Genomic DNA, 72,089 nt, shown 5'->3' on the forward strand with positions numbered 1-72,089 from the left:
GTTCTATTATCCAATGTATGTTTGCGATATGATCTCTGGTGCCTCTTACCTTTCTAAATCCAGCTTGGACATCTGGCACTTCTCACTCCATATATGGTAAGAGCCTTTGTTGTTGATACAATCTTGAGCATTACTTTACTTGCTTATATAGTTCTTCAGTGTGTTGCTTCCATCTTCCTTTTATTTCATCTCAGTCAGTCAGTGTTCTCCCCTGTTGATTATTCAACATCCCTACTCATGGTTTAAATTTCCCTTTAATTTCTCTAATCTTTTGGAATAGGACTCTTGTTCTTTCCCTTTTTGTTGCCCTCTTCTATTTCTATACAATAACTATTGTAATAGTTCTCTTTGTCCCTACTTACTAGTTGCTATGTTATTGCACTTAGGGTTCTAACAGTGTTTCTGTCTCCTTTTGCTTTTGCTTTTCTTCTCTCAACCATTTTAAGAGTTTTTTCAGTCATCCATTGAGATCCTTCTTTTTAACTAGAGGGATTGTCTTTTTGCATTCTTCCCTGATCATGTCTGACTTCAATCCACAGTTCTTCTGGTTCTCTGTCAACTAAGTTTAAAGCCTTAAATCTGTTCCTTATTTGATCTTTATATTCTTCTGGGATATTATTTAAATTGTATTTTGGCATTATGATTGCTTTGTTGTTCTTCTTTAGCTTTACTGTAATTTTCAATATGACCAGTTCATGATCTGTATTGCAGTGTGCTCCTGGTCTTGTTTTTGCAGAAAGCATGGAACTTCTCCATCTTCTGCTACCAATTATATAATCAATTTAGTTCCTATATTGACCATTTGGTGATGCCCACATGTACAGTTGTTTTTTTGGTTACTGAAAAAATGTGTTTGCAAGAAACAGATTATTGGCTTCACAGAATTCAATAAATATTTCTCCTGCTTCATTTCTGTCTCCTAAGTCCCAATTTCCCACAATTTCTAGTTCTTCTCTGTTCCCTGCTTTTGCATTCCATTCCCCTGTGATTATCACATCTTGTTTTGGTGTGTGATCAATTTCTTCCTGTACTTCTGCGTAAAATCTTTCCAATTCCTTTTCAGCATTTGCGGTTGGAGCATAGACTTGGATTATGGTTATGTTAATAGGTTTCCCATTAAATCTCATTGATATAGCTCATTGTCTTTGCATTATAGCTCTTAATTGCTTTTGCTACATCACTTCTCACTATTAAAGCAACCCCATTTCTTCTTAATTTATCATTTCCTGCATAAAATTTGTAGTTGCCTGATTGAAAATGTCCCATTCCCATCCATTTTAATTCACTCACGCCAAGTATTGTAATGTTGATACGTTCCATTTCTTTCTTGACAATTTCTAACTTTCCCTGGTTCATGCTTCTGACATTCCATGTTCCTATTGTGTGCGTCGTACAGCTCCAGACTCTCACAACTATGTGCATCAACCTCTGGGCTTCCTTTCAGCTTTGACCCAGCTGCTTCATTAGTCACAGCACTACTCGTACTTGTCCTTTGTTCTTCCCCAGTAGCTTGGTGAGTGCCTTCTGACCTGGGGGTCTCATCTTCCAGCACTATCTCGTGTTGCATTTTGGATACTCTGTTCATAGGGTTTTTGTGGTAAGAGATATTCAGAGATGGTTTACCATTGCCTTTCTCTGAGTTTGGATGCATCTTAGTCTGGTGTCTCAGCTTTGACCATTCTGCCTTGGATGCCCCTGCTAGGAGTCTAGCCTCTTGGTCTAGACTCCTGACGGCATTGCTCTCAGCTTCTTTGACATTCTCAAACCCCCTCACCACGTTAAGGTGTACATCCTAGAGGGGGCAAGCACAGCTACTAACTCCTTTTGGTGACTTGAGTGTCATTTGCTGAATGGTTATAGCTCAGAGGTTGAACAGATGCTTTGCATTCAGAAGGACCCAGTTTCAATTCATGGCATCTCCAGGTGGGACTTTCCCATCTCCAGGTAGGACTTTCCCATCTGAAACCCTGGCGAGCCACTGCTAGTTGGTGTAGACTAGAGGTGGCTAACCTGTGGCCATTCAGATGTTGATAGAAATTCCCATCAGCCCCATTGGTTGGGGATGATGAGAGCTGATGCCCAAAAACATCTGGAGGGCCACAGGTTAGCTGCTTCTGGTGTAGCCAGGTAAAAGGACCAATGGTCTGACTTGGTAGAAGGTCTCTGTTATCTTTTCGGCGCCTTTTGAAGACCTTCCTCTTTCAACAAGCATTTTGAGATCTTATCCCCAGTCTGCATCTGTTGGAATTGCTTTTTAATATGTTTTTAAACTTTTTGTAAAAAAAATATTTTTAAACTTTTTTAAAGGTGTCTTGAAAGCTTTTAAAAATGTTTTAAAATATATTTTGTGTTAATGTATGTTAAAGTCTGTTTTTATGATGTTTTAAAGTGTTTTTAGTGCTTTTGTTTGCTGCCCTGGGTTCCTGCTGGGTAGAAGGGCGGGATATATAAATAAAATAATAAATAAATAAATAGAAGGTAGCTTTCTCTGTGCTCCTACCCTCCATAAAACTAGCTTGAGTTAAGAAATAAGGGGTGTTGGTCTATATAATGCTTAGGGAAAGTGGGGAATGTATGCCAATGCTAATGGAGAAAGTCTTGCAGGTGTGTTGAAATCCAGTTATAGGAAGGCAAGTAGGAGCCAAAGGAAAAAAGAGAAGGGAGTATATCTGTTGTGATGTCAGAAAGCAAATGTAGTGTAGTAACCCTAGTGCACGCACACAGAGCTCAGAAATGAATTAGTAAACAGGATGCACGTTCAAGCAGTTACAATAGACTGTAATTGTCATGTGAGATTATATGGTCATAGAGGTCATTAGATGACATGCCAAAATGGAGATAGCCTCTTGACTGGTGTACTCGGGCATCATCTCCCATTTTTCATATGGTATGCTGGGGAAAAATGCATCAGCAGTTTCCCCATATTAAATAACAAACCTATGAAGGTGGAAGGTGCCCTCCTCCGTCCCATATAAAATAATCCACTCCTTTCCAACAGTAGTGTGTAGAAGTCTCAGCTTGGATTAAACCACATGTAGACAGCATGTGACAAGTGAGCAGATTTCTTATTTCATTAACTAACCCATCAGTCCCTCAAGTTGATGAACATAATTTCCGCTTCTGTTCAAATGAGTCAGCCTACCCACTCCATCTTCACTTCCTTTGGCAAACTTGGCATGTTTCATCTTTCTTTCTTTTTAGTGCCACATATGCAAAGGTCTCTGTGTTTTCTCTATTTTATTATAACACGTATTTGGAAAGTAACAATATTGGATTATCTTCAGCACAATATTATCATTTAATAGCTTTTATTTTCATTACAGCACAGCGCCATCTATATCATTTTTTCAATCCCACAAAATCTTTATGGAGATTGGAGGTAAGCCCTTAAAGAGCAGGCCCATCTCCCTACTCTTTAAGGTCCATATTTCCACCCACTCTCATCCCAGCACTGGAGTGGGAGAAATTAACTCTCATGTCTGATCTTAGTGCTGTGATGCTTAGTGGTAGGATAAGAAGATAAAATCCCTCTGCTCCATAAAGATTCTCTCTAAAGAGCGAACAGAATGATCATTTCAGCCACTCCTTACCCAGCGCTGGAGTGGAGAGGGCTGGAAATGCTGTGTGTGTGTGCATGCGCACACATGCGAAGTACTTGCATATTTTGTGTATAAGAGTGTACATATGAGTGTGAGATTGTGTATGTATGAGACAAGAGATTGTTTTGTGCCTGCATGTCTGGTACGTGTGTGTGTTTGTGACAATAGGGTAGGGAATAGAGGTATGTCCATTTTCTGTTTTTGGTCCCCTCCCCAGCTCACCATTGGAATGCAGCCCCCAGAAAATTGGGTAAGTTTGAATCCAGCCCTTGGGCTGAAATAGGTTTCCCTACTACTGGTTCACATAGACCAAATTCTACTCCTGTCTGCTGTGATGTGCCTTTGCTGTCTGCTGCTCAAGCTGCTTTTGAGACTGTCCTCACTTTTAAAAGTGGCTTGCGATACAGCATGAAGAGCTCTAGCATGGAGGGAAAAATCAAAAGCCTTTTTGGGTGCACAGGACTGGATGCATAGTTCTTTTGATTCTGGCCACAGTGGTGCACGCCAAATAGCTTCGCTACTATGATGTTTTAAGTTGGCCTTTTCCTGTGAGCTGATCTATATGTTCAACACGATATGGTTCTCCTAGAACTGTACCACTTCAGACTGCAGGTGAGATTGTTACTACTATTTTTCACTTTTCACCACAGAAACCTCTCCCTGCATGCAGAAGACTACCACTTCACAAAAATAAGACTCTGGACCTGTTCTCTGATATGCTTTGTTTTCTGCATATTGGTGAGACAACCCTTCTAGGAATATTTTTAATTTATTTTTTTCTAATAGTTTCAGCTACTTGTGCTTCTAGGTTCTCTATCTTTTTAATAATTTATTATTTGTGAGCTACTCTGGCTACAATATCAAGATAGGTGGAGTAAAAATCCAGTAAATAAGCAAGCAGGCCTGTTGGAAAACCTATGGGTTGTATTCAACTAAGTCCTACTCAGAGGAAACTCACTGAAATTAATAAACCTTAAGTGTTAACTTCAGTAGGTCTACTCAGAATAGGACTAGCATTAAATACCACTCTTGTCTATTAAAAAAAAAATTAGGCCGCAATCCAATACATGCCTACTCAACTCTATTGGGTTCAATGGGACTTACTCCCAGTTAATGTGTATCGGATGTCAGCTTAGTAGGCTCACAACAGGACACAATCTCCAGCTAGGCACCTCTTCTCCCAATCAACTATATTCCACTAAATTCATTATGGTTAGGATGGGAAAATTTTGGAGATGTAGGGATAGGACAAGGCAGGTAGTAAATCCCCAATTCAAAGCATTTGAACTCTCAACCACATCTATGAATTGTGTCCTTACAATTGGTGAGGGTTTGAGACACTGAAATGTGCAGAGTAGGACAAAATGGACATTTATTTATTTTATTAGATTTCTGTCCCACCCTTCCAGTAGGAGTCTAGGGCTGCATTTATGTTTGAACACTTCATTATGCATTTGCTTAAACATGTTATGTTAGCACAGTGGTGACTGGTGGCTCCATATTAGTGGAGAAGTGGTACTTGGACAGCTTCTTGAAAGTTTGGACTAAAACCCAGGGCGGATTCCATTGCCCCACTGACACAGAGCCACCAGCCACCACTGCGTTAGCGTAATGTTTGTGCATAATTTCTGTGTGTGGTGCAGCATTTGAAATAGATTGTGCTGGCCATAAGATGAAAACACAATGTTAATTTTATAGCAGAAGGATGGAAGTCTGTGTCTGCGTTTGTATATGAGGGGCTGCTATTCTGTATTCCAAAATATTTTGGAATATTCCATTGCTGTCCTGGGCTCCTTTTGGAAGGGTGGGATATAAATTTAATAAATAATAAGTAACTGAACGCTGTTCATAGCACATTTCATGCAGAGTATAATATGCTCAACCATCCATGTTCGTTCAGCTGAGAATGTCACACCTCAACAAGCATGGAAAGAATGTAGGAATACAGGAGTAGGGGAGTAATTAAGACATAATTGCTCATTTTGTAATGACTAAAATCTCCATGCTTGGCATAGTTGTTTACAGAATCAGTCAAGAAAATACATACTGTTAAAAGGGCTCTACTCTGATTTAAATGTCTGGTTGCCTCCTTGGAAACATAATTCAAGACACTTCATCAGTGGATATTCATTGTGCTCAAACTAAACATTATTTCATAGATCTTATATCTCACCGTATCATTTAACAAATGCACAAGGATCCAAGCATCAGAAAAAACCCCGCTAAGTATGTTTGTGAACTAACTAAATTGCATAGAACGGTGTCCCTGTATGTTAGACCACAGACAGGGAACCTGTGGTCCTCCAGGTGTTGCACTCTATAGGCCTACTCTTTATTTGGGAGAGTTCAGGGGTACTATCCAGCGCAATGGAATGTTAGATATTTGGTTCAGAACTGTAGCTGATAAACGTGTCTGTTTCCTGTTGCAAAGGACAGGTTTTTCTTGGCCTGGACCTCTGGATTCTCAAAAAAGGGGAAAGAGAGATAAATGGTTGCTATGGTAATAAGGCCTTGACCAAGTTATGCCACAATGGACTGTGGAGAAGGTGCGAAACTAGATACCTACAGAGTACCCTGAAATCCTTGGGGCACATCAGTTACCCCCAAACAAAGGGTAGTTTGCTTATCAAATTGATATCCCACCCTTCGTCCCAAAGTTGTTTCTGAACAGTAGGGATGAGGGAGAAATTTGATTCTGTTTGCATTTAATTTATCAAATTCACAATTTTTGAAACAATGTAAGAACTGAAACACAGCCATCCTTCAAAAGTCACACATCTGAATTTTGTGATGCAGTTCTCCAGCCAACCAATGTTTACAAAAATACATATATTAGGGAAAATGTGCGTAAAAATAAACTTATTAGTGAAAATAGCATACAAAAATGCATTATATTAGGAGAAATTGCTTGCAAAATGTGTACATTAGTCAAAATTCCATACAAAATATGTTTAGTAGACAAAATTCACTCTAAAATGCTGAAGAATTTTCATGGGGATGTTTTTTGAAAAACTGCAAACTGCTGCACAACTAAATTTAAGCTTGGAAAAAATGAGAAATAGAGAACCGAAATTCAGATCTTTTCATCCATACTGGATGGTGTACAATGAAAAAAGTGTTATGATAAATTTTTTCCTATGGATGTCATTTACCAATACAGAGCCACATTTCAGCTGTGAGTGAAGAAAGGATTAAAGGAATCAGTTGGCTCGTAGGAGAAGGTTAGGATGATGGGAACAGAAAGAAACTTCAGATTCTTTATTGGACTTCATCTTGGCTCCACCTCTTTTTCATGTTAGCGTACCCCTCCCCCCTCAATGGGTTGTATTCAACTAAATCTTACTAAAAGTAGACCCATTGAAATGAATGAACATAACTTAGTCATGTCTGTTAACTTCAATGGGTCTACTCTGAATAGGACTAGCATTGAATACCACCCAATGTCTTTTTATGCTGTTACTTCTCTCTTTGCTGGAACACACAACAATGAAGAAAACTTTTGCTTTTAGATCTCATTCTTGCTGTTAGAAACACTTTCCTCCTGTGTTAGGTTTCTGTGTTGAATTTTCCATAGATATCAAGGTTGGATTAACGTTTGTTACTACTTTTGGGAGATTTTATTTCTCACTTATCAGGAGCGCTCCTTGTAGTTTTTACATGGAGCTAGCTTTTCCTGGGATTTGGCCTACATACATACAACCTAGTTTATGTTTAGTTTTTATATGTTACTTATTCTTTCTCCTTACTTTATTTATTCCCTGTGAAGACTTCACTATTCTATTTTTAAACATTCTCAGTTTCCACTGAATTAATTTTTCCTGGATTGTATATTGGGTTGATTTCTACTAAATTTCACCTTGGCCAGTCTTCTTTGCTTGGGACATGTATCTATGTATTTTCTTCCTTAACCTTTAGTCCAATCTGCTAAACAGCTTAGAATGTAGTAAGTTTTAACTAAAGAGCTGGTGGAGTTTAGGTGAGCAAATGGTTAAATTGTATTTAATTTTAATCATGCATGCTGTAATTCTATGTAATAGCTACTTTACTTGATTGCTTCACATTTTCTCTTGCAATCATTGTACCCTATTTTTTCCTAATCTACATACACTGTTTCTTACATTTTCTCTTCTCCAAGATTCATTTATGTATAATGTACTTTTGATTTCCCTTTCACACTATTTGTGGATTGTGCTTACATCTTTCACAAACTAAAATGCATTCACTGGTATTCTGCTGATAAATTTTCCAAATGGATTTCAGCTAACTCTAGACACAACCCTCTTGCTTACTGGAGGAAATTAAGAAGCTCATTTTCAGACTCTCAACTCGCATTGCCCCTGAAAATTGACTCTGCTGGCTGGGATTGATGGAAGTTATAGTCCAACATCTGGAGGACCACAGGTTCCCAATTCTTATAGCACAACTGCTTTTAATCTTAGTCCATCTCAGTGCTTTTTTTGTTGACAATATTTTTGTTACAGTACAGAATACTGTCACATTTTTATGCTACCTTTGGCAGCCCATTGTGTGATGGTGCTCGCAGCACTTTTATCAAGATATGAGTACCAGCATCTCATTTTTTTTATGACCCTCTGGATTTTATTTGGATCCAGAGCTTAGGGAGGTGCACAGGAATTACCCCATACCATTCATTAGAGGTACATTAGGCTGAAAGATGGTAATTGGCCCAAGACCATCCAGTGAGCTGTATGAACCAGAGTAAGGACCTCTTTCCAATCTAGCTGATCCTCTTCCCTGAATGGAAAAGCCATATAAGCAATGAGGCAGGGTGTGTAAAAGGAATAATTTATCATAGATTGCACTGCAACTCAGATGCTCTCTAACTTCAACTGTACAAAATGGTTATACAGAGTACTTTAGTATAGCAAACAAGAGTACATCCTCCTTCTACACTGTCATATGACAATCTTTGTGTGTTTACTATCAATAGCAACGCATGGCTTGCACCTTACAGTGATACCTCAGTTAACAAATCCTCCAGGAACCAACCTCCTTTTAAGGAAGTTTTTTTAAAGGTGAAACTGACTGTCTTTGCTCTGCTATGGATAAACATTCAAGCCTTTGCTTTGAGGTGAAACTGACTAGACTGCATCTTTGCTTTGATATCAATAAACTAATAAGCCTGTGCCTGTTTTGCTAGGGTGAAACTGACAAGCCTGTGTGTTTGCTGGGCACTAAAGAGATCTATTGCTTTCTCCCGGGGCTAGGGAGGAAAGGATCCAATATGATTCAGAGGAGTGGTGGAGTGGAATGGAGTGGGTGTCAGATAGGCATCCTTTAAAGCTGTTGAAGCTGCCCCCACCATCAATGAGCAGTTGGGTTGCCAGGTAAGAAGCATCCCAAAACCTGAGATTTTAGGGGCGGGCCTGAGTGATGTCATTAAGCATGATACATTAAGCATCAATCACAGTTGCTTGGAGCATACAATTAAAAAAATACCTGATTGGAAATTAAACTAGAAATCTTAGCTAAAAGAAGGAGCCTGGGTAGGGAACATTTAATCTAGCCTACTTGCTTTCGGGAAGAAGAATTTAAGTGCCTTCAGGCCAGGCCAGTCACCAGAAGGCCACTGTAGGAAGAAAGGAGCCTAGTGTGGAGATGTTAGATGGGAGCATTCGAGAGTAAAGATGGATGCCCCTGAATGCTGCAATTCTAAACACACTAAGGGACTAAGCCCCATAGAACTCAACAGGAGTTACTTCTGAGTAGATATAGTTTGGATTGTGCACAGAAATCCAGTAGTCCTCCACATGCTTCCCACCAATAACTTTCCCTTCTGTCTGTAGACCCTTTATACTAATACCATGTATTGGATGTTTATCAGTGGTGGGGTACCTGTGGCCCTCCAGATACTGTTGGAATCTAACTCCTATCAGTCCCAGCCAACATGGCCATTGGTCTGGGATGATGGAAGTTGTAATCCAACAATATCTAGAGGGCACCCATGATGTATATGAACATCCTAATAAACCACAGCAGATCAGCCAATGAATAGAGAGACTGCACACTGATAGGAATTGTTTTGCCACATTGATGAAACTATTTTTTTAACTACTAAGTTCCTCTGCTTTGGCATCTCATTTATATCTGTACTTGCTAGCTCCTCAGCTAGAGATGGGCCTATATCTTTAAATGCTCTGAGACACAGACCAAGGCTGCTATGCCTCCAGCTCTGTTGTTCCATTTCTCAGTGAGTTCCTTGTTCCAACAAATGAGCGAGTCAGTTGTGCTTGCAAACACAATTTCTGGCATAAATAGTAAATTTAAGTACATTAGACCTTGGGCACAGTCCAAAGTCCGATGTATCTACAAGGGCTTGCTGTTCTCTCCCTTGAAGGGAAACAGTTTGTGTGCAATGGAGCAGTTCCATACTGAGTGGGTAAGTCTCTGTGAAACTGCATATGTGCTGATAAGAGCTGCTGGATCCTCACAGGTTTACCTTTTCAAATCCACTGTAACCTGAGTTAGGCAAGTATTGGTTATTGTCTGAACTACCATTTATATGTACCACACATATGCTACTTTGGTTATCTAGTGCAAGATGGCAATGACTGGCCTGTGGGACAATTAGAAGAGTCTTACTAGGATCAGACCAAAGATCCACTTGCCAGTAAGCCTAAATGGTTGAGACTTCCTTAAATCACTGGGCACAGCTTCAGGTTATGACGTAGGCCTTGAGTCTAAAAAGGTTGCCACAAATACAGGAGGTGAAAAGGAATATGTGAATATTGCAGATACCAGAAACTAATACTGCCATCCTTCTAGAAATTCTTACCTGATAAAGTTTTCTGCCACCTATGCATGAGGGATACTTTACTTAAATCAAAGAAGCATGTGGCTTCTGGTTTATTGCCATTTACAGTAGTTGTGTTATTGTCTGGAATGGGTTATGAAGAAATGACTCAAGGATTTTCAGCACAGTTACACAGAATGTTAGTTCATCTTCCTGCTATCAGTGTCATAGTTTGATAAGTTAAAATACAAATCTCAGATAGTGAATCTTCTCTGTATCAGTATCTTCAATGAAGGCACACTTTGTCTATTTCTTTGGACCTTTCTTGTTTCTTGGAAATCTTTTAAATTTTAGTGCACAAGGCGCAAAACTTAAATGTATCTTTCAAATCAGTAACATTCTCATCTCTTTGAGATTAAAGCAAAACCTTATTTTGATTTTGCTTAGGAAGTTCAAGAGCATGGGCCCCACTTAAAGAATGATAATCTGGATTAATTTTTCAGTGACAAACTATCAATTCAGCTTAAATTAAAAGCAGCTCAGTATAAATGTCACTGGTATGTCACATCTGTAAAACAGCAACGTATGTGCCAACACTTATAATTAAAAATGCTGGAATGTGAGCAGCTTGGATATGTATCTCTGGTGAGAGTGTCTTCCATTCAAATCTTCTGGATCCAAATCACCAAGATAAGTGCCCCCCTCCAAAAGCACTATAGACTTTTGTAATATTTATTGGAAGCGTGCAATGTTGCCAGTAAATTAATATTGCTATACAATAAATTAGTATGGGTGGGAAAATTTCTAGAATCTGCAATAAAACAATTGCTTTTAAGTGTATCCAGCACCCTAATTATGCAACAAAAAACCCCAAACCCTAACCAAATAGGGGTGGTGATACAGTCAACAATGAAATGAGTTCCTGCAAATATTGCATTCTTTGATAAATATCCAGGTGGAAGCTTAAAAAAGTATGTGGGTTTTTTTGGGGGGGGGGCATACAGACACACAACATTCAAATTGCAAAACAAGTTACTGCTGGGTATTTCTGCTGTGATGTTGTTTGAACCTGATCTATATTGTTTTTGTATTTTCTTAATCAGCCAAAACAGTGTGTTGTTCACGGCTGAGTAATTGTTATGCTGTCATGCAATTTTGTTGGCTTGACTTTTAAAGCTGAATTTATGTTTTGCATATCTTGCTGGATCAGATAAACTATTTCGGTAAAAATAGTTAAAAGAAGAAAAAAAGGGAGATAAAGTGATTCCAGTCCAGAGAACTCTGACTTCTCACTGACATAAAAATAACTGTATTCATGGCACTTCAGGATGAGCTTTGTCAGATTTAAGGCACAGCCATCTGTGGTGTGCTGGTGGAAGTGTTCATATAAGCTTGAAATACTGTTTTATCTTGCTAGTTGAGAGCTCACAAAACGAAACCATCAAAGGAAGCTGGACAAGAAGTGAAACAGAAGAGAGAGTAATATCAGAAAAAAGCAAAATTGTAAGGCATGATGAGTAATATTAGAATATAATTTCAAAATGTGGGCTTTGAGGAAGAAGCTGTTACACAAGCTGAAATCATACAAAGATGAGATTTGGGGCAAGGTGTCAGCAGTACGCTGATGATACCCAGTTCTATTTCTCTGTAACTTCCGAATCGGGAGAGGCTGTGCAAGCCCTGGACTGCTGCCTGGACTTGGTGGTGGGCTGGATGAGGGCCAATCAACTGAGTCTGAATCCTAGCAAGATGGAGGCGCTGTGGGTTGGCGGTTCCTGAGTTCGGATAATTGGTCAGTTGCCTGCTTTGGATGGGGTCATACTCCCTATGAAAGAGCAGGTCTGTAGTCCGGGGGTGCTCCTGGATGCATCTTTGTCACTAGAGCCCAGTGGCTAGAAGTGCCTTTTACCAACTTCGGTTAGAAAGATAGCTGCAGCAATTTCTGGACCAGGATAGTTTGACCACTGTTATGCATGCACTGGTAACCTTCAGGCTGGATTACTGTAATGTGGGGCTGTCCTTGAGGTTGGTCCGGAAGCTGTAGCTGGTGCAAAATGCAGCGGCATGACTGCTCACTGGGGCAGGGTATCGCCAACATGTCACCCTGCTGCTGAAAGAGTATCACTGGCTGCCTATTAGCTACCAGGTTAAGTTCAAGGTTCTGGTTTTAGTGTACAAAGCCCTATACAGCTTGGTACCAGGATACAGTCTTATCTCTTATATACCCAGTTGATCACTGCACTCTGAAGATGAAGGCCTCCTGCAGATACCATCTTATTAGGAGTTCCGCACAACATAGGAAGCGGACCTTTACTGTAGTGGCACTTACCCTTTGGCATTCCCTCTCCTTAAATGTTAGACAGGCAGCATCTCTGTTATCTTTTTGGTGCCTACTGAAGACCTTCTTCTTTCAATCAGCCTTTTAAGTAGAGACCTTATCCCAGTCTGTGTCTGTGTTGGAATTACTTTTTAAGATGTTTTTAACGCTTTTTTTGTTAAAAAAATGTTTTTAACGCTTTTTAAAAAGATGTTTTTAAAGATGTTTTGTTTTCATATGTTTTTAAGGATGTTTTGCTGTAAAGTATTTTTAACGTCTGTTTCTATGATGTTTTAGAGTGTTTTTAGTGCTTTTGTTTGCCACCCTGGGCTCCTACTAGGAGGATGAGTGGGATATAAATCATCATCTTCATCTACTGGGGAGGTGACAAGGGAGAGGGCCTTTTCATTTGTGGCTCTTCATCTGTGGAATGCACTCCCAAGTGAGGTCCACCTGGCACCTTCATTAACATCATTTTGGCACCAGCTAAAGACTAATTTTTTTTGCAGGATTTTGATAGACTAAGATGATATTGTTTGTTATTAGTGTGCTGCCAAAACTTCCTGTGGCTATATAGGGATGTTTTTGTTTTATTGTTTTGCTTTTCATAGTATGATATATTCTTTTGTGTTTAATATTGTTTATTTATTTATTTATTTAAAATATTTCTATCCCACCCTTCTACCCTATAAGAGGGCACTCAGGGCACCTTACAATAAAATCGAACATTTACATAATAAAATTGTACACAATAAAAATCACAAAAACATTACATAAATTAAAATACATAAAATGCAGTTAAAATACATAAAACAATATATATACAAATACACACACATATATATGCATATATAGGGAGTGGTACTGAAGGAACTACTGAGATAAAAATTAACATAGAAGGCATAAAATCAGTGTCAGGCTCTACCCTCAGTCCCTCCCAAAAGCTCTCTGGAACAAGATCATTTTCAGAAGTCTCCGGAAAACCATCAGGGAGGAAGCAGAGTGGGCTTCTTGGGGTAGGGTATTCCAAAGCTTGGGGCCACAGCTGAAAAGGCTCTCTCCCGTGTGCCTGTCAGTTTAACATCTTTCACTCCAGGCATGAAGAGGAGACCAGAGGCAGATGATCTTAAATCCGGGGCAGGTACATATGGGTGTAAGTGGTTCCTCGGGTACATTGGTCCAAGGCCGTTCAGGGCTTTAAAGGTCAAAACCAGCATTTTGAATTGGGCCCGGAAACAAATTGGGAGCCAGTGGAGCTGATAAAGCACAGGGGTGATATGCTCCCTATGCCGTTTTCCAGTTAACATTCTGGCTGCTGCATTTTGAATCAACTGTAATTTCCGAACCATTTTCAAAGGCAGCCCCACATAGAGTGTGTTACAGTAATCAAGCCTCGATGTCACCAATGCATGTGTCACTGTGGCCAAGTCAACTGCTTCCAGGAACGGACGCAACTGGTAGACCAGTTTGATTTGGCCAAAAGCACTCCTGGCTACTGCAGCCACCTGATATTCAAGCAGCAGGGCAGGATCCAGGACTCCCAAACTGTGGACCTGCTCCTTCAAGGGGAGTGCAACCCCATCCAAAATAGGTTGCAACCCTATCCCTGGCGCAGTTTTCCCTTTGACCAGCAACACTTCCGTTTTGTCTGGATTAAATTTCATTTTGTTAGCCCACATCCAGCCCTTCACAGCCTCCAGGCACCGGTTTAGGAAGAGCACTCCTTCCCTGTAATCAGGTGGTAGGGAGAGATAGAGTTAAGTGTCATCAGCATATTGATGACATTGTACTCCAAATCTCTGGATGATCTCTCCCAGCAGTTTCATAGATATGTTAAAAAGCATGGGAGACAGAACTGAACCCTGTGGTACCCCATAGGCCAATGGCTAAGGGGACGAGCAGCAGTCTCCCAGCACCACTTTCTGGGTTCTGTCCCTCAGGTAGGACTGGAGCCACCGTAAAACAGTGCCTCCCAATCCCATCCCAGCTAGACGGCCCAGAAGGATACCATGGTCGATTGTCTCGAAGGTCGCTGAGAGGTCCAGCAGCACCAACAGGGATGCACTGCCCCTGTCTGATGCCTGGCATAGGTCATGAAGCAGGGCAACCAAGGCAGTGTCTGTCCCATGACTAGGCCTGAAGCCCAATTGAAAAGGGTCTAGATAGTCTGATTCATCCAGGAAAACAAGGAGTTGAGCAGCCACTACCTTCTCAATCACCTTGCCCCAAAAGGGGAGATTAGAGACTGGGTAGAAGTTGTTAAGATCTGCAGGGTCTAATGAAGGCTTTTTTTAAACAAAGGTCTTATCACAGCTTCCTTCAACAATGTTGGCATAGAACCTTCCCTTAGGGAGGTGTTTATTAAATATGCCAACGAGTCAACCACTTATTGTTGTAAGTCGCTTGGAGACCTTCGGGTATCAAGTGACTAATAAACCTTAATAACAACAATAACAACATGTTGCTGCGTGCAGTGCTTCTGTTTTGAACTCTCCATTCCATTCTCCTACTCAGTTTTCTGTTTTTCTCCCCAGTATTTAGTAAGCATTCCATAGTTATTGAGCACACACAGTCCTCATTAGTATTTGGGGTTCCCACCTCTAAGGACTTTAAAATACTTATTTTGGTACTCTTGCAAATCATGGGGTTCCCTCAAGCCTGCTGATACACCCCTCTTGTATATAAGTGGTGCCATGGTGGCACCATTGTGGCAACACAAGCAATTGTACTCACAGTCTGAACATGGAAAACAGACATAATTATGATAACATCTGGTTTAGGCAGCCCAACCACTGCTTTCTGCTGGAAAGTTAAGCAGAATGAAAATAGATTGTTCATTAGATTTGCCTTGCTGTTTTCCAGATATTAAAAGTGCAGCTATAAGAGCTGTAGAACAACCAGCTTGTTGACACTGAACATAGTGGGGTTAAATACCATAACTTTAAATACCATAATTGGTATATCTGATCATAACAAGGCAGACTTTAACTGCCACCATCAAAATACTCATCCCTCTCCTCCGACTTTCAAACAGTTCCTTTAGTTACTGGCTGAGCAAAATTAACGAAAATGACCAGAGTTGCAACTGGCAGGAGGGGATAAATGATATCAAACAAACTTTAATGTCTCATTTTACGGAAAAGTTCAAAAGGCAGATGTGGGTCCGTAAGCAAAGACTCAACTGAGCAATATAAAGGCAATGGCAGGGTGGAACACATAGTGAGTGGGAACATGGGGATACAGGAAGCCCTGCTTAGGCCCAATAATATTAGGCAGATGGATTAGGAAGTATCAAAATCAAGTCTTGATCACAATCCTCTTCAAAAAAAACCTCTATAATTTTAAAATTGTTCTGTTAGAGATGTGCTTTGTGGGTAGTGAATAAATACTGTGTGTTGTGGACCTGATGGTATGAGGGCTGCCTGTGGTTTGAGACTGGAGGCGCAGTGTAAGTGTGGCTTGTCACTGAGGCCACAGTGTGATGTGTCTGTGGTTGCTATAACATGCACTGTCTTGGAGACAATATGAACATATGTTATACATTACAGTATTTTGTAAATACGGTCATGTAGAGTGCCCCTGTTCACTGTTGCAGTTAGTCATCTGTGCCCTCCTCAATACTCCATTCCCAACCCCCTCCCATTTACATTTCTCCCCCAACCAGTCAGTTAATATTCTGTGGTCACTGAGTATGTTCAGTCCTTGTTGGTCTGGTTTTTTTTGGGGGGTGGTGGTCCTTGTAGGGGTTTCCCTCTAAACATAGGAAGCTGCCTTGTACTGAGTCACGCCATTGGTCCATCTAGGTCAGTATGGCCTACACTGACTGGCAGCAGCTCTCCAGATTTTCAGGCAGAGGACATTTGCAGCCCTACCTGGAGATGCTAAAGAATAAACCTGGGACCTTCTGCATGGAAAGCAGATGATCTACCACTGAGATGTGGCCCTGTTTTGGCTACACAAGCAACTGTACTTACAAAGAGAAATGTGGTGTGTGTGATCAGTTCTCTTATAGCCATACCTACTGACCCAAATACTCAGTGTGAATTTCCACATTCATTTATCACACCCAAAGTCTGTGGTCTTCCTTGTTATCTCCAATCATGCACACAGGCATAATTATAGAAGGATCATTGCTTGTAGCAGTTTTTATGGCTATTGAAAGCAATTATCCTCCTGCAGCTATGCCTGTGTATGTGATAGCACATTATGAGAGACCGGATCACACACACTGCATTTCTCTTTTTCAAAATCAACCATTATACCTGTCACCTTTTAAAAACTTACATACTTATTTGCAGCTATACCCACCAAGTTTAAACATTGCTGGATAGGACAGAAGCTCACTTTAAAAATAACATGTGGATATATTCATGTGAAAGAAATGTTTGTCTTGGGTGCAAAAGCAGAGGCAGAATGAGGTCTTGTTGTTATGTGCCTTCAGGCTGATTACGACTTATGGCGTCCCTATGAATCAGCAACCTCCAAGAGCATCTGTCATAAACCACCCTGTTCAGATCTTGTAAGTTCAGGTCTGTGGCTTCCTTTATGGAACCAATCCATCTCTTGTTTGGCCTTCCTCTTTTTCTACTCCCTTCTGTTTTTCCCAGCATTATTGCCTTTTCTGGTGAGTCATGTCTTCTCATGATGTGTCCAAAGTATGATAGCCTCAGTTCCATCATTTTAGCTTCTAGTGACAGTTCTGGTTTAATTGGTTCTAACACCCAATTTGTCTTTTTCGCAGTCCATGGCATGCACAAAGCTCTCCTCCTGACTTTAGTGTTCAGTGATATGTCTTTGCATTTGAGGACCTTTTCTAGTTCTCTCATAGCTGCCCTCCCCAGTCCTAAGCCTTCTTCTGATTTCTTGACTATTGTCTCCATTTTGGTTAATGACTGTGCTAAGGTATTGATAATCCTTGACAAGTTCAATGTCCTCATTGTCAACTTTAAAGCTGCATAAATCTTCTATTGATATTCCTTTAGTCTTTTTGACGTTCAGCTGTAGTCCTGCTTTTGTACTTTCCTCTTTAACTTTCATCAGCATTCGTTTCAAATCATTACTGGTTTCTGCTAGTAGTATGGTATCATCTGCATATCTTAAATTATTGATATTTCTCCCTCCAGTTTTCACATCTCCTTCATCTTACTCCAATCCCACTTTCTGTATATGTTCTGCGTATAGATTAAATAAACAGGATGATAAAATACACCTGTCTCACTCCCTTTCCGATTGGGAACCAATCTGTTTCTCCATACTCTGTTGTTACAGTAGCCTCTTGTCCAGTGTATAGGTTGCCCATTAAGACAATCGGATGCTGTGGCATCCCCATTTCTTTTAAAGCATTCCATAGTTTTTCATGATCTACACAGTGAAAGGCTTTGCTGTAATCTATAAAGTACAGGGTGATTTTCTTCTGAAATTCCTTGGTCTGTTCCATTATCCAACATATGTTTGTGATATGATCTCTGGTACCTCTTCCCTTTCTAAATCCAGCTTGGATGTCTGGCATTTCTCGGTTCATATATGGTAAGAACCTTTGTTGTAGAATCTTGAGCATTACTTTACTTGCATGGGATATTACCAGCATCAAGTTCTTGCATGGGATACTACCAGCAAATACTTGCATGGGATATTACAAGCATCAAATTCTGCACAGGTCTTACATAAAGCAGATTTTACAGCACTCCTGTACTCTGAGAAAGTAAAGAGCAGGCTCTCCATACACTCAACTTCCCCTACTTTACCTAGTAACCTCCCCCTTCACAAGCTATTTACTTTTTATGCAAGATGTGGAAAGTCCTCGCTTTCAGCAGTCTGATACTATTCAGGTCCACAGATTGAGGCTGCAGAAAATAAACATAAACATGAAACTGGTGCTGCAATCCAAACCTTGCTGCTTATATCTGCAGCCCTGCTACTCATACCAGCTAGAACAGGGGTGCAGGACATTTTGCCTGCCTGGAAATAGTGTAGCAATTGACCTGATGACATCAAGTGACAGCAGTGGGGTCAGCTGGGGATCCAGCAGATCCTAGGCTGGCTTAACCCCTGAGAATACACTGTTTCAGGGCTTTCTGTGAACTGCACTCCAGGCATGTGGAGCAGAAAGTTGTACAGCAGGAGAGTGACTGTGCTATCACTCCAGCACCTCCCCTCCAAGCAAAGGCAGTTTGGATTGCAGCCTAAAACACCAGTACATTTGCAGTGCTATTATTATGTTTAATCGGATCACAGTAAATTCCAGCCAGCAGATCCCATCAGCCAGGCCTTTAAAAAAAAAAGTAGGAGAGACCTACTCAAAGACATTCAGAAGCTACAGCAGTAGCCAAGGCACCACTGGTGGCTGGTGCCCATTGGGGTGGAAGACAGAGTGCCCAGTAGTAGGTGGGAGTCAGAGCCAATTAATTCTGGTTTTGTCCACATCCTCCCCCCTGCTGAGTTCTACCAAGGAAACACTGAGATTAAGAAGCAGAAGGAAGAAGGCAAGCAGTGCCACTCCCTAGACAGATTGTAAGTAAGAAGGTTGGGAGACCAGGCAGAAGACTGGCGGGTTGGGGCTGGCTGAGGGCAGACTGAGCTTGGTGGGGCAGAGCCCCACTTGCCCTAATGGACCAGCCACACACTGCTTCAGTGTGTGGGCAAAAGTGGCTCCCACAAGCACAGGGGCAGACTAGGGTAGTAGCAAAGGTTTTGGAGGACATGGCTGTAGGTGCACCATGTAACCTGCCTGCTGCCTCAGGTGCAGTGGAAGACGTTGTCTCGTTGCCAGTGCCAAGTCCAGTTGGTTTTTATACCTGGAAATGGAAGTGTGTGTGTTATCTTGACCATCACTACAGGCAGGAAAATATCTCGAACTGGTTCGGCATTCGGATTATACGGAAGGAGTGCTCAACGCTGATTGGAGAGTCGTGGCCTCAAGGCAGGGGCGTGTGTGTAAGTCGACAGCCTTGGGAGCCCCAGCACCTCTCATTTTGGCCATTCACCAAAACCTACTTGGGAGGAGCCTTCTCCCCCACAGCAGCCAACCAGTTCTGGCGGCCACCTCCTCTACCAAGATGGCGCCGACTCCTCCTCTTGGCTCTCTCTTAGGAAATCCAGTGGGGCGGGATGCCACCGAGGCTCGTCCTACTCGCCGTTTGGAGGCCGGCCCAGTTAACTGGGTGAGTGCGCGAGCGGGAGGGGCAGCAGCAGCAGCGGTAGCGATATCAGGAACGGCGGTGGAGGCAACCGAAGGTGTAGGAGCAACAAGCCACTGACCTGGAAGCGGAGCCAGGGAGGGCGCGCTTCGGTTTCTCAGTAAGCAAAGCTCTTTGGCTGAGGGGAGTAACGAGTCGTGCCTTTCGGGTGAAGTCGAACGGGAAAGCTTAACATAGCTCAGGAAGGAATCAAGCCGAGGAGGGGGGCGGCGAAGGCAGCGCGCAGGAAACTTTCCCTCCCGGTCCCTGGTGGATCCGCGGCCATGTTGGGATCCCGACTGTTCAGGGAAGCTCCCCGGCACAGCAAGTACGGCGTTGTCCGTAGCTGTAGTGGGGAACGGGAAGGAGGCACTGGAAGACAAGGCGTCTTTTCGCTTCTTGGTACTTAGGGACCGTCAGCGAATCTCCCTCTTTCTTCTCCTGTCTTGAGGAAAGGCGCCGTCGGTTTTGTCCGTTGGAGTCGGCGTCACGGGGACTACCACTTTTTCCGGCTAACGCTTGGCCGGCGCGACTGTGCATGTGGTTTCAGGCACCTTTTGAGTCCATCGAGTACAAACGGCGGCACACGACTTGGCAGTGAGGACGGCAGGAGGCAGTTAAGCGTAACGGGGGAGGAAGAAAGGAGGAGGGATGTGGCCGTTTAGAGTTTAAAATTATTGACGGTCTAGAAAAATAGTGATAGTTTGAAGCTCTTTTGCCTCAAACGTCGCCCCGCCCCACTTCCAGGCGCTCCCAAAGTGGGAAGCAGCCGCCCAAAGTAAGTTCTTCGGTGTTCACTGTGGGGCTTAGTATGCGAGCCAGCGGCTGCAGCCTAATTGGCCCCCCACCGGTGACTCTGTATAGAGGGAGGGGAGAACCTCCCACTTCTCAGGGTGCCATTGACTTGGGGGAGGGTGTCAGTAAATATAGCGTATGTGGACGGGCGCGCTCCCTCGTTTTCTTCGTAAACAAAACAGCAATCTTAGAGCCTTCCCGCCCAGTTCTTCTCTTTCTCTTTATTCTAGCGCGCGCGGGGGGGGGAATCTCCCGTAAACCTATTTATAAGATGGGGCTAAGTTTATGTTTTTAAGTCTGCCTGTCAAAAGTACGCGTGTGTTGCGTTTCACTCCTTTACCGAGCCAGTTTCATGATGCTGTGTGACTGTTTTGCATCAGAAGGCAGGGAACTTCCTGTGACTGTCAGCAAGGGGTTAGCCCAAGCAAATGGATTAGGGCTGGAAGGAAGTTAGCTCTCCTGTTTCGTTTTCTTTTAATAGGCTGGGCCCGGCTGAGATGTTGTTCATGCCAGTGGTTTAAAAAAAAGTTTTGCCTGCCATGGCATCCTGAAGAGGGGTGCCAACTTTCTGTTCCTGAAATAAGAAGGGTTGTTCTTTTTATGTCTTAAACCTGTCTGTTTGGAATTTCATTTGTTTGTTTGAAATCCATAACTGCCTTTCCATTAAAACAGTGCTCACGGTAGCTGGTGAAAATTTGTATCAACACACTCGTCTCAAACATAAAATAGAGGAAAAATTCATAACACAGTTTTATTCCGAGCGAATCCAGGCAGTGTTAAACACATACAGGAATACGTTCTTTTAAAATATAGTAATTGCGATAAGTGAATTGAAGTTGTTAAATTTTATTTATTTATTTATTTAATTAATTTATATCCCTCCCTTCCTCCCAGCAGGAGCCCAGGGCGGCAAACAAAAGCAGTAAAAACACTTTAAAACATCATAAAAACAGACCTTAAAATACACTAAAACAAAACAACTTTAAAAAAGCTTTAAAAACATCTTAAATAAAAGGGTTAAAAAACATATTGTTTAGAAAAAAAACATTTTTTAAAAAAACATTAAAAGCAATTCCAACACAGACGCAAACTGGGATAGGTCTTAAATGCCTTTTGCTAAAAGTATTCAGATTTTATAAAGGTTTGCTTTCTGTTATAGGATAAACATATTGCCTGAAAACATTTTTATTTGCTGTTGTGACTTAAATAAATTGGCATATATTTGTCCAGGCAACTGCTGTTTCCTATACCAATGGCCATCTGATTTAATTGCCTCTGCCGCACTTCTGACCTGCCCAGGACATTTCAGGACCTAATGACAACTACAGCCGATGGAAAGACCACCAAAGGTAGCACTATGCACATAGAACTATCTGCAGGCATAGGAGGGGCCTCTGCAAGGGATGTTTGAAGCATTTTAAGTTACACTGATTTAATTTTAAAAATGTTTACTGTGTTGGATTGTTGCTTGTATTTTAGTATTGTTTTGTTATTTATTGTATTTTTATGCTGTTTTATGTTCACCGCCCAGAGAGCTATTGCTAGTCGGGCAGTATATAAATTTAATAAATAATAATAATAATAATAAAAATCATAATAATGTGCTCCTATCAGCAAAGCTCTTCTCTGCACCAGTAGAGAGGCACCTCCACTCCTTCCTACCACCCCACCCTCCATCCAGTGGATCTGAGGTTAGGATGGTGCTGCAAAATATTTAAAGAAAAAGGCAGGATTATCTGAATGTAAAGATGAAAAAAAGAAAATTTATTGGCTAGTTTAAAATAGTTAAATCTACTGGATTTGAGTCCCTTTTGTTTGTCAGAATGACTTATTTGTCCCTTTATTTGCTAACCTGGAAGTGGTGTAGCTAATTCCCTCCCTATAGAAATAAATGAGGGGGGATTTAAAAAGGAAAGAACTGTGGAACAATAAAAAAGAGGCAATTCCCTCCACACGTACACCTTTTGCCCGGCTGGTACAAGCTAGCAGGGCTTTGGAAGTGACAATAGATCCGCCACATGATGATGTGGGGCAGAATGTTTTTCAAAACAGAAAGTTATCCATTGCTTTAGTTTTCTGTGGAAAACTTTGTTTTCATGTATACTTTAGTGATAATTAATGGATGCCAGTTGCAAATACAATATTAGGCAAGTGTGGCAGTTTCAAAGTGTTTAGTTTTCTTTACTAAATACTGGTAAAATGAACATGCTAAATTAGATCACTCTCTACGGCAGGGGTTTATTACGTACCGTTACTGTGCTACTGTATTTAGAGTGTCTGCTGTTTATGTGACTCTCTTTGAGCACAGATGTGTTTGTGGAAAATGTGGTATACAAATAAATTGACTATGACTAAATGATAGTGCCATCAGTGTATGAGAAGACTAACAGAGAGAGGTTTCATACAATACGATTTTCACCAATGGCAGAGAGAAAGTAAGGGAAGATAGAATGGGGAAGGTAGGCAAGGCATGCTTTGGAGCTGTTTTTGTTAACACATGTTTAGAAGTTAAGTTTAAAAGTGACACTGCTGATTTCTAGACCTCTTACATGAAAGCTTAATGAAATGTAGTTGTTTTTTCTGTGACTGTCAGATGCTGTATGACAGATTGGTAGCCTAAGTCTCTGTGCTGGGTTTAGAACAGAGAACCACTATGTACAGTTATGAATGATAATAATATTTTCTATATAGTCCCTGTATTGCCCAGAAATTGGAGAATTATTCCATGTTTAGTGGCTGTGATGCACTATTGTTGCTGGGTTTTTTTTCAGGCTGTGTGAGATGTGCACTACAGTAGGGCCCCACTTCTCGACACGCCGCTTTTTGGCGTTCCGCTAATATGGCGCCAGTGGGGCCATCAGCTGGGGGGGCTGGAGCTCCCCGCACTCCAGCTGATCGCGCAGGAGGAGGGGAAGATCAGCTGTAGCGTGCTACAGCCGATCTCCTCTTCTGGCGCAATCAGACTCCCACTCGAGCTGATCGCGCCGGAAGAGGGGAAGATCTGATCTTCTCCTCCTCTGGTGCGATCAGCAGGTTAGGTTCCAGACCCCCGGGCTACAGCTGATCCGCTTTTTGGAGGTTTTTGCTTTCCAGCAGGGGTCTGGAACCTAACCTGCCATATGAGTGGAGCTCTACTGTAGTTAGATCTGTACTTCTGTTTAAAGTTTGACAGTGAAATTTTTAATACTGTCAAACACATCTGTGGAAGGAAATATATTCAGTTCCCTTTTAATGTGTTCATACATTGGTAGGTTGCTGACAGAGGAGGCCTTTTGACATCTGTTTAGCAATATGTGTGCTTTCTCTATGACCCACGTGTCTTTAGACACTTAGCATTTCCTTTTCAGGAAACAATTGCTGGCATATAGAGAGGTATAACTGGCTTCCTCATCAGCTGTTCCCAAGCTAATCCTGGTAATTAATTGTTAGTCCCAATGTTTACAGTTGTGAGTCATCATCTTTATCATGTAGATGGCTGTAGACCTAATGAGATTTGAACCTGTAATGTAGGATTCTTCATCTTCTGCGGCTTGATATGTGCTACTTTTTTTTTCTTGTTTTGTTATTTCTAAAAAAGCAGATTGCTTCACAAACTCAGTATGCAACATACTTCATAATTTTCTCAAAACATTTTGTATTGGTTAGCCCACAAAAGCTAGTGAGGATGTAGCTCAGCCTTTCTCAACTTAGTGCCCTCCAGATGTTTTGTACTAAAGCTAGCATAAGTCTCAGCCATGGCAGGTGGATGTAGATGGGCACCAGGCTAGGGTAGGTTATGTGGCTACATGAGAAAGTATATTTTACATAGATTTTTAAAATTTTATACGTAGAGGTTTTTATCTTATAAATCCAAAAAAGGAAAAAAGTTTTTTGGTGAAAGATTAGAAACTTAAGTGAACTAAGTGTGTTCACATGTGGTCACACATTGTACAAAAAGTAAGAAAATTAGGGAAAGGAAGCATGAAATAGTAAAAGCAAGTACTATAAATGTTGTCTTGTCAGATCTAGTGACAAACAACAGTTTTAAAATGTAAGCCAATGATTCCAATCTCCTAGTGGCTACACTGGAAGGGAAGAGGGAGCCCTGGATCTCAAGGCTCATCCAGACTTATTCCTGTTGTGATAAACTATAGTTTAGCATTACGTTCTAAAGAGTTATTCTTGAATAAACCTAAGTTGTCTTAAACAAACTTGAGATGACTTAAATTCCATGAGAGAATTCATTAGCTGGCTAATTTTCCTGAAGGCAAAGAGATATGTCTAAGTGCAGGCTTCAATCCATGTTTTCTTGCAATTGGATTTGTGTATTAGCTGTTACTTAAACATGTTTATAACTCTTTATCCATATGTACAGTTATGATTGGTTTGTTCTGGCAGCTGAAAAACAGACAAATGCATTTGGAGAAATGTAATGAAAAGTATATGTTGCTTATTGAATATGAAAAAATCAGAATGGCTGGGATATAACCTTGGCAGGAATGTCAAGGACAGACTTGCAGTATAGTATGGTACTGTTAGATACCGTGGAATCTGAATAACACCAAACCCAAACCCATCATGTCTTTTGATGAAATACAAGTTATGGTATGAGAAGAAATACAATAAAGATCAGATCAAACAAAACGCCTATATAATGAATCTATTTGGTGTCTGGAATAAATACAAAAAAAAGTCAGTTCACATGTATCTCCTTGCACAGTACATCACGATGAAATGGGTGATGGGTTTTTTTTAGGAAATCTTAACCTTTGGAAGAAATATAACTTAATAGGAAATTTAACACGTAATGGAATTTTCAACCCACATGAGGAAATAGTTAATATGACAGAACAACATTGTCCTTTATTCTTTCAGTACCTTCACTTCAGAAATGGTACAAATATTTACACTCAGTATGGTGTGTTAAGAGATACAACAGAAATGGACGAGTTATTGACCAGATTTTTTTAAACCTCTTAGTAAGATGTACAGTAGGGCCCCGCTTTTCGGCGTTCCACTAATACGGCAGCTTTCAATTAGAGTAAGGCCCCACTCATACGGCGCTTGTTCCGCTTTTATGGCGTTTTTCGCGTGTTGGGTTTCGCTTTTAGGTGGAGGTCTGGAACGTAACCCGCTGTATGAGTGGGGCCCTACTGTAAAGGATAATTATAAACATAACACTGAATACCTACCAGGCAAAGTGGGAAACAAACCTGGGATTTGAAATTCCTCTCAATGTGTGGAAATGGCTTTCTAAAAATATCCCAAGTAAACCATCAGTATGGTGTTAAAAGAAACTTCTGTTGGAAACGTGGAAGTCTAAAGTTAACAATAATTTACCGTTTTGTCTTAATTGGGAAATTGTGGGTACCAGGTTCAGAACAAAGTAGGATCTTAAACTTCTGTTGTGTGCAATATTGGCTTGTTCCAGACCTGCTGGACGTAGTTTCCCAGTTAATGGTTAATTGGAGATGTAATTGCTATGAGGGGCGAAGGGGCTACATGTGCAAGCAAAGGGCTTGAGCATATTTCAATTTATTAAGCAGAGATATAATAATCTGAATACATTGCATAGGATAAAACTTTAAAAAGACAAAATAGTGCTAAAACAGTATGGCTTCCCTAAAACAGAGTTCAAATCCACATTGTTAAAGTAGGTCCTGTGCCACTGTAAGATTCCAGGACTACATTTTCATATTAAGCTTGATGAGAAGTGAGAGCTTCTTTAGGACTATTCACATCAGAGCTGAGGGAAAACCTGAATTTGTTGGAGCTAGCATAAAATATTTGTGTGCCCCCAGCCTAAGAGTACCAAATTTGCTTTCATTGGGGAGAAATGAGTTGTCTTTTTCCAGTAATAAAACAACTCTCTTGCATTTCTAATATAAATTCATACATTTTCAGTTCAAATGGTGAACAAGCTGTGATCAGAAGGTTCTGAGGGGTGGTTAAACTTTTTAAGGAGGCAGAAAGAAAACAGATCTCTTCTAAATACTGGGTAACATCCAGTTGTGTCTGTCTGTGAGCTGAATGGTCTTTATCTTCCTCTATTTGCCTCCTGCAACTCCCCCACGTGTTCCCAAATCAATCCTGGGTGTGGGGCAGGGGAGGGATGAACTACAAAGGGAGAAGAGGAAGGGGAAGTTCCATTACATATGAGTGGGAATCGCTTGCACAACATCACGTATTGCTGACTGTGTGTGTATTGTTTTAATGTTGATATTTTCTAAATGGATATGACTTGTATTGCAGTTCCCTTTGGCTACTGTTTAATGTAAATATTATTAAGAAAAATGGCTCCTGTCCAAATACTAACTAAATCCCCGACTTTATAAATATGTTTAGCAAGATAAGCTTCCGTGCGTTTACCTAGAACTTCAGATCAAGAATTCCCTCACTATTCATTGACTAAATTCCAGAACCTCTAACAGACTCATTCCACTAAGTTTATTTGGTTGCTGTAAGGATTAAAGCATGCCTGTTACACTTGTGTGCCTTTTTTTGCATCTGATTTAACACTGAGGAAATTGAGACAAAAATCTAAACTTTTTAAAATTATCAAGGGTGTTCAGACCATGCTGCCACTTCCTTTGTAACTAGATATCTCCTTCCCCCAAAGAGAAAAAAAATCTCACTGGATGATCTTAGAAATAGAAGTTAAAGATAAATAACAGCTTCAAAGGTATTTGCAGTGGCATATTTTCCTTTTTCAAATGTGGTGTTCTTAGTTTCTCACTGTAGTATTACTTTTAAAATAAGAGCACTTCTGGATATGAAACATCCATCAAGTCCAGCAACTTCTTTCGCCAGATCGCTCTGGGAAGCACCCGAGCCTGGCATGAAGACCATAGCGTCCCTACCATCATTTTTGATCATGGCTCAGTTTCTGTTAGACTTTTCCCACAGCAGTCTTGAGACTATAAAACGTACTTCAGCAATGAGACTCTCCTAAATAATTAGAAAAACTAATTAATATACTGTTAATGCACACTTCCATGGGAACAGCTTGTGTTTGGACAAATGGAAGGAAAGAAACCACTTCTCAGTGCATTTCTTTTTGATTATACATGAACTGTGGAGGAAGATAAGACCCCCCCCTCTCATATATGCAATTAATAGTGAACCACATTTTCTTAAGTGATTCCTAGTTAGACAGAGAAATTTGCAGGTGGTCTTGGAGGCACAGGTATTTAAAATATGGAGAATGCAGAACTGCATTTTGCGTTATGGCCTATGTGCTGAAATATACTGCAAAAAATATTCTAGCCTATGGAGCACAGACAGGGGAGGGACCAAGAACTCTGTGCCGGATGCAGTGGAGTGGGTTTCTCTGGCAGCCTCCTTGGTTTCTATGCTGGGTGCAGAGGAGGGACAGTATAATCCATTACTCTTGATCCAGCCTGCTCACTCATTTGCAGGCAGTTCCTTGTCAACCTATGGCTGCCAGGCCAGTAGTTAAATATAAGACTGATAATAGAGACCAAATTGTACCGATTTGTAACGAGCATTGCTCCATACTCTGTTACTACTGGCATCAGTTTCTAAATGATTAATTTCTTCAGCTTAGTTTTACTTATAGAACGATTAGATATCTGTCTTTTGCCACCTATGACTTCTTTCATGGTAGTGGTTTCTTCAGATCTCATCTCCTTTATATCATCTGTCAAACTGATAGCTGTTAATGACCGTCCAGCATAACACTGCTTATCTATTTTGCGTTGTCTGGAGATCCATGAAGCAGTCACTGGCTAGCTAATCTTCTGAATGCGTAGCTTTTGTGAGGATTAGTAACCCAAATGTAAGTTTGGTTGATGATCAGATCAGTTAGCTGTGTCACTTATACAAATAAGGTGTGTCCTTGAAGTGGTCAGTGAACAATGGCAAGGCTCCTTGAGTCAGGTTGTAGTATCTACTTATCAAGAGAGGAAGAGTGACATCACAGTTCTAAGTTGGTAGCAACTGTCGTGAGATGTTACATCATTTTAGATAGGTAAAAGGGGTCGAGGTCCACTCAGCCTTCCATCCATCCGTGGTCGGTAACATGAGTACCTGGCATATGCTGGGGGGTAAAGAAAGGCCAGGGAAGGAACTGGCAATCCCACCCCATATATACGGTCTGCTTAGTAAAACGTGGCAAGATGTCACCCTAAGAGTCAGAAATGACTCGCACTATCAGTGCGGGGACACCTTTACCTCCCTCCCCTCCCCTCCCCAATACCAGCTCCAATCATATTGCTTGTGTATCTCTGGACTAGGACCTTCATCTAAAACTAACACTGGATGAAGGAAAGCACAAGTTACATCTTTGATACCTTACTAAAACAGAGACACAATTATTGTTAGGATAAAACAGCAACTCTTTCTGAGAAGAACTGGAACTTCATATTCATCCAAGAGTGTTGTGCATCAACTGTTTTATTTCTTGGAAGCGGTTGCAGTGTCTATAATGCCAAACCTCAGCTGGCATTGAGGCTCCATCTCCTAAGCATCCTCTTGTACTAAACATCCCCTTCGCAGGGCAATTGATTCCATACTTGGAGAAGCTAGTTGTGTAATTGAGGTAGACACAATATGTAATAAACAGTAGGGTTGGCTTTATATGTGTACTCTATATGATTTTAAAACTTCATTGATAACCTTTTGATTCAGAGGATAATCACACCAGTTCAAAATGTTGCCATCTGTTGTGTTATGGATACTGTTTTGGAGTTGCATGATTTTTTATATAAAACCAACAAACTAATGCAACTATATTGGTCTAATGTCAAGCAAATATTATATTAATAATTCATTCATTTTAGGAGACACACTTAAATCAGGTCTCTGTGTGTTCTGCATTTGTCCAATGAATCATGTTACCTGTATTATGTATATTCAATTGTTAATCATTTTTACCCTCATGGATAACACCAGCACCTTTTTAGTGTTGATTAGGCTGTCAATTATCTTTCACAGGTAGTGCACAAGTTTAAGAAAAATGTGTAGTCAGTTTAAATTATGGTTGCAAAGAGAGTTAGTAGCACCTTGGGGTTTGTGTAAGTGTAGTTAACGCTGATGCAGATGTAATGAACCAAGTTTATAAGTGGCGTGTACAGACTAATGATCTGGCAACACTCTTCTGATCTATTGACTTTGGAAGCAGTATGTCTGCACTAAGCCCAGGTGATTAGAATCAGCTTATACCTCTTGAGGTTTTCCATCAAGTACTATAAAAGATGCCATTTCAGCTGTGGTAACTAAAGGGTCAGAGTTATGGAACAGAACTGAAACAAAATCAAGTAATGGAGTAGCTGGATAAAAGATGAGAAAAATTAGCAATATACTTTATTAAATCTAACCTTTCTTGTAGTTAAATACTCGGACTTCCTCCGCATTATAAAAAATAGTGTGCTGTATTCCTATATAGAACTAGCTTGAATTTTGTTTTTTCTTCCCGAACGTTTTAACTAGTTCTTTTTAGATATTTTTGTTTGTTTTAATGGTTTATATGCCACTCTTCAGCAATATTAGTTTATAAAAAGTTAAAATTCCAATAAAACAAATTAAAGCAAAATATTAAGATGCCCCATTGATGTGATTTTCTTCCAAATCATAAATGTTTCAGTGATGTCATTTCCCCCCAAATATGCATTTCAGTTTGTTATGAAGATAACACTGTGAATTAATTTCTCATAGGAAGTCTGATCAAAACTTATTCTGATGGATGTACCATGCTAGCATTCATTAGTATTGGAGTGAGGTGGAGAGAATATATGGGATGCCTATTCAGAGATAGCATGATGTTGGTGATTTTTTGTGGAAATTACTTTTGCCTCAAGATGGAAGCTAATATCATCAAAATGCCATCTGTGGTAGTTCTGGAAGTGTATTACTACTTTTACTTGTACAACTGCTGTTCCTGCCGTTGGCAAATGAACCTGCAGCAAAGTGTTGGTTCTTACAGAGTATTTGCTTCCCTTTTCAGTGACTCTTAAAACCTCTGGTGAGTTTCTGTTGAGAAATGTGAAACCTTATGAGATAATTTCTTTTGCCCCTTGATTCCCTAATAATCCTTGAATTGGGAATCAGGGAAATCAAGGCTTTATAGGACCATGACAGGATAAGAATTTGCTCCAGGACAACTAGCTTCTGTATTTTTGAGGCTACCCTGTTTCTTCTTCTTCTTGGGACTGGTTGGGACTGGATCAGTTCAGCTCCCCTCATGAGTTTTCAGGTTGTATAATGGGATATATCATTTGGCAGTAAAAGAGTTACAGATATGGAACATGTGCTATGATGGTATGAGATCACTGATTGGATGGGGAGTATTTTCCTGAAATAGCATCTTAAAGGGAGGTTTAGCCATGGCTCTTGCCATTCTAGTATGCCTGTGAGAGCAGTTCAATAAAATTTATATAAAATGTACATGGAGTCTCATTGCTCCATATGTGAAACAGTAAATGTCTTACTGTACCTTGTTTCAAAATTTAGTAAGGCAACCAGGGAGGGGCAAGATAGAGTTGCTTCATGGGCTGATCTGGTTAGTAGCATGCCTGTTGGCCATCTTTACTCTACAGTATAATTAATAACACATGATTGGGTAAAATTATTTTTGCACAGAAGGTTAAGTCAGCTAAGACTTAGGACTTAGAAGCATTTGTATTGTTACAGAAATCTTCACTGAATAGCTGTTTCTTGTGATCAATGCTGAGGGAATCTTCCCAGGAAATCCCACATGTCCTACGAAAGCAACAGTGCAGCCAGAATATGGAAAGCTGGTAAAGTCCTAACTTGTGTACCATAACAACATAAGAGCCTTGCTTGAATCAGGCCAAAGGCTCATCTGGTTAGTATTCTGTTCTCACAGGGGCCAACCAGATGCCAGTGGAAACTTGCACGAAGGACCTGAGCACAACAGCACTCTCCCCACTTGTGATTCTCAGCAACCGGTAGTCAGAGGCATAGTGCCTACAACACTGGAAGAAGTACATAGCCATCATGGCTAGTAGCCATTGATAGCCTTACCCTCCATGAACCTGCTTAATCTTATTTTAAAGCTGTCCAAGTTGATAGCCATCACTACATCTTGTTGGAGCTAATTCCATCATTTAACTGTGTTCTGTGTGAAGAAGTACTTTCTTTTGTCTGTCCTGAATGTTCCAATATTCACTTTAACTGGATGGTCCAGAGTTCTAGCATTATGAGAGAGGGATAAAAGTTTCCCTATGGCCATGTTTCCCACACCATGCATCATTTTATACGCTTGTATCATATCATCCTTACCTTTTTTCCAAACTAAAAGTCTCAAATGTTGTAACCTTTCCTCAGTCCCTTGACCATTTTGATTGGCCTTTTTTTGAACCTTTTCCAGCTCCACAGTACCCTTTTTGAGGTGAGGTGACCAGAACTGCAGACAATATTCCAAGTGAAGTCACATCGTAGCTTTGTGTAGTAGCTTTATGATACTGCCTGTTTTATCTTAAACCCTTTTCTAATGATCCCGAACATGGAAATTTCCCTCTTCAGTGCTACTGCACACTTAGAGATGTGAAGGCCCAGAAAAAGCCCTCGGAAAGATTTTTTTTGGGGGGGGGGGGAACACAGGAAAAAAGACACCCCCTGTTTTTCCCCAATTTTTTTCTGTATTTTTTCCTGGGCCTTTATATCTCTATGCACACTAGGTTGACATCTTCATTAAGCTATCCACTACGACTTCAGGGTCTCATTTCTGGTCAGTTGCTGCAAGTTCAGACCCCACAAGAGTGGATGTGAAGTTTTAGGTAGCCCAATTACAGAGTTCTTTGGGCGGCTTGTAATAAAAGTTAAAATAATCAAATATGCAAATGAGATACCATATTTAATAAGACACAAATAAGATACAAATATATGAAATAAGAAACCATAAAATCTAACACAGCATAAAACTAGCAGCTGAGGGTAAAATCAGTTTTTTCAATTTGAAGGTCCTCCTTAAGAGGACCTCCCTAGACCCAGAAGTGTAAAACAGCTATTGCCCAGTGGCAAATGGGCCATTTTTGGACAAGGTGCTCAAGAGGGTGGTGGCAGCCCAGCTTCAAGCATGTTTGAAGGAAACTGATTACTTGGATCCATTCCAGTCTGGCTTCAGGCCTGGCAATGGCACTGGAATCGCTTTGGTTGGCCTGGTTGATGATATTTGTTGGGAGAGAGATGGGGGAGTATGAGTTTGCTCATTCTCCTTGATCTCTTGGTGTATCCTCCGTGGTGCAGAGTTGTAAGCAGCGGTAACGCAGCCGAAGCTCTGCTCACGGCTGGAGTTCGATTCTAACGGAAGGAGGAAGTCGAATCTCCGGTAAAAGGGTTGGAGGTCCACTCAGCCTTCCATCCATCCGTGGTCGGTAAAATGAGTACCCGGCATATGCTGGGGGGTAAAGAAAGGCCGGGGAAGGAGCTGGCAATCCCACCCCATATATATGGTCTGCCTAGTAAACGTCGCAAGACATCACCCTGAGAGTTGGAAACGACTCGCACTATAAGTGCGGGGACACCTTTACCTTTTACCATGGTATCCTTTTGGAGTTTCTAAGAGAGGTGGGGGTTGAGGGCACGGTGCTTCAGTCGTTCTGCTTATATCTCTAGGGCTGCTTCCAAAAAGTAGTTATGAGAGGCTACTGTTCGGCACCATGGGAGCTGACCTGTGGTGTTCCTCAGAATTCCATCTTGTCTCCCATGCTATTTAACATCTATATGAAGCCGCTGAGAGCTGTCAGGAGATTTGGAGTGAGGTGCCATCAATGTGCAGATGACACCCAGCTCTGTCTCTCTGTTCCATCTAAATTGGGAGAGGCACTTGAGGTGCTGGGCCGGTGCTTGGAGGTGGGGATGGGCTGGATGTGGGTCAATAAATAGAGGCTGAATCCTGAAAAGACAGAGGTGTTATGTGTCCAGAGTTCTCATGTCTGGGAGTTGGGAAGACAGCCTGTTCTGGATAGAGCAGGCCTGCAGCTTGGGGGTACTGCTGGATCCAACATTGTCACTGGAGGCTCAGTTAGCCTCAGTGTCTAGGAGTGCCTTTTTCCAGCTCCGGCTGGTTTGCCAGCTTCATCTGCTTTTGGACGAAGATGACTTGGCCATTACTCCATGCTCTGATAACTTCCAGATTGGATTATTGCAATGTGCTCTGCGTCGGGCTGTCCTTGAAGATAACTTAGAAACTTCAACTGGTCAAAATGCAGCAGCGAGATTACTCTTTGGGGTTCCCTTTAGATCCCATGTAACCCATTTTAACACAGCTGCATTTGTTGCCAGTTCATTTCCAGGCTGAATTTAAGGTGTTCACATTAGTGTTTAAAGTCCTTAATAACATGTTGTTATGTGCCTCCAAGTCGACTACGACTTATGGCGACCCTATGAATCAGTGACCTCCAAGAGCATCTGTCATGAACCAACCTGCTCAGTTCCGGTCTGTGGCTTCCTTTATGAAATCAATCCATCTCTTGTTTTTCTACTTCCTTCTGTTTTTCCAAGCATTATTCTCTTTTCTAATGAATCATGTCTTCTCATTATGGGTCCAAAGTATGATAAGCTCAGTTTCATCATTTTAGCTTCTAGTGACAGTTCTGGTTTAATTTGTTCTAACACCCATTTATTGGTTGTTTTTTTTTGCAGTCCATGGTATATGCAAAGCTCTTCTCCAACACCACATTTCAAACAAGTTGATTTTTCTCTTATCAACCTTTTTCACTGTCCAACTTTCACATCCATACATAGAGATCAGAAATACCATGGTCTGAATGATCCTGACTTTAGTGTTCAGTGATACATCTTTACATTTGAGGACCTTTTCTAGTTCTCTCACAGCTGCCCTCCCCAGTCCTAGCCTTCTTCTGACTTCTTGACTATTGTCTCCATTTTGGTTAATGATTGTGCCAAGGTATTGATAATTCTTGACAAGTTCAATGTCCTCATTGTCAACTGTAAAGTTGCTTAAATCTTCTGTTGTCATTACTTTAGTCTTTTTGACGTTCAGCTGTAGTCCTGCTTTTATGCTTTCTTCTTTAACTTTCATCAGCATTCGTTTCAAATAATTACTGGTTTCTGTTAGTAGTATGGTATCGTCTGCATATCTTAAATTATTGATATTTCTCCCTCCAATTTTCACACCTCCTTCATCTTGGTCCAATCCTGCTTTCCGTATGATATGTTCTGCGTGCAGATTAAATAAACAGGGTGATAAAATACACCCCTGTCTCACACCCTTTCCGATTGAGAACCGATCAGTTTCTCCATATTCTGTCCTTACAGTAGCCTCTTGTCCAGAGTATAGGTTGCGCATCAGAACAATCAGATGCCGTGGCACCCCCATTTGTTTTAAAGCATTCCATAGTTTTTCATGATCTACACAGTCAAAGACTGCTGGAAACATAAAGCACAGGGTGATTTCCTTCTGAAATTCCTTGCTCCATTCCATTATCCAATGTATATTTGCGATATGATCTCTGGTATCTCTTCCCTTTCTAAATCCAGCTTGGACATCTGGCACTTCTCACTCCATATATGGTAAGAGCCTTTGTTGTAGATAGAATCTTGAGCATTACTTGCTTATATAGTTCTTCAGTGTGTTGCTTCCATCTTTCTTTTATTTCATCTCAGTCAGTCAGTGTTCTTCCCTGTTGATTATTCAACATCCCTACTCATGGTTTAAATTTCCCTTTCTCCAATCTTTTGGAATAGGACTCTTGTTCTTTCCCTTTTCGTTGCCGTCTTTTATTTCTATACAATAACTATTGTAATAGTTCTCTTTGTCCCTACTTACTAGTTGCTATGTTATTGCACTTAGGGTTCTAACAGTGTTTCTGTCTCCTTTTGCTTTTGCTTTCCTTCTCTCCTTAACCATTTTAAGAGTTTCTTCAGTCTTCCATTGAGATCTTTCTTTTTAACTAGAGGGATTGTCTTTTTGCATTCTTCCCTGATCATGTCTCTGACTTCAATCCATAGTTCTTCTGGTTCTCTGTCAACTAAGTTTAAAGCCTCAAATCTGTTCCTTATTTGATCTTTATATGCTTCTGGGATGTTATTTAAATTGTATTTTGGCATTATGATTGCTTTGTTGTTCTTCTTTAGCTTTACTCTGATTTTCGATACAACCAGTTCATGATCTGTACCGCAGTCTGCTCCTGGTCTTGTTTTCGCAGAAAGTATGGAACTTCTCCATCTTCTGCTACCAATTATATAATCAATTTGATTCCTATATTGACCATTTGGTGATGTCCACATGTATAGTTTTTTTGGTTGCTGAAAAAATGTGTTTGCAAGAAATAAATTATTGGCGTCACAGAATTCAATAATTCTTTCTCCTGCTTCATTTCTGTCTCCTAGGCCCCATTTCCCCACAATTCCTAATTCTTCCCTGTTCCCTACTTTTGCATTCCAGTCCCGCATGATTATAAGCACATCTTGTTTTGGTGTGTGATCAATTTCTTCCTGTACTTCTGCGTAAAATCTCTCCCAATTCCTCCTCTTCTGCATTTGCTGTCGGAGCATAGACTTGGATGATGGTTATGTTGATAGGTTTCCCATTTAATCTCATTGATGTAACTCGCTCCTAATTGCTCTTGCTACATTACTTCTCACTATTAAAGCAACCCCATTTCTTCTTAATTTCTCATTTCCTGCATAAAATATTTTGTAGTTGCCTGATTGGAAATGTCCCATTCCTGTCCATTTTAGTTCGCTCACGCCAAGTATTGTAATGTTGATACGTTCAATTTCTTGCTTGACAATTTCTAACTTTCCCTGGTTCATGCTTCTCACATTCCATGTTCCTGTGTGCGTCGTACAACTCCGGACTCTCCTTTTGCATCTGTGTACATCAGCCTCTGGGCTTCCTTTCGGCTTTGACCCAGCTGCTTCATTAGTCACAGCACTACTCGTACTTGTCCTTTGTTCTTCCCCAGTAGCTCGGTGAGTGCCTTCTGACCTGGGGGTCTCACCTTCCAGCACTATCTCGTGTTGCAGTTTGGATACTCTTTTCATAGGGTTTTTGTGGTAAGAGATATTCAGAGGTTCCTCCTTGGATGCCCTTGCTAGGAGTGTAGCCTCTTGGTTGAGACTCCTGACGGCATTGCTCTCAGCTTCTTCAACACTCTCAAACCCCCTCACCACATTAAGGTGTGCATCCAAAGAGGACCCAAATATCTGAAAGACCACCTCCTCTCCTACAGACTCTCCTGGGAGCCCTTTTTGTTGTTCCACCACTATCGGAAGCTCAGGGGTGTGTGTGTCTTGGGAGAGGACATTCTCTGTGGCAGCCCCTAAGTTGTGGAACTCCCTCTTCACTCTATACAGTTTTCGGTGAATGCTGAAGACCACACCTCTTGAAGCTGGCTTTTGATACCTGAGACATATAGTTTTGGGACCCTAACCCTATTTTCTGATTTTAGGTTGTTTTTATTTTTTTAATGCTATATTTTAAAATTGTTGTAACCACTCTTTGGCTGAAGGTGGTGGTGGTGGTAGTAGTAGTAGTAATAAAATAATAATAATAAAAACATAGCAAATGTGCAATAGCACAGATCTTAAGCTATGGTTTGCATTTACAAGAAAATGTATAGAAATCAGTGTACAAACCCAGATATGTATGTGAAATAGTATTGCCACAGAGACCTGTACAACCAGAGGAAGATGATTTTCTTCCATTGGAAGTTGAATTTTTCATTTTGAGGCTTGTATCTCCTCCAACCTCTCTAGGTAATAATACACAATTTGGCTTCAATTGATTCCTTTACCTAGTACACCACAGGCTTTGGTAACATATGGACTGCTATGTTTCCCTTTATTTCTGCTCTCTGCCTACCCAGGAACCTGTGTGTTTTGCTTAAGATTGGAATCACCATGGAACCCTCTCTTGGTGCTTGCCAAGCTCTCTGTTCCACTGTATTAAGACAGTTCTTGGGGGGTTGTTGTCTGGGTTTATTTTTGAGGGGATACTAGCTTTTTGGGGTGTGTGATATTCTGGGGTATGTGTTCTGCATGTTGTTTGGATATGGGTGTTCTGCATTTCGGCAGTTTTTCTCCTGTGAAATGGGTACTTTGTGGTGCTCATGACAGTTGCTTAGATTTCCAAATGTGTCTCCAGACTGAAAAAGGTTGGGGGGCTGTGGCTTAATGTGTGGGATAGATCTGAATAACAGTCAACCTTTATGTTTCCAAAAATGGCACTTGGCCACTGCTGATCTCTTCAGTGTGTAATCTAGGGCTATGCTCCGGATTCGGCAAAGGACCAAGCCAAATCGAGCCTATTCAGAAGCATTTGGGTCTCAGCTGAGTTGGGTTGAGATAGCCCCAGATCACTCTGGGCTGTCCTACCTGACCCATAGAGATCTGGGGCTATCAGGGAGCAGGGCATGGGGCAAGCTTGTGTGAGAAGGAAAAGAGAAAATGGGGAAAGGAGGCACCTCTTTGTGGGAGAAGGTAGGTGCCTTTCCTACCCAACCTCTCCTTCCTGCCAGGCCTCCTCAAGCCCCGTGCACCAAATCCTATATTGGCCCATGAGACCATTTTCCCTAAACCACACCCATCTTTCCCACACCTGACATCATGTGATGTCGGGTGTGGAGCACGTAAGGATGCAGCTATAAAGGAACAGAAGTGTATTCTCCTGTAATTGCACTACTCATCTGTATTCCATAGTGACTGAATGATAATGGCTAAACTGAATAGACTTGAAACTGCAAGCTAGTCCCAATTCAGCCAACTTGTATTATCACCTTGCCCAGTTGGTGTTGACCCATCACAGGGTCTTTTCAGTTGTGGCTCCCCATTTGTGGAATGCCTTCCCTGGTAAGGTGTGTCTGTCTCCATCATTACTGATTTTTAGGAGGAATTTGAAAATATTTAGTCTGATGGCTAAAAGACTGTTCCTGACAACCTGGAGATCACTGGATGAAGAATAGCTTAAATGTAACTGTTTTTAGAATTTTTTGATTGTTTTTAGAATGCTGTTTTGTTGTTAAATAGTTTTGCTGATATGTTTATGGGATATAAATTCAATAAATAAATAATACTTAAGATGCCATCATACACCCATTTAATATTGTGTTTGGTACACACATATTCTAGTCCCTCTTTTAACTTTAAAGGGCTACTAGTTAAAGGTTAGAAAAGAGTTTTGGAACAATATGTACAGCTGTTTCAGGTTCTCTTTTGTAGACTTAAATGGCAAAAGGGGTATGTGAGAACACTATGTGTGGAGCCAACATAATGCTGAGTAGTTGCCTCCTGTGGAATACTGCTACTCACCAACAAAATGGGCCAGATTATCCATCTGTTATAACTGATGCCCCAGATCCTCTCTATCTGAAACATGCTGCAATATAGATAGGTTTGGTCATATTAGATGCACAGAAGTTGGTACTGACCTGCTAAAGAACAGACATATGCCTCCTGCTTTCATGTGAGGATGCATTGTTTTTGTGCATAGATATAGCTGTGTACAGCAGAGCCTTTTTTCAGGATAATGGATTTTACCAGTTAAAAACCTAGGGCCCAGAGCTGTCATCTGTATTGGGACCAAATCAGAGCTTGGAAAAGTTACTTTTTTGAACTACAACTCCCATCAGCCCAGTCCAGTGGCCATGCTGGCGGGGGCTGATGGGAGTTATAGTTCAAAAAAAGTAACTTTTCCAAGCTCTGGACCAAATATATAAGATCACAAATGTGATCTGAAAGGCAAGGTTCCTGTAGCTTCTGTTCTTTGAGCAAATGTCACTTTGTGTGCATGCTTTTAATTTTTAAATACAAGACAGTTTGTTATTGTCCAGGAAATTAGCTAGCTGTGGATTTGTGAGAAGGATTCTTGTTTTTTTTTTTTCCAGGGCTGTGGAGTCGGTATGCCAGACCTTCGACTCTGACTCCGACTCCTCTATTTTTCTACTGTCCGACTCCGACTCCTTCATAAATGGCAAATGTATATTAACTAGTAATAACAAACTTACTGTAGTAAAATGGTAGCACAAGGCATTTCATCACCACCACGTGAATCCAGAGCTGGGAAAAGTTACTTTTTTGAACTACAACTCCCGCAAGTCCAATCCCTGGGGCTGTAGTTTTAAAAAGTAACTTTTCCAAGCCTTGGATTCACGTGGTGGTGATGAAATGCCTTGTGCTACCATTTTACTACAGTAAATTTGTTATTACTAGTTAATATACATTTGCCATTTATGAAGGAGTCAGAATTGGAGTCGGAGTCGGTACATTTCTACCGTCTCCGACTCCACCCAAAATTGCTCACAACTCCGACTCCACAGCCCTGTTTTTTTCACATAATAGAGCTTCAGTTAAACTGATTTTAGTTCATTAGTGAATATTGTGATATGAAAGTAATCAACTACATAGTTTTAGAGTAAGCAAACAAAGAGCCAAAAGCAGGTAAGACAAAAATCAACTCATTTGAAATGTGGTGTTGGAGGACAGCTTTGCGGATAACATGGACTGTGAAAAAAGACAAATAATTGGGTGTTAGAACAAATTAAACCAGAACTATCACTAGAAGCTAAAATGATGAAACTGAGGTTATCATACTTTGGACACATCATGAGAAGACATGACTCATTAGAAAAGATAATAATGCTGGGAAAAACAGGGAGTAGAAAAAGAGGAAGGCCAAACAAGAGATGGATTGATTCCATAAAGGAAGCCACAGACCTGAACTTACAAGATCTGAACAGGGTGGTTCATGACAGATGCTCTTGGAGCTCGCTGATTCATAGGGTCGTCATAAGTCGTAGTCAACTTGAAGGCACATAACAACAACAAACAAAGAGCCATTCTTGTATTCTCCTGTAGACATCTGAGCATTGATGCTAGCTTATCTACAGATGAACAAGATAGATGACAGAGTTTTTAATCAAATGCACAGGTATAGCATGGGGGATACCTGGTTTGGCAGCAATACATGTGAAAAGGATCTTGGGATTGTAGTCGATCACAAGATGAAAAGAAGCTGAGTTAGTGTGATATGGAACGGAGGGAAATGGCCAATGCAATTTTAGGTTTCATTAGCAGAGTTCCAAGTTTCAAGAAGTTATTGTTTCACTTGATTCTGCACTAATCCAAACTCATAAGGAGTGGTGCATTTTAAGGGGGATGTTAAAAAATTGGAACCTTTTCAGAGGAGTGCAGTAGAGATGGTCAAGGGTTATAGAAACCAAATTCTGTGAGGAAATATTCAAGGAGCTGGGTAAGTTTAGCCTAGAGAAGAGAAGATTTGTGGTGAGGAGAACATGTCATTCTTCAAATTCCTGAGGAGCTGTCACATAGAAGAAAGACCATTCTTTGATTTATTGTTAAAATGTTTTTTGTACCCCACCTTGTGAGAATAATGTGCCCTGAAAAGTGGTTTAAAAATCTTTTAATAAAACAAGGACATATTCTCTGCTGCCCCAGCAGGCAGGCCTAGATCTAATAGGCTCAGGTTGCAGGAGGATAGATTCCAATTGAACATTAGGAGAAACTTTTTAATGTGAAGAGTAGTTTCACAATGGAACTAATTACCTGGGTGTTCTCTTGCTGAAGACCTTCAAGGAATTGTTGGGGATGCTCTAGTTATGATTTTCCTGAACAAAGTAAGAGGCTGGATTAGTATGATGGCCCACAAGGCTCCCTCCAACATGCACTCCTCTCCCCCCTCACTTGGTATTTTATGTTAAGGAATGCACTTGCAGGTTTTGGAACAGCTGTGTAAGCAATTAAAACTTTTAGGAACAGAAAAGATTTTTTTTGTATTGTCTTAGCTTAGCAACTTTCTCCAAACTAATATTTTCCCTTCCTTATATTTTATTGAAATTGAACATAGGAAGAGAAAGCTGCCTTATACAGAGTCAGACCATTGGTCCATCTAGTGCAGTATTGTCTACACCAGCCTTTCCCAACCTTTGGATCCCCAGATGTTGCTGGACTACAATTCCCATCAGCCCCAGCCAGCATGGCCAATGCTCAGGAATGATGGGAACTGTAGTCCAGTAACATCTGGGGACCTAAAGATTGGGAAAGGCTGGTCTACACTGACTGGCAGCAGTTCTCTGGGGTTTCAGACCAAGGGCTCTCCCAGCCCTACCTGAAGATATCAGGAATTGAACCTGGAACCTTTTGCGTATAAAACAAATGCTCTACCATCTAGCTACAGTCCTTCTCCCATTGAAATGTATTTCCAATTATTTTTAAAACAGTGGTCCTCAGAAAGCCAGTACTGTCTATTGTTAAAAATATAAAAAAAGTATAAGGAGTTTAGATTAGCACACTAACATTAGAAATATAAACTTGGAGGATGTGTGGTTTTTTATAATTTCTATTTGGCATTCTGCCTTTTTAGTTCATTTCCAAGAAAATGATATCGTGACAAAAGGTTAAAAGACTTTCCACTCTATGCAGTGCAGATGAGTTAACTTTCCTAAATTTAGCAGCATTGGCTCATGGTTTGTTTGTGTTCTTGTTTGTTGTTTTTGTAGGCAATATCTTTAATCCTCAAGTCAGTTTGTTACATATCTCTACACTGGGATTTGAGACTTGAAGGTTTTATATATTGGCCATAATCCATTACAAAATAACTCAAAAGAGTATTAGGGTAGAAACACACTTACTGTTGTGCTGGTTCCAGTATGTCTCTTCCTCTCTTCTCAAAATGGGGGCACACAATGCTAGTCAAACTCCACCCAGTTTTATTCTTAAAACCTCCTTGGATCAGCTCCAGTGCTCCCCCCCCCTCCAATTCAGCTTCAGGGAGCTTTCACAACACATTGGTAGATCAGCTTCTTTGTCTTCCAGGTGTGGCCAGTAGAAATGCTTTGCTATAGGCTCAGTCAGAGACAGAGATTAGCCCAACACTTTGCTATGGGTGGTCTTGAAATGTCTGAAGGCAGCAGCAGGGAGGGGAAGTGTGGCTAGCAGAAGGCACTGGTGCTTTAAAACGCAGCCAGAAAAACCATTCTGGCTATTTTTTGAAGCAACTAGTGTGCCCACAGCCTTTTACATGGATTTATGGGCTTAAATCTGTGTTGGATATTTGGCTATAACATCAGAGTCTATTTTTAAAAAACTTGATTTGCATAGTTCCAGTAAGATTACATTCTCTTAGTGTGTAATTTGATTATACCTTCTAGCAATTAGCTCAGACAAGTGATATTATGTTCTCACATGCACAGTTGAATTCATGGACAAGTGGGCAAAAGTATAATGTTAGCTCTAATTGAATTATTCTGATAAAAACAGTATGTGAATACTTGGACTTTGATTTTTGTGGGGGCTTTTGAAACTAATCTCATCAACTCCATTAAATATCTCCCTTCAGTTTTTTAGGAATTATGTCTGTACTTTGTCTTGTGGATAATACGTTTGGATGTTCAAAGGATAATTTGAGTTGTCATTTCTCTTTCATTAAAATAGTACCTCTTGATCAGGAATCTAAAAAAGATGAAATTGCCTTGTGGTGTTCACTGCCCCCCCTTTGACTACCTTGTTCATCATTGGTAGGAGAGCAAAGTGAGGGGAGGTACCAGCTTCATTATTGTATTCAGTGAAAGCTGAATTTGGTTATTTGAAAAAAATATGCAAACCAGAGCTGGGGGGGAGGGCTGTGATTGGCTTTCTTCTTTATTAAATTTCTTAGTCGCCCATCTGGCTGGTTCTCCAGCCACTCTGGGCGACATACAAATTAGCATATCAGTGCAATAAATATTAGAATCTGAGCCAATAATAATAATAAAATCTATCTACACATCTAATAACATAGCAATCCAATAAACATTAAAATCTACACCAATGATAATAATAATAATAATAATAATAAAAAAACCTAATCCTCCCCAAAGGCCTGCCTGAAGAGCCAGGTCTTCACGGCCCAGCGGAAACTCATCATAGAGGGGGCAAGGCGGAGATCATTAGAGAGGGAGTTCTACAGGGTGGGGGCCACAATTGAAAAAGCCCTCTCTCTAGTCTCTATCAGATAGCAATGGCTGCTATGGAAATATGGTATTCTCCAGTGACAGGCAAGAGGTGGCAAAAACAAGGAAAGCAGATTCCTCTCTTTTTTCCAGTGATACTCCCCAAATTCCCTCCATCATGTAAAGGGGCCCCCTTTATGCTGGAGGAAGTAGGGTAAGGGAAGCAGTTTAATGATTTGGTGTGGGAGCTGCTGCTGAAGGAGAAGTTAGCAGAAAAATGCATGCTGATTTACTGCCATTAGCTTGAATACCTGCAGTGCCCTAACAGTATTCAGGGTGTGGCTTTGCAAGCGCGAGTGGTCCCAGCTGCACTTAAAGAGGTGGTGATCTGACTGCTCCTGAAAAAGCCCATTGGTTTGTGACTCTTGGATGAAACAGATTATCTTGACCCATTCCAATCTGGGTTCAGGCCTGGTTATGGGATTGGTTGCCCTAATGGATGACCTTTATCAGGAGAAGGACAGGGGGAGCGTGATCCTGTTATTCTTACTTGATCTCTCAGTGGCTTTTGATACCATTGACCATGGTATACTTCTGAGCCGATTTGGTGAGATGGGTATTGGAGGCACTGTTTCACAGTGGTTCCAATCCTATCTCCAGGGTTGTTTTCAGAGAATAGCATTGGTTGATTGTCTTTTAGTCCCCTGATAGTTGTGCTGTGGGTTGCCGCAGGGTACCATCTTGTCCCTCATGCTATTTAACATCTATATGAAGCCCTTGGGAGTGGTCATCAGGAGATTTGGGGTGAGGTGTCAGCAGTACACAGTATGCTGATGATACCCAGCTCTGTTTCTCTGTGTCATCTAAGTCGGGGGAGGCCGTGCAAGCCAAGGACCAGTGCCTGGACTTGGTGGTGGGCTGGATGAGGGCCAGTGAACTGAGTCTGAATCCTAGCAAGATAGAGGTGCTGTGGGCTGGTGGCTCCCAAGTTTGGTTAATTGGGCAATTGCCTGCTTTGGATGCAGTTGTACTCCCTCTCAAAGAGCAGGTTCGTAGTCTGGGGCTGCTCCTGGATCCATCTTTGTCACTAGAGGCCCAGGTAACCTCAGTGGCTAGGAGTGCCTTTTACCAGCTTCAGCTGGTAAGACAGCTGTGGCTGTTTCTGGACTGGGATAGCCTGACCACTGTTGTGCATGCATTGCTAATCTCCAGGCTGGATTACAGTAAGGCATTCTATGTGGGGCTACCCTTGAGGTTGGTCCAGAAACTGCAGCTGGGCCAAAATGTGGTGCTGCGATTACTTACTGGAGCAGGGTATTGCCAATATGTTACCCTGCTGCTGAAAGGATTGCACTGACTGCCTATTAACTACCGGGCCAACTTCAAGGTCGTAGTTTTGGTGTACAAAGTCCTATGCAGCTTGGGACCAGGATAGCTGAACGACCACCTTACCCCTTATACTCTGAGTTGATCACTGCACTGTGCAGGTGAGGGCTTCCTGCAGATACCATCTTATATACGCCTGTTTCCTGCAGACCTTTATAGGAAGCAGACCTTTAGTGTTGTGGCACTGACACTTTAGAATTCCCTCCCTGTAAATATTAGACAGGCACCATCTCTGTTATCTTTTCAGTACCTGTTGAAGACCTTCCTCTTTCAGCAAGTCTTTTAAGTAGAGGCCTTATCCCAGTCTGTGTCTGTGCTGAAGTTCCTTTTTAAGATATTTTTAAAGTTGTTTTTTAAAGATATTTTAAAGATGTTTTGTTTTAATGTTTTAAAAAATGTTTTGTTTGAATATGTTTTAAAGTCTTTTGTTTTTAAGAAGTTTTAAAGGACTTTTAGTGTTTTTGTTTGCAGTTCTTGGTTCCTTCTGGGAGGAAGGGTGGGATATACATTTAATAAATAAATAAAATATTCTTCTTTGTTTTAGGATACTAGAGAAAGATGGTGGATCGCTTGGCAAACAGTGAAGCAAATACTAGGCGAATAAGCATAGTGGAAAACTGTTTTGGAGCTGCTGGTCAGCCTCTGACTATTCCGGGCCGTGTCCTGATTGGTGAAGGAGTACTAACAAAGCTGTGTAGGAAGAAACCAAAAGCAAGGCAGTTCTTCTTATTCAATGATATTCTTGTGTATGGTAACATTGTCATCCAGAAGAAGAAATATAACAAACAGCACATCATTCCATTGGAAAACGTGACTATTGAGTCCATTCAGGATGAGGGAGATCTACGGAATGGGTGGCTTATCAAGACCCCAACTAAATCTTTTGCAGTGTATGCTGCTACTGCCACAGAAAAATCTGAATGGATGAACCACATAAATAAATGTGTTTCTGATTTGCTTTCCAAAAGTGGGAAGACCCCCAGCAATGAACACGCGGCTGTCTGGGTACCTGATTCAGAAGCCACTGTATGTATGCGCTGTCAGAAAGCAAAATTTACCCCTGTCAATCGTCGACACCATTGCCGGAAATGTGGATTTGTTGTATGTGGGCCCTGTTCCGAAAAGAGGTTTCTTATTCCTAGTCAGTCCTCCAAGCCTGTGCGAATCTGCGACTTCTGCTATGATCTCCTTTCTACAGGAGAGATGCCTACATGTCAGCCCACAAGATCAGACTCTTACAGTCACTCACTGAAGCCTCATTTGAATGATATATCGGATGATGATGATGATGATGACAGCAGTGACTAAGTAATGAAAGAGAATGTCTTAATATTATATTTATGATTGGTATTTGAACCTGGGTTGCTGTATGAGAAAATTTCTAGTTACAGACTCTTCTGAGAGGCCTACCCAAGCCATGAAATTTGCCTGAAAAACCTTTTAACTCAAATGTGCTTCAGTATCTGGATCACTTAGATATATCATTACTCTTATTTTCTGCAGGGACAGACTGTTGCAAATGTATCATTTTCTAGCTTTGTATACTTGATTTCCTGTGTAGGGGTGAAGTGGTCATTCTTCACTTCTTCCTTCCCAGTGGAAGGTTAGAAAACGAAGCACAGGTTTTGTTCTTTTCTTTTGCTACAAAGACACACCCCACATTGTGTTTGACAGTGATATCCTATCACTTGTTTTTAATATTGGGGAGGGGGACAATGAAACCAGCATAATGAAACTGTGGTAGTTTTGATTAGCCAATTGAATAGGACTTCTAACTAGGCTTTGAAACTGATGCTATACTATGACCCTTTTTAAACATAAATGCATACTGTAACATTATTAATTTTTTAAACGTTATGCAAGATGTCATATACCAAGCAGTGCCTTGTAATGACTGCACTGTTGCAGGAAGAAACTAACCCATTGTACCCTCTGTCATGCAGCAAACTAAGATATAGTTGGTGCTATTGACAATAATTGCTGTTGTGCAAGTAGGAGTAGAGTTGTGAGGGCTATGAGTATATCAGTACTACAGCGTATGTTGTCCACCAGCCTCCCTACCCCCAATATGCTACATGAGGGCAGATTTGGCATTATTGTGGAGTCTTTAACAAATGCAGCTTAAGCTCCATATAAGTGTCGCTCCCACACCATGCATAAAACTGCTGGACTTGGGGATATCTAATAAATTAGATCTTTTTCAAATGGATTTAATGTCTTGCTGTTTTCAGAACTGTGTAAGATTGTTAAATGTTTATAGCTAACAGGTATTTGTAATTGAGAACTGTATTTTGTCTCAGATCATGGTATTTGCTGTAATGTTCTTGATTTGGTATTTATAAAATTAATTCCTTAGATCCTTCACTAACCTTTTTAAATGTTAAGAATGGCATTTTTAAAACAATTAGAAAGTGTTTTAAAAGCACAAGAACATGGGACAATGTCCCAATCAGCCATTTGAAGAAAAAATATCCATCTTTTGTACACAGCTGACCTCGAGATAAAAAAGAACTGCAGAAGACTTCATTTTAAACATATACATCCAAGACCAGGACGATTAGTGCAAAAAGTGTTTCCAATAAAGTATTTACTTTTTACCTGTAACAATATTCTTTTCTATGATGGTGTCATTTTTAGAGAAATGTCAGATTTAGCTCTGTCAAGTTTCATAAAAGCCTAATACATATCTCTATTTTTATATAACAGTAGTGTGTTTAATCAGTTTATGTAAAAGTCCCCTGCATTGTGTGGGAATTGAGTAGCACCTGAGAGTTTATAAAAATGTTGAATATTGTTTGTACAAAAAAGGTATAGTATCTAGAAATACATTTATTAAGTGACAGTTTCTGTACTGTTTGCCTCATCTGGCAATAGTTGGACTATATTTATTGAATAAACAATCAATTCTGCATCTTGCACTAGTCTCCTAGTCTGTAATCTGACTGCTGTAGCACAGCTGTCAGTGTTGGAAAGTGAGATGGGGAAGAACAATCTTAAGGCAGGGTGATGAACCTGTGGCCTCCAGATATTGTTGGGCTCCATCTCCCATCTTCCCTGATTGTTGGCCATGCTTGTTGGTGTTTACGGGAGTCCAATAGGTTCCCCATCCCAGCATTAGCTGATAGCGAGCAGACTCCACCTTCACTTGGGATTTGCTGGGGAACTTGTTGGAGATTGTGTAGCAGTAGTGCCTGGTAGGTTATGTCCGTTCGGAGCTATAGGTTTCCACCTGATATCCAGATACCTGAATAGTGCACCCTGACAGAACCCTGCATTAATTAGGTGGCAGTACATGGAGGGGCACACATTCACTCACAGTTTCTGAGAATTTTGATTAAGAAGTGCCCACAAAACAAACCCAGTTGTTCCTTGAATTTCTAACTTCCAAAGCAGTTTGGGGCATTTGGGAAGAAGGCACTTAACGCCTTCCTCTAGATTTCAGTGAAAAAGCTTTGATTGGGTTGGTCATTTCATAGCATACTAAGATACAAAATGGCTGTTTGGATATAACACTTAGCTATGGTTTAGTGTTACAAATTTTAGTGAGTATCAGACTTGTGCTTTCCATCCTTCATCTCCTGCTTTGTCACTTTTAGATTAACTGATGTTAAGCATGTCACCTGAATCCTACATGTGGTTAATCTTAACTGTGTGGTATGTTGGAACAAGCTAGCTTCAAACTATGATTACTATGATCTGACATTGGCTTGTTTCAAAAAACCATAATTAAGATTAACCATAACTTTTCTGGGTTCAGACAACATGGCAAGTTGCACTTAATCTGAAATGGAAGTGATAGTTTACCTGAACTCCACAGCAGTGACAGAGGGAGATCAAGGAGCACACAAGCCCAAAGTTTGCTGATGCTTATTCTTGTTATGCTAAACTATGGTTTAGCATTGTGTCTAAGTGTAGGCTTGCTTTGTTAAAAACTATGTTAAAGCTATAGACCAGCCTTTCCCAACTAGTGGGCCACCAGATTTTGTTGGACCACAATTCCCGTCTTTCCTGACCGTTGACAATGCTGGCTGAGGCTGATGGGAGTTGTGGTCCAGCAACACCTGGTGGCCCACTAGTTGGGAAAGGCTACTATAGACCATTAAAACACTACAAACCAGATGAGCAATAATGTGTAGTTGATGTCAGGAAATGGAAGGACTGAAGAGATCTTAAGGATAGAATCCTATGTTCATTCACTTGAGAGGAAGTCCTTCTGAAATCAGTCAGACTTACTTTCAAGTAAACATCCATATAAGCTGGCTGTAAATGTAATCAGTCTGTTTCTTCCATTGAAGGGATAATTTCAAGATCCTTTCTTATTCATGGCACAGATATGAGCTATAAGGTACATCTTTATATAGTTCAGCTTCTTTGTTCTTACCTGTGTTGTGCAAAAGGCTTTGCATATTCAATATTGAATGTCACTCATGTATTTCCCCAATTACTATTATTTTTTATGTTGCACAAATGCTTCAGCACTTTCTACCTGCAAGGAAATACATCCTCCCATATGGCAAAATGCTCTGCCTATGCCTACCTATCTTAACCCCATCATTATCTGTGAATGAAATTCACACTATGCTGCAATTGATCCCAGAAGCTGTTACCAAATTCATACTGTAGGAGAGGAATAATCACAGGAATAGAAGTATGAAAATAGGTTGCCACATTTGTGGTACTGTTCAGGATTTTTATTGTGCAAAGTAAACCTTTGTCTTGTGTATTAGTCAAACTTTTAAAAGGGCTTAATAAATGGTTTTGTAACTTTGTCAGACTGGACTGCTTTCATTTTGTAAATCTGAGAATAGTTTTGAATAAGCAGGTCTTTATTCCTTGCTGGTAAAGTATCAAAATTTAGTAGTATAGTGTAAAAGAGATAAGCAGCACTGTAGCTGCAGCACTGGGGGACTGGGGAAGACCTGCCCTGGGAGTATCTGAGCATCGGAGTGCTTCCTTGCTTGCTCGCTCCTCTGGGTTGCTGTCTCTTGAGGCAGCTGAAGTCCCTGGTAAGTGCTTCAAGGACTGGGACCCCCTACCAGAGAGAGGCTGCAGTTAATCTTGTAGCCTCTTGCATCAGTTCCTGCCTGGGACAGGGGGCATAAAAGTCTGGCTGCCCTTGGGAGCCCTTTAGGGAGTCCTGAGGGTGTGGGTACTACCTCCAGCTATTTTTTTTTACCAATCCAGAGGAGATTGGTAGTGGGGAGGACCTATGGTGCATGTGTAGTTTCTGTGCAGGGTGAGAGCCTGTGCAGTGAACTGAACAATAGAAGAAAGTCACCAGATGCCTTCAGAGTGAGTGTCTGTAACTGGTAGAAGGCTGCCCCTGAGTGTGAGAAGGTGGAATAGATACGTCCTGTGTGAAAGATATTGAGTGGGTTTGACTGTTCCCAATTCTCTCATAGGCTTACTGGGATAACTGGTTCAGCTAGGTTTGTTGGTGGGCTCTTGTTGGGTCTATATTGGATGATTAGGAGTGTGATGCCACCCCAATTTCAGTGATCATGGGTAGAGGAAGGTATAGCCATGGGGAGGTAGTGAACTACCATAGAAGATGACAGCAAGGCTATCTACGGCTTGTACTTCGCTCCCACTCTCATGGATGGGTTCCTCATTGCTCATCTGCTGTGCCCACTGACCTGTGTGTGTTGTTTTAACACCAGATTGGTACACAATAACACCACTTATTGGTGCTGATTTGGTGTGCATTACTGAGACCTGGGTGGGTGAGCTGGGAGGAGTTGATCTGACCCAGCTTTGCCCACCTGGATAGTCTGCAACATTAGCACAGGCTGCAGGGATGGGGGGGGGAGGAGTTGCTGTGCTCTACAGAACCTCCATCTCTTACCAGGACACCACTCTGTCTTGGAGCTGGCTGTGAGGACCTGCACCTGCTGTCAGACCAAGGAGACAGTAAACTAGGGTTGCTGCTGTTGTCATCGACCTGACGCTTATGGCAGGGCACACCCTTAACTTGTTTTTTGCTCCAGATAGAGGAAGAAGTTGTCTGGAGATGGGGTGGTGGTGGATGTCACCCCATTGTCATGGTCAGACCACTTCCTGGTGGAGTTTAGACTTACGGCTCCGATCCTCTCCTGCAAGGGTGGTGGACAGATGAAGATGGTCCGCCCCCGGAGACTAATGGCATCCACAGGATTCCTGAATGTCCTTGGAGATTTCCCAGTAGATACAGGAGATGATCCTGCTGATGCCCTTGTCACGCTGCAGAACAGCGAGGCGCGTCAGGCTCTTGTCACGGTTGCCCCTGAGCACGTTCTCCAGCATGTGGCGCCTGGTTTGCATATTGGTACACCAGTGAGCCAAGGGAAATGAAACAGGCTGGACGATGACTAGAATGCAAATGGCGAAAGACATGCTGTGAGGCTGATTGGGCACAAGTAAAACAACTGTGCTTACTGTGCGGTGGTGGTGGTGACGAAGAAGGCCCACTTCTCTGCCACCATCACATCCTCAAGTAGCTGTCCAGTGGAGCTTTTCCGTAACATCGGGTCTGTTGACATCAACTCCAGGAAATGGAGTGTTAGACCCTTTGGAGGTCCACTGTGAATTGTTTGCAAGGCACTTTGAGGGAAAAGTTGCTCGCCTCCGTAGCAATCTTGATGCCCCACCCACATCTACTGTAGTCCCCGGTGCAACATCTGCTGCAACTTCTTGGGACCGGTTTCAGTTGTCCTGATAATGTGGACAGGGTGCTTGCGATGATGTGGCCAGCAACATGTCCTCTCAACCCTTGCCCTTCTTGGCTTCTTAAAGCTTACTGAGAGTGGATCCAGGGTGTGGACAATGTATGATTGTGGGAGGGAGTGGTTCCAGCTGCCCTGAAAGAGGTGATGATCTGACCACTCAAAAAAAAGCCCACCCTGGACCCATTGGTTTGTGACAACTACTGACCAGTTGCAAATACCCCCTTGTTAGGGAAGATGATTGAGATGGTTGTGGCACAGCAATTGCATGTTGTCTTGGATGAAACATTATCTTGACCCATGGATGACCTTTATTGGGAGAAGGACGGGGAATGTGACCCTGTTATTCTTACTTGATCTCTTGGCGGCTTTTGATACCATTGACCGTGGTATCCTTCTGGCCAACTTGGTGAGATGGGTATTGGAGGCACTGTTTTACAATGGTTCCAATCCTATCTCCACGGGTGTTTTCAGAGAATAGCATTGGGTGATTTTTTTTCAACCCCGACAGTTGTGCTGTGGGGTACCATGGGGTTCCATCTTGTCCCCCATGCTGTTTAACATCTATATGAAGCCCTTGGGAGTGGTCATCAGGAGATTTGGAGCAAGTTGTCAGCAGTACGCTGATGATACCCAGCTCTATTTCTCTGTAACATCTGAATTGGGAGAAGCCGTGCAAGCCCTGGACCACTGCCTGGACTCGGTGGTGGGGTGGATGAGGGCTAATAAACTGAGTCTGAATCCTAACAACACGGAGACGCTGTGGTTAGTGATTCCTGAGTTCAGATAGTTGGTCAGTTGCCTGGTTTGGATGGGGTCATACTTCATCTGAACAAGTAGGTCCATAGTCAGGGGTGCTCATCGATTCATCTTTGTTGCTAGTGGCCCAGGTGACCTCGGTTGCTAGGAGCGCCTTTTACCAACTTCGGCCGTTTCTGGACCGGGATAGCCTGACCACTGTTGACTATACACTGGTAATTTCCAGGCTGGATTACTGTAATATGCTCTATGTGGGGCTACCCTTGAAGTTGGTCCGGAAGCTGCAGCTGGTGTAAAATGCAATGGCGAGACTGCTCACTGGGGCAGGGTATTGACAATGTGTCACGCCGCTGCTGAAAGCATTGCACTGGCTACCTATTAGCTACCGGGCTAAGTTCAAGGTTCTAGTTTTGGTGTACGAAGCCCTATACAGCATGGGACCAGGATACCTGAAGACCGTCTTATCCCTTATATACCCAGTCAATCACTGCACTCTGCAGGTGAGGGCCTCCTGCAGATACCATCTTATCAGGAGGTCAGTTCCGCACAACATAGGAAATGGACCTTTAGTGTAGTGGCACCTAACGTTTGGAATTCCCTCCCCTTAAATATTAGACAGGTGCCATCTCTGTTATCTTGTTGGTGCCAACTGAAGACCTTCCTCTTTCAACAAGTCTAAGTTGAGACCTTATCCCAGTCTGTGTCTGTGTTGGAATTGCTTTTTAATATTTTCTAAATACCTTTTAAAAAAGATTTTAAAAAAATGTTTTTAAAGATGTTTTGTTTTAATATATCTTAAAGTCTGTTTTTATGATGTTTTAAAGTGTTTTTAGTGGTTTTGTTTGCTGCCCTGGGCTCTTACTGGAGGAAGGGTGGGATATAAATCAAATAATAAATAAGCATGTTCTGAGCACCAGATTAACAATATTTAAGCTGCAATTCTACACACAATTACTTGGGAGTAAATCCCATTGAACTAAGTGGGACTTATTTCTGAGAAGGTACATTTAGGAAAGTAACCGTAAATGCTATTCTAAACCTGATTTTTTAAATTCAGAATGGCATGATTTTTCAAATTTCCCCCCACCACTAAATAACAAAATATTCATCACTTTGTCCCAGGAGATAAATAGCCTTTTACTTGGAAAAGAGCTAGCAGCCCACTTATCAATTGCTGCATGAGTTATGTACTGTACGTAACTGCAAAGTGATTTGTTCTAGAACAAAAAAGTGTGTGTGTGTGTGTGTGTGTGAAATCCTAGTTTTATGCACAAAGTGGGAATCTGATCTTCACTGAAGTCACCCAGGAAAGAGAGATTCCAGTCTCAGAAAAAAGTCTGAAAATATTCGCTTGTTGGGTTATAGCAATGAAATAGAGTTACAGCGATGGTATTGAAAACTGAAAAAACAAAAAATGTCATCTCTCTTGTATGCTTGCATTAAAAATATGTTGTGCAATTCTGATTACCAAATTTCATGAATTATAGTGTAGAAACAATCTGATACAATGGAAAAGGAACAGAAAAGGGCAGTATTGAAATACTGTAAAGTATTTTAACTATTCTGTAGTAAGGGATTTTGGCTGGTGTACCAAAATGGCTTGGAATAAAGCTCTGTCCCTTACAATAGTATGACAAATCTCAGCCTTTTCTGCAATTTAGTCTGTAGTCTTGCCTCTCTTTCTGGAAGAGAGTCTCTTGAATTCAGTTTCTTATAGGCATACGGCTTAGTATACATTGGAAAATAACTTGAAAGATGTGTGGGAATTAAGTGTATGACAAGGGAGGAGAGATAGAAGCCAAGGTTTGCTTTTTTGTGTGTGTAGGCTACCAATATATTTTTAACCTCACACAGTTGAATGGACCTGAATGTTTTTATTTAAGGCGTGCCCTGCTTAAACTTGTTCTCCCCTAGAAATACTGGCCCTAGCACAATGTTGAGGCTTCATTCCCTGTTTATTAATGCTGCTGATTTTCTAGGAACAGCTACTGTCGTTATAATAGCATTATCCCTAAGCCTGCACCTGTGCTGACCTTGATGTTATACATAAAAAACTTGGCAGTTAGATTCAAAATGCCATAGGTCAGAGACAAAGCACACAGCGTTTGTGAGTATCAAACTGTACTCACAAACTGGTTGAACTGTAGCACGGATGAAAGAAAATGTTTGCTTCCTCCACCGCTGTGTTTAGTAAGATCAGCATTGTGTGATTATGCCGCATGGCTCTTCAGGTGTAACAATCTGTTTCAGAGTATGCTATTTATATTAGTAGTATAATGTGAAGTAGCAATGCACTGAATTTTCACAAGCAAGAGAGGGCAGGAAGCATTTCCTTCACTCTGAATTATTGTTACAGAGAGAATTATCCTAAAAACTTGCTTCGGTTTGTAGTTCCCCCAAAATTAAATGCCTCAGAGGGGCACAAATTGGTCCGCATTTGGTTCAGCAATTATGTGCCTCCAAGTCGATTACAACTTATGGTGACCCTATGAATCAGCAGACTCCAAGAGCATCTGTCGTAAACCACCGTGTTCAGATCTTGTAAGTTCATGTCTTTGGCTTCCTTTATGGAATCAATCCATCTCTTGTTTGGCCTTCCTCTTTTTCTACTTCCTTCTGTTTTCCCCAGCATTATCATCTTTTCTAGCGAATCGTGTCCTCTCATTATGTGTTCAAAGTATGATAACCTCAGTTTCATCATTTTAGCTTCTAGTGACAGTTCTGGTTTAATTTGTTTTAACACCCAATTATTTGTCTTTTTTGCAGTCCATGGTATGCGCAAAGCTCTCCTCCACCACCACATTTCAAATGAGTTGATTTTTTTCTTACCTGCTTTTTTCACTGTCCAACTTTCACATCCATACATAGAGATGGGGAATACCATGGTCTGAATGATCCTGACTTTAGTGTTCAGTGATACATCTTTGCATTTGAGGACCTTTTCTAGTTCTCTCATAGCTGCCCTCCCCAGTCCTGGCCTTCTGATTTCTTGACTATTGTCACCATTTTGGTTAATGACTGTGCCAAGGTATAATCCTTGACAAGTTCAATGTCCTCGTTGTCCTCGTTGTCAAGCTAACTCCTCATATAAATCCAAAAAGCAAACTACATGCAACAGTAGATCATTTTGTTGTTTGTTGTGAAACGCAATTTTCTTCCACTTTTGAAGGAAAATTATGGATATACAGTAAAATGGGAGGAAAAACAAGGTGCAAAAGTTGGCTTACTGTGCATTCTGTACAATTAATGGTTAATATGCTTACTTCACTAAAAAAGCAGGAGCCTAGAATCTTGGAAACAACTCAGTTGGAAACTTATGTTCTCCTAGAGAAGGGGGAAATGCAACATGGTAGTATTTTCTGCAACATTTGCTTTATTTTTTAGCCATGTTTTAAAAAACAAATTACACATTAGGTAACTGAGTGAGAGGTGAAAAAAAAATCTGGTCATTAGATTGGTTGTTTGATGAGTGGAAAGGGGGCAATAGCGTCCCTTTCAGCTGATATGCACAGGGGAGGCTGTGTCCCTGTGTATGTGTGCATGTATGATAATGTGGAGCGGCCACATTTGGTGGAGAGTAAATTGGTGGAGGCCACCCCGTATCATATGGCTGACCAGATTTGAACCCCACTGTTGCCCAGCTAAGCCCATGGATCACCAGTGGTCCATGAGCTTCCTTCAGGTGGTCCATGGCATGTCTGTGGATTTGTGGTGGAAGACAGTAGATGGCACATCCTTCACATTATATATTCATACTGATTTTCAATTCTATATTTATTGCTGCTTCTACTTCTATTGCATTTTATTGTATTACAGTTTGAATTCTATGGAATTCATATGCAATAAAATACAATATATCAGAAATAGAAGAAGCAATAGAAATATAATTAAAAACTATGCAGCATCTAGCAGAGCACAATTACTACAGCAGGCAGAAAAATCATGAAGTAGTCCACCTCAAGATCCCAGCAATCATCAAATGGTCCAAGGGGAACAAACTTTTGGGAACCACTGCTCTAAGTACAAATCATTTGCTCTGCTCTCTAACACTTGAATAAGGATGTGTTCTAGCCAAACAAGTTAGCAATTTTTGAACCTCACTGAATTAAGCAAGATTTAAATCTCCCACTTTGAAATTAATGAACCTTTGAATTTCCTATGTTTAGGGTAAGAACTAGCTAAATGCACTTGTTAGATGAGCATTGCTGTCTAGGGCATGCCCTAATCACAAGATATGATAGATGTAAATGTGGGTACAGTAAAGAAAAAAACCAGTTTCCCAACATAGGCTAAAAAAAAAAATGGAAACGGCAAGAGAGTTAGGCTCATATACGATCACAGGTGTGTCTCAACTCGGTTAAAGCAGAGAAGAACAGGAAGTCAGAGCACAGATAAACTAGGCTTAGGTGTGCCCTACTCCCACCATAGGCAGAGGGCACAGAGTGCATCTGACTTGCACAACTGGAGTTCAGTCTGCTTAACTGGAAAGATTGTGTTAACACCTTGTTTGAAAAAAAATTACCTTTGGTAATGTGAAAAATCATTCATATGACCCTGTGATGTTCCTGCTTATAGTGTAAATATGGTAAGTGCTGTTTATATAGAAGACATATGGTAAGTGGAGTGAAAGAGGAGGGGGAGTACATGAGCAGTAGAATGCTGGATGATTGGCTGAGTGTTTGAATGGCTGGGAGTATAAATGGAAGAATGACAGTTGAATCTGGGTGGATGTTGGGAGTGTGGAGAAAGAGGTTTTTGAGGGTGGAGGTCAGGAGTGTGGAGAAAGAGGGAGTTGGAGTTCTGGTTAATAATAAGTCAAGTACAAAACAGGAATAGATGAAACCATACGCTTGTGAAACATTCTAAAACTAATCTTGTTATTTCTGATATTTAATAAATACTTATTTGGTTTACCAAAGGCCTGATCCTTGGCTGGGGGATATACATACCAGAAGGGAGGGCAAGGTAATTACCAAGGCTGAACAGAAACAGTATCTAATGGTGGCAGCGGTGAAGGGAGGAATAATAACAATTCAAGTATGCAGAGCAACCCAGAGTTGTATGCGTTATCTATAAAGATACAAGGGGGTTGGGAACAGCATAAGCACGCAGTCACAAAAGTAACCAGCTAGAGAGAGACTCAGGCAAAGTCTCTGGGAGTATTGGTTATAGGACATGACTGGTGGTGCTGCCTAGCAGGGGGATCTAGTGAGATCTGTGCTAGAGCGGAGTGAGAAACCATATAAAGGATGGTCTGGACTGGTGGTATCCCTGGTGGTGCCTAGTGAAAGGCAGTAGCCACAAGCAGGTGGGAACCTGACGGGGAGAACCAGGGAAGGACGTCACATGTGGTGGCTGTAGTGGTGGGATTCGAACCCTAGAGAGTCCCTAAAAGTGGTGTGGCTAAAAGAAATAACAAATAAAGATTACTTGTGACAGTGACTGGCAAAGAGTGTGTGGCAAAGTGCGAGTGAACTCCTAAAAACATGACTGAATATATAAAGATGAAAAGAGAGGAGCTGATGGAGAAGTGCATAACATTCAATTTACCTCACGAGGGTAAAGGGGTAGATGAATTGCGAGTAGCATTGATAGCATTCGCATCTGTTCAACAGAAACAACCTGTCAGAGAACCCAGAAGGGTACTCAAGCAATCCCGCTTATACAGAGTATTTGAGAGAGAAGTTAAAGTTGGAAACTGAGAGATTGAGGATGGAAGGTGCAGAGAAGGAAAAACAGCGGGAGTTGGAAATTGAGAGAATGAGAATGGATACTGAAAGGATGAGAATGGGGTTTGAGGAGAGGGAGAAGCAACGAGCATTGGATGCTGAGATACAGGTGGAAAAGTTAAAATTTGAAAGAGAGAAGTTTCATTTTGATGAAACAAGAAAGGACAGAAATGAAACCAAAATAAAGGTTACACCAAAAGATTTTATGGTGTTTGAACCTGGACAAGACCCACAGATTTACCTCAACACCTTCGAAAAGGCAGCTCAGAAGTGGGGGCTACCGGAGGATAAATATATGCAATATTTATCAAATCTGATCAAAGGGGAATTGGCAGAGGTATACCAATATTTCCCCTCAGACAGGCCCGTCACATATGTCGAGTTTAAAGAGGCAGTGTACAAAAGATTCAGACTGGGACCTGACTACTTTAGGAAGTTATTTCGAAACTGTCAGATCCAAGCAGGGAGGTCTTTTGTTGAACTGGGAGCAAAATTGATGGACATATTTGGAAAGTGGATGGGAAGTGCCAAAGCTCAGTCAGTGGAAGAGGTGAAAAGCCTCATGATACTGGATCAATTATACCATCAGTTACCACCAGAAATAAGGCTCCTTGTCAAAGACCGTTCCCCTACATCTGTTCAAGAGGCCGCAGAGTTGGCAGATCACTTTGCCTCCAATAGAACTGGCTGGGTGGGGAAAACATCAAGAGAGTTTAAACCCAGACCATATAATGGTGGCAGAAAGGATGTGGTACCACAGCGAGTGAGTCCTCCAATAAAGTCTGAAGGGCACAGGACACCCCAGAGTGGATCTGTGTACCCTAAAATGGAGGAGAAATTATGTTATAAATGTGGTAGACCGGGGCATCTACGTTTTCAATGTGAGGTTGCCAACCCCATTGGTAATCCTGCTCAGGGAAGGGCAGTGAAAACAGAACCAAGGGAGTTAGAAACGAAGAAGGTTCAGTTCTGCCAGATAAACTGGACAAATGTAAAAGACTTTGATTCGAGTCTGAGGGAAGAAGTGAGTGTGCAAGGGGCAAATTATTGGGCATTGCTTGATACTGGTGCCGCTCAGACGTTACTGAGGCCAGATTTGATAAAATCTGAGGAAATATTACCTCAGGAAATGGTGACAATCCAAGGAGTGAGGGGTGAACCAGAAAGCATACCCATGGCCCTGATAAAATTAAAGTGGAGAGGAAAGGAGGAAATATGTAAAGTAGGTATTAATGCCCAACAACAAGAACCAGTGATACTGGGAAGAGATGTTATGGGGGCACAAGGAAAAATATATGTGGTGACCAGACAACAACTTGGCAAAGCAACAGAAACCATGTTAACAGAGGCTGAAGAAAACAGGGTGGAACCAGGGTCGCCATAGCAACCCCTGGCAGGCCTGCTATAAGAGACAAACTGTATCAAATGGTCTCTAGTGAAGAGGCAGAGCAGTTCAGGGAAGAGCTGGATAAGGATGCAAGTTTGAAGCAAATGAAGGACCAAGCCCTTACACAAAAGATTCCCTTTACTGACAATCTGAGGAATCAAATTGTGTGTGAGAATGGGATTTTATATAGACTGTGGATGCCTGCTGAGAGAATGAATGTGAACCAGTGAAACAATTGATGGTACCTAGCAAATACAGAGCCAGATTGCTAGAGGTAGCCTATGATGTCCCATGTGCAGGGCATCTTGGAATAAAGAAGACCAAGAAAAGATTGGCTGCACACTATTATTGGCCAAATATTTCTAAAGACGTAAAAGAATATTGTTTATCTTGTGACATATGCCAAAAGGTGGGGAAAAGTGGAGTAAAGACAAAAGCACCATTGAAGCCCCTTCCTATAATAGGACAACCCTTTTATAGAGTGGGAATAGATTTGGTGGGCCCTTTTTCCAAACCCACAAGGCATGGCAAGAAATATCTATTGGTGGTGGTGGATTTTGCCACCAGATACCCAGATGCTGAAGCACTAAGATCCGTGGAAGCCCCTGTAGTGGCAGAGGCTTTATTAAAAATCTTTATGAGACTGGGTTTCCCTCATGAAGTGTTGACGGATCAAGGCAGTGTATTTATGGGAGAAGTGATGCAATGTATGTGGAAGTGTTGTGGTCTAAAACATTTAAAGACAACTACTTACCATCCAGCAACCATTATCTCTACCATAGATCTTTGTAAAGGATTTTGGCAGATGGAATTAGACGAGCAATCCAGAGCCAAAACTGCCTTCAGTACACCAGATGGGTTATATGAGTTTGTGACTTTACCCATGGGACTAAGGAACTCACCAAGTTCTTTTCAGAGACTAATTAATACCGTTTTTCGAGGCATGTCAGATTTCGCAGTGGCCTATATAGATGATGTGGCCATTTTCAGCAAGTCGGTGCCTGAGCATGTCCAACACCTGACAGCAGTATTAGAGGCATTTAAGAAAGCAGGGCTAACAATAAAAGCCAAGAAATGCCAGTTTGGGTTGAATGAAGTGATCTATTTAGGACATAAGGTGGGGAGTGGGAAAATAACCCCCTTATGGAGCAAAGTTGAGGCAATACAATTGTGGCCCATCCCCTTAACTAAGAAACAAGTTAGGGCATTTTTAGGTGTGGCTGGTTTTTACCGTAAATTTGTAAAAGATTTTGGGGAAATTGCAACCCCCTTGCATGAGCTAACAAGGAAAAAGTGTGCTGAGCGTGTGGTGTGGACGGATGAATGTCAAAAGACTTTTGACCTTCTGAAGCAAGCCTTGTGCCAAGGGCCTGTATTAATAGCAGCAGATTACGAGCAACCATTCATCGTGGCTACGGATGCGTCGGACCTAGCGCTGGGAGTCGTCTTGCTACAAGAGAGAGGAGGCACCAGACATCCAGTGGCGTATCTTAGTCGCAAGCTGACATCGAGGGAGAAGTATTATTCGTCGGTCCAAAAGGAGTGCCTAGCGGTCGTGTGGGGACTGAGCAAGTTGCGCCCATATGTGTGGGGACGAAGATTTACAGTGACGACGGATCATCGAGCATTGTTATTGTTACAGACTATGAAAAATCATAACACTATGCTGCAGAGGTGGTCCTGGGCTCTACAAGATTACCAGGTGGACTTCAAGTTCATAAAAGGTAAGGACAATGTATTGGCCGATGGACTTTCAAGGCAGGTGGCCGGGACTGCAGTGACGTGACCCAGACGTGGGTGCAAAAAAAGACATTTTCCCCAAAGAGACTTGTTTTTTATTGTTAATGCGTCGTATGAATCCTAGAGCAGGAATAATACTTCGCTGTTATTTTAAGGGGGGGGGGAATGTGATGTTCCTGCTTATAGTGTAAATATGGTAAGTGCTGTTTATATAGAAGACATATGGTAAGTGGAGTGAAAGAGGAGGGGGAGTACATGAGCAGTAGAATGCTGGATGATTGGCTGAGCGTTTGAATGGCTGGGAGTATAAATGGAAGAATGACAGTTGAATCTGGGTGGATGTTGGGAGTGTGGAGAAAGAGGTGTTTGAGGGTGGAGGTCAGGAGTGTGGAGAAAGAGGGAGTTGGAGTTCTGATTAATAATAAGTCAAGTACAAAACAGGAATAGATGAAACCATACGCTTGTGAAACATTCTACAACTAATCTTGTTATTTCTGATATTTAATAAATACTTATTTGGTTTACCAAAGGCCTGATCCTTGGCTGGGGGATATACATACCAGAAGGGAGGGCAAGGTAATTACCAAGGCTGAACAGAAACAGTATCTAATGGTGGCAGCGGTGAAGGGAGGAATAATAACAATTCAAGTATGCAGAGCAACCCAGAGTTGTATGCGTTATCTATAAAGATACAAGGGGGTTGGGAACAGCATAAGCACGCAGTCACAAAAGTAACCAGCTAGAGAGAGACTCAGGCAAAGTCTCTGGGAGTATTGGCAGAGCTTGGAAAAGTTACTTTTTTTGAACTACAACTCCCATCAGCCCAACCCAGTGGCCATGCTGGCTGGGGCTGATGGGAGTTGTAGTTCAAAAAAGTAACTTTTCCAAGCTCTGAATTGGTTATAGGACGTGACTGGTGGTGCTGCCTAGCAGGGGGATCTAGTGAGATCTGTGCTAGAGCGGAGTGAGAAACCATATAAAGGACGGTCCGGACTGGTGGTATCCCTGGTGGTGCCTAGTGAAAGGCAGTAGCCACAAGCAGGTGGGAACCTGACAGGGAGAACCAGGGAAGGACGTCACAGACCCCTACTCGGGGGGGGGGAGTTAACAGATTTGCTAACACATTTTTCACGTTCTACCCTTCATGTGATTCCTATTATTTTTCTGGATTCACATTGTTGTTAGCTTACAGATGATGCATGAGATGTAATACAGCCATCCTATTATGATAGATAATGCCTTTTTCTGCATCATGGAAGATGCTTAAGTGCATAAACTCTACAGCTTAAAATAAAAATAAGGGAAAGAAGATAAAGATATCCTTCAACAAGGAAGTAGCTTTTAAAAAGAAAAGTTCTGCTTATTTGTGCAAAATTTAGATACTCTTTAAAACAGTGATGCTAATATCTGCAGGGTTTCTATTGGGTAAGAAAGTGTTTCCTGTATATAAAATGCAGTAATCTTCTGCCCACACCTGGATAACTTTTAAATTTCTTCCTAGGAAAGCAAGCAGGTATTTATTGAAATGCTCCACTTACTCTGCACCTTTGTGCATCTTGAATGTTGGACCTCTTCATGAAAAGCACTGGCATTGCTTCATTTAGGATGGTGAAAGTCAAAGGACTGATCCCCTCTGGCTCTAATCATCAGGTAGGTGAGGATAAGGCTATCAGTGGCTACTAGCATGATGGCTATGTTCTGCCTTCACTGTGGGAGGCAGTATGCCTCTGTGATGCCCTTGTATTTTAATATCTGTAAATATGGTAAGTGCGGGTTTATTAAGCGATATATGGTAAGTGACTGAGTGAGAGGGGGTACATGGGCCAGAATGCTGGAGAATGCTGTATGATGATTGGCTGAGCGTTTGAGTGGCTGAAGGTATGAGAGGATGACAGTTGAGAGGGGGTTGGTTGGTTGGGGGGAGTTGTTGAGGAGGTTGGTTGGTTGGGGGGAGTTGTTCAGGAGGTCGGTTGGTTGATGAGAGGGATTTTGGAGGAGTTGGTTGGCAGAGTTCTGAGGAAGGCTTAGATTGTATTTGGCTGATATTTAGGCAATATATATATGACCAGAAACATAAACAGTGTCACCATATGAAACCATACGCTTGTTAAACATACTTTACATAATCTTGTTATTTCCTGGTGTTTATAAATAAATATTTTATTGGTTTACCAAAAGCCTGATCCTTGACTGGGAATACACAGACCAGAAGGGAGGGCAGGGTATTTACCAAGGCGGAGAAACAGTATCAAATGGTGGCAGCAGTGAAGAGATAGTGTATCATCAAGTATCCAGGGCAACCCAGGGCTGTATGCTTTATTGGCACAAAGATACAGGGGGGTTGTGGCCTGCAAGTGCACCCAGACACAAAGTAACAATAAGCCAGAAGGGAGACTAAGGCAAAGTCTCTAGCAGTATTGTTTACAGGGAGTGACTGGTGGTGCTGCCTAGCAGTGGGATCTTGTGAGATCTGTGCTAGGGTGGAGCTAGAGAAAAATAAAAACTACGTTTCTCCCTGGTGGTAGCCACGGGTAGGAGCCTGACAGGTGGTGCCAGGGGAGGAACATTACAGCCTCTGAATACCAATTGCTTGGAATCGTAAATGGAGAGAGGGCTGAAGCTCTTCACTATATGGCTGCCCCCAGCAGTGAAATGGTTGACTGGAATACTTGGCATCAGACTCTCAGAGGGTTACAGTGTGCTTGAGTGAACAAGGTAGGGCCTGGCGCTGAGAATGATCATAGCCTTTCTAAGATAGGGCAGGGCTTCCCCTGCGGCTTTTTATATGTGCTTCATGTTTCATTGCTTTTATTTGTTTATTTAAAAACACCCATAGTAACGGGAAACATCTTTTTTAAATGAAAAAGCTTCCCAGTGCATAAAATGCAGGAACGAGAGCTGGCTTACTGCACATTTGGTACCATTTTTCAGTTCAACCACACCTTCCTCATTATTTTTACGTCAGTGTTACTTTACTAATTGTTGTTTTGTCTTGGATCGCCAAAGTAAGAGTTCCAGGCAGTGGGTTTTCTCCTTTTTATGTGTTGAGAAGAAAAACCTGAAAACTTACAGAAGCTGTACAAGAATTGGGAGGAGGGAACTCCATGGTGGAGGAACCTAATCCTATGTATCAGGGGTATGGAGAACCTCAGGCCCAGGGGCCAAATACGCTCCCTGACCGTTCTGTCTGGCCCTTGGGACTCTCCCCAGGCTCCAGCTCAGCCATACCCTCATTGGCTCTACTTTGCATTCACCATTGGCCTGGCTGGAATACGTGTCCTTGAACTCTGATAATGCTTCTTGCTTGCCTGTATGGGGGATAGGGAGGTGTGTGCGTGTGTCTGCAAAAATTAACCTCCTGTGCAAAGGTAAGATTTATACTTGTTGCTTAGCCCACTTGTGCCTCTGGCCTTGCCCATCACTGGTGTGTGGCCCCCAGAAGGTTGCTCAAAAGGGAATGCGGCCCCATACCTGCAATATGTTAACAGGAATCACATTCTTATGTAGGCAAACGTCACCCTGGCTTTGGAACTCCCTTGAAATTCATTTGCCACCCACTCTATAATACTTAGACATAGTAGGCCTGCATTTCTTTTGAGGGCAGAAACAGGGCTCTATTCTATAGAATCCTGTGCTCATGCTTCACCTGCCTTGTATTGGCTGAAGTTGGCTTGTATGAATGATTCGTGCCTGCCAAAGAAATGTTTTCTAGAACAACTGCAAACTCCAACCCAAAGCTGCTGGGTAAATTCTGTTAAATCTACTCTGTCTGCTTATGGGATTAGCATGGATGTTTTACCTAACTTTACTTCTGTTAAAGTTTAACAGCTGTTCAACGACAAAATTTATCTTTCTACCAAACAGTGGGACCTTTTTTCAGTACCCAAATGTCATATTCTATTTTGCACCCACTATATAAAACGACATTTGGCATGGAGCACTATACATTTCTAACACTGACACCCCTGAGAAAATCATTCACAGTTTTATGACTCCAGACCATGCCCTCTGCTTTTCTGGATGGGAGGTTTTCTAAAATTCCGACCCAACAAAGACTTTGTATCTGTCAATCTGGTGAAGTTGAGGACATTATACATTACCCACTAAGTTGACCCCTATATAAGTCTCCAAGATTAAAATTTCTTTCCTGCATCCTTCGCTCCTTGTCAAATAGACCTCCCCTGGAGCAGATATGTGTCCTGTTAGCAGGCAATGACACATTTATAACTACTCAGGTGGCATAATTTGCTCTAGCTGCAGGAAAAGTAAGAGTTAGATTCCAAAAACATCTTGTGGGAGGAGTGGGATGTGCCCCTGCGCTATTCTGACCGTAGTATCTATACACTAAGACATGGGGTGAGTCAGGGTATCTCCCTCTCAGGAGAGGGAATTTTATTTGAACTGTACCGTTGCTCTTCCACTCTATGTTGTTGAACTGTTTTATTGTAATTGTTGTTGTTGTTAGGTGCCTTCAAGTCGATTACGACTTATGGCGACCCTATGAATCGGTGACCTCCAAGAGCATCTGTCTCGAACCACCCTGTTCACATCTTGTAAGTTGAGGTCTGGGGCATCCTTTATGGAATCAATCCATCTCTTGCTTGGCCTTCCTCTTTTTCTACTCCCTTCTCTTTTTCCCAGCATTATTGTCTTTTCTAGTGAATCATGTCTTCTCATGATGTGTCCAAAGTATGATAACCTCAGTTTCATCATTTTAGCTTCTAGTGACAGTTCTGGTTTAATTTGTTCTAACACCCAATTATTTGTCTTTTCCGCAGTCCATGGTATGCGCAAAGCTGTCCTCCAACACCACATTTCAAATTAGTTGATTTTTCTCTTATCCACTTTTTTCACTGTCCAACTTTCACATTCATACATAGAGATTGGGAATACCATGGTCTGAATGATCCTGACTTTAGTGTTCAGTGATACATCTTTGTATTTGAGGACCTTTTCTAGTTCTCTCATAGCTGCCCTCCCCAGTCCTAGCCTTCTGCTGATTTCTTGACTATTGTCTCCATTTTGGTTAATGACTGTGCCGAGGTATTGATAATCCTTGACAAGTTCAATGTCCTCATTGTCAACTTTAAAGTTACATAAATCTTCTGCTGTCATTACTTTAGTCTTCTTGACGTTCAGATGTAGTCCTGCTTTTTTGCTTTCCTCTTTAACTTTCATCAGCATTCGTTTCAAATAATTACTGGTTTCTGTTAGTAGTATGTTATCGTCTGCATATCTTAAACTACTGATGTTTCTCCCTCCAATTTTCACACCTCCTTCTTCTTGGTCCAATCTCGCTTTCCGTATGATGTGTTCTGTTTACAGATTAAACAAAACACCCGTCTTGCACCCTTTCTGATTGGGAACTAATCGGTTTCTCCATATTCTGTTCTTAGAGTAGTCTCTTGTCTAGAGTATAGGTTGCGCATCAGGACAATCAGATGCTGTGGCACCCCCATTTCTTTTAAAGCATTCCATAGTTTTTCATGATCTACACAGTCAAAGGCTTTGCTGTAATCTATAAAGCACAGGGTGATTTTCTTCTGAAATTCCTTGGTCTGTTCCATTATCCAACGTATGTTTGCAATATGATCTCTGGTACCTCTTCCTTTTCTAAATCTTGTTTGGACATCTGGCATTTCTTGCTCCATATATGGTAAGAGCCTTTGTTGCAGAATCTTGAACATTACTTTACTTGCATGGGATATTAAGGCAGCCTTTCCCAACCTTTGGGTCCCCAGATGTTGCTGGACTACAATTCTCATGATTCCTGATCATTGGCCATACAGGCTAGGGCTTATGGGAGTTGTAGTCCAGCAACATCTGGGGACCAAAAGGTTGGGAAAGGCTGTATTAAGGCAATAGTTCGATAATTACTGCATTCTCTGGGATCCCCTTTCATCCTCTTATTCCACGACTGTGTGTTTGAGTGGGACTGGGGAAGGGCCATAGCTCAGTGGTAGAGCATCTGCCTTGCATGCAGAAGGCCTCGGATTTAATCCCCAGTATCTCCGGTGGGCTGTGGGAGAAACTTCCTGTCTGAAACCCTGGAGAGCTGCTGCCAGTCAGTGTAGACATTACTAAGCTAGATGGACCAAAGGCCTAAGTCAGTGGAAGACAGCTTCCTGTGTTCCTATGGGATTGTTCCCAGTGCCCTCCATTCTACATACCAGGGCTTTCCTGAGGATCCCCCAACTCTAGGAGGGGCTTCTGGGGGATGCAGGGGTCTTTGCACAAGGGCAGCATTGAATTCAACCCAGTATTTTGACAGGCCCGGAGTGAAGAGATTTAATGGGGTAGAAACAAGAGTAGAAGGTTCTTTTTGAAGGACTGCAGTCATGCTCTGTTTGGTCATGACAATATTGGGCAGGCGCTGCCAGCTCTTCTGTTTTGCAGGATGTCCCTGTCTATCAGAAAGAGTTTGGAGCTGTAGGAGGGCTCTGGAATGGCCCCGCGTGGTTTCGTAAACATGACCTCCCTGGAGGGAAAAGCATTTTGTACTCCTATTCCTAAAAATAGGGCTGGAAACCAATTTGAGAAATGTTAGTTGATTAATTATCTGTCTTTCAAACAATGGATTAAATTGAAATTAATGTGTGTATTGTCTAAATGTCCATATTAGTGTCTTTCTGGGATATTGAAGGAAGTGTAAGAGAATTTGCAACTTGCAGTGTAATTTTATACATGTGTACTCAGAAGTAAGCTTCATTAATTTCAGTGGGGCTGGCTCCCAGCAGGTACGTGATGATCAGATTGCAGACTTCAAAAATAAGCCACCACTCATGGTTAACAGGAAAGGCCACCTGGATATTTCATTGTACATTCCCTCTGCAATAACGCACTGGAAGCCAATCAGCCTGAAATGAAAGTGTTCTTTAGTTCAGATGACAGTAACATCCTCGTGCACAAAAGTGCCTATTATGCTTTGCTTTTGATTGTGTGATCACATCTCAGGTTCTGCTGGAGCAGACTTTGAACTCCAGACTTCGTGGTCCAACTTGAATACTATCTCCTGAACACACTAGCCTGGTTCACGTATAACGTTAAGACATAATTTGTTTAACAAACCACAGGTTGCCCCATAACTAATCAAACAAGTCATGGCTTGTTTCTCCAAAGTTCGTTTCATTTTCCAGCTGCTCTTTCCTCTTGTCTTTGTAGTTTGGTGGGTGTCTGCGGTGGAGTAGTCAAAGAAACCATGGCTAAAGAAAGGTGCAGGGCAAGAGTGGTTTGCCCAGTGGGATAAAGCCATAGCACTAGGCTTCTAGCAGCAGCATTTCTGCCATGTACCAGGATGGTGAGGGAGTTGGGCGAGGTGGCAGCAAGGCTGGGGCTGAATGGTGTGTGGGCAAAGCAAATCTGGCACTTCCAGCAATGTGCCCATGCTGCCCCAACCTCATTGCTTCACCTTCCTAGTAAGCGGCAGAAACATTGCTGCCAGGAGGCTATTACTGTGGCTGTGCCCCATTGGATGAGCTGCTCAGGGTGCTCTGTTGACCTGTAATGCCACTACAACAAACCAAGGTTTGTAAACCACAACAAACATAGTTAAGGTGCTGGGCAGGGTTCGCACCATGCTAAGCCATGATTTAATAAACCGTGGTTTAGTGTTAGGTGCGCATCCTGCCAGGCTATCTGTTTGTGTTCATTTGTCTATCTATTTGGGGGTGCAGATAAGGAGCTCCTGCATGCATTTATCTATAAAAGATGGTTTTGTAAGAGAGAGAGAGAGAGAGAACATTAAAGGAGCAAAACATTTTGGGATAGGAAGTCAGACCTTCCACAGTGCTGCATTCTATCCAGGAGGTGGTCATGAGTTGCTTCTTTCTGGCCCATTGAACTTACGAGTTGTTTATCTTTGTGGGTTTGAAGCATTTTTGAGCATAAGCCACATTCCTGAATGCCACAGAACTGTAGCGAAATTTTTCCCCACTTCTTTGTGTCAATGTTTAATGTGATTTGCAAGCTGGTTAAAAAAATAAAACCATTGCTGTAAGAATGACAAACTGGGTCCCACCATTTCATGAAGCTAGTGATGCAATGCGGGTGGGTAGGCTTGTTTTCCTGGTTCAACATCCTCAAGTATCTTGGGAGTATTTCTGGATGACTTATAGCCCAAGGATGAAAGGGGATCCTCCTCAGCTGTTTAATTTTCAGATGAAAAACATCTTTAAAGGCAAGTCTTAAACAATCCAGATTGCACAAAATGAGTACAAGCTGACATAATGTTTCATTTCCCTGCAGTTAGCAAATATGAAGAAGGAAGTGCTCCTTGTTTTGTATAGTTCTCTGCCATCTATATAGGATCTGCCTCCTTCAGAAACAAAAAGTGCATGGGATTTCAAGCAGGGACCAGGCCTAAAGCTTCTTGAATGTGTTCTGACACTTTCCAACTTGTTTGGCTCCCTGCCACCCTGGGGTTCTGTCCCCTGCCCCCTTTGTATGTTGAAAGTGGCTCAGAATACAAGGGTAGACATTTTATCCTTTGCAGTATTATAATATGATGCAACACAGTCTATGCAGGACCTTCCCCCCCTCCCCAAAGCATTTTTATTCACACGTCAGTAGGAAGCATCTTCTCAGTCTTTTTGATTTTAGGTTTTTCATATGACTTTTTCATATGATCTCTTTTGACCCCCTCCCCATTCATTCTTGTTCTTCTCAGTGTTTGCAATATAAATGCAATTGCACTGTATTCCATTGTCAGCCTCTCCAGTTAAAGGGTCCCAAGTATAAGGGAATATCCCAATACCAGGGAATACCTGGAGAGCCTCTGCCAGCCAGCAGATCACACTAGGACCACATGGTTCAGATTCACCTAAGGCAGCTTAATACGTTCAACATCAGATTTCAAAAGCAGGCTTTTGAAAATTCAAGAAGTCAGATTTGAATTCTGAAATGTTGCTGAATTTTAAATGTGTGCAAAATTTAATTTCAGCTCTACCATAATTATTCCTGACTTCCGTTGGGTTAGGTGGATTCCTTGCCACACTAATTTGGTTCTGGTCCATTTATTCAATCTGAATCACTAACCCTGGCCCTGAGAAGCATTGTTTCATATTTATGAAGAAAAAATTGACCCCCACAAATGTCTGTGCTTAATTAAGTTTATGTTCTACACACAGTTGTCCTGATTCAGCATGGAGGACCTACACAAACAGGAAATTCCTTCAGGCACAGTGCATGTCATGATGTTGGTTCAGTTTCTCAGATCATTGACCCCATACATTTAAAGTACATTTAAAACATATGGTTCTCCCCACAGAATCCTGGGAACTGTAACTGGTTAAAGGTGCTGGGAATTGTAGCACTGTGAGGGGTAAACTACAAGTCCCAGGATTGTGGATGTGATCTCTCCTGAATGATGATCTGACGCAGACTGAAAACAACATCCCTATTCAGGGTCTGTGATCATATATGCACCAACCTAGAGCTGGATCAGGACCAGATTGTTTAATGGAACTATTGTGGCCAGATAGAAACCAGGCATCTATGCATTAATCTCTTCAACCATAAAATTACAGGGGAGGGCCAGAAAACAGGTGACATTTTGTAATAAAAAGTTAGTGCCAAATCCCCTGGTGTAAGGAAGAGCTAAACGAAGGATGACACTTGCTTGCCACGGATTGTCAGAAGTTAATCTTTGACATACATGAGAGATTTAATCTCAATGGAGAAAGATAGTAGTGGGTTAAAGCACTTAGTTCAGCCTCTGGAATGATGTTGCATAGATTTTTCCCAACATTAAACCATAGAACATCAGCTTCACTTTTTGCCGACCACTGGGCTGGATACTGTGGTACAATTTGGCAACAGTTAAGTCCTATTGAAAATAACAGAGCAACAAACCTGTCATTTCCACAGAACTTAGTTGCAGCAAAATTTGGCTGGTTTGTGCTCCTTGTCTCGAGGAATTCCTTTGATCTAACTTGTCCTTCTTTCTGCCATGTAATTTCTGACAGGTACAGACATCAGTCTGCTTTTAAGATAGCCCAAAGCCTAGTGATTAAGTGTGATTTCACATTATAATCATGACTGTTGCACAGTCCAAATGGAAAGGAGCAATTTTGAATTGTTGCCGTTATAGAACAACCAGTAAAGAAACCAAAAAATGCAGCACTGGGCAAGCAGTGGAGAGAAGGAACATTAGATTTCCAAAGCCTCATTGAAACACACCAAGTCAACATTTCATAGTGCCAAACATCTGATCTGGGTCTGTTTCTTGCCCAGATAGCTGTATCAGCCTTCTCCAACTGGGTGCCCTCCAGATGTTTTTGGATGATATATAAACCCCAGCCAGCATGTAGTTGTAGTCTAAAACATCTGGACAGCACCCAGTTGGGAAAGGCTGATCTACATCATAGTGAACTGACTTGACTCCGGTCATGTGTTTATACGCTCGTTTTGCTGGCTATTTGCATAGCTTAGCTTGGGTGTGTTCAGCGTGGAGTGTCCTGTGTGTAAACAGCAAAGTCACAAGAACTTGATCCTACATGCATTATCTGAGGCCAAATTCCATGGCATTTCATCAGAGAATGATGTTCATGGAGAATATTTGGGATAGGAAGGTCATACTGTAAGACTGATGGGAAAACTTTGGTTTTACTTTTTTACAGTGGATAAGGAAGAGTTAGCCATATTTTGTTAAACTAATTGCTTACTAGTGGTGAGGAATTGTTTCTTCAGTAGGATATGAGGAGGAGGAAATGAATGAGCAATCTATCTGCAGAGTGAGATCTCAGACTGAGGCTGTATATACTCTGTGTGTGTGTGTGTGTGTGTGTGTGTGTGTGTGTGTGTGTGAGTGAGGGAGTGAGGGAGCGAGGGAGCGAGGGAGCGAGCGAGTGCGATTGCAGGTTCTTTTTAGATGGAA

General features: G+C 41.6%; 1 protein-coding gene across 7 annotated transcripts; it reads left to right on the top strand.

The window, feature by feature from the left end:
- Nucleotides 1–19,636: 19,636 nt before the first annotated feature.
- Nucleotides 19,637–47,816, top strand: PLEKHF2 (pleckstrin homology and FYVE domain containing 2). Of its 7 annotated transcripts, none has more exons than XM_061603427.1 (3): nucleotides 19,637–19,966; nucleotides 21,871–21,989; nucleotides 45,445–47,816. In XM_061603427.1, exon 3 carries the CDS (start codon nucleotides 45,459–45,461, stop codon nucleotides 46,206–46,208), a length of 750 nt encoding a protein of 249 aa, XP_061459411.1. In that variant the 5' UTR covers nucleotides 19,637–19,966; nucleotides 21,871–21,989; nucleotides 45,445–45,458; the 3' UTR covers nucleotides 46,209–47,816. The 7 variants fall into 7 exon arrangements, with proteins under 7 accessions (XP_061459411.1, XP_061459421.1, XP_061459451.1 ...); XM_061603437.1 differs by having other exon boundaries at nucleotides 19,637–19,830; XM_061603447.1 differs by lacking the exon at nucleotides 19,637–19,966 and adding an exon at nucleotides 20,214–20,461.
- Nucleotides 47,817–72,089: the final 24,273 nt, after the last annotated feature.

The sequence above is a fragment of the Rhineura floridana genome, chromosome 1 (genome assembly GCF_030035675.1).
Source record: "Rhineura floridana isolate rRhiFlo1 chromosome 1, rRhiFlo1.hap2, whole genome shotgun sequence".
Classification (NCBI taxonomy): Eukaryota; Metazoa; Chordata; class Lepidosauria; order Squamata; family Rhineuridae; genus Rhineura; species Rhineura floridana.

Excerpts from the sequence above, each read along its gene's own strand:
- PLEKHF2 (XM_061603427.1), top strand. The coding sequence starts at position 45,459 with ATGGTGGATCGCTTGGCAAACAGTGAAGCAAATACTAGGCGAATAAGC.